Consider the following 72,089-nt stretch of genomic DNA (forward strand, 5'->3'; position numbering starts at 1 on the left):
CTTCTCACTTAGCTTGCTTGGAAATCAAGCTAAGGAGAAGCTTGTAGCACAAGCTTCTCATCTCCTTGAAGGTTAGAGAAGCAATTCGGTCAAAGAAAGGAGACTAGGCAGGTGGGCAGATTTGGTCTCTTTTGGCTCCTTGAATTATTTTCAAAAATGTTTGATTTGGTTTAGTTAGGTTCATCCAATGATGATGAAACCTAGCTAAATCAAATCTATGAAAAATTAGGAGCAAAATGAGTCCAATATGTAAAATTTTGCCTAGGCCCAATTACTAGTCACACCCTCAAGCATTGCTAAATGCCACCCCTCTTTTCCTACTGAAAAAATAGAAAATGAGTGTATCAACAAAGGAGGTTAAATGGAGTCAAACTCTCTAAGTAACCCACCCTAGAATCAATATACAATAACTAATAAAAGAAATTAAAGTGCCTCAAAAATACAAAGGCAAAAATAAGCTTATACAAGAGAACTATGTACAAGATATTTACAACTAGAACTATGCCTTCTCTTCATGATAGAGTGGTCCAAATTGAAGAGTACCTTAGGCTTGGAAAGCCTACTGGTCTTCAAGGTGGCCATAGCTCTAGAGATTGGGCCCTTGGCCCATGGTCCATCATCCCATTCCTCTTGGTTCCTTCAATGTATCACCTCTTAGATTCCTTGGCCTTGGCCATAGTCTATCATCCCCTCCCTCTTGAAAAGGATTTGACCTCAAATCTCGAGGGTCTTCATGATGGTCTGCCACACCTACAAATATATAATACAATGCATTAGAGGTGATATTCTCAACAAATAAATGTGAAAGGTATATCCTAGAAGGAATCCTTTCATGGAATCTAAAGAAATCAATGATACTAGACCTTCTAATATAATGAATAGGATCTCTCCTAAACATATACTAGATATATTACTAAATCCTAAAAATGTGCTAAAACTAAAACTATAGCACACTAAAGACTTAATCCTAAAAATTAGAACATCTTGCCTAAAGTACCCTATGTGGTATCCTAGGCATTTCCTAGAAAATAAGGAAAATACTACTAAGAAATTTCTTAAAAAATTTTGGATTATATTATTTGTTGGATAGTTATGAAAAGAATTTGTCATAAGGAACCTTGAAGGTTCATATGTTATATCCAACAAATAATATATTCCATAAATTGGGTGCATTATTGAAACAACTAAGGTAGGAAAAGTCCTACACAAAGGAAGGCTATCTACCTTGGGCACCACCAAGGAAGTAGCATGAGAAGTGGAATTAAGTGAAGTCCACTTCTCCTTCACCAAATCTTGAAGTTGAGAATCTTTTTCTTTAATAATAATGGATTTGTGAATCTCTTCTTCAAGACTAGTGGCAGTGTGAGGGCAAGAGTTAAGATCTTTATGAATAAAGAGAATCTTTTTCATAGGATTTTTAGTACTAAAATAATTCTCTTTAGTCATAAATCCTTTAGAGGATATTTCTTCCTCTTTACTCTTCCCTACACAAAGTTCTTTCTTCTTTTCTTTTGATTTTCATTTGACTTCTTTTTTTGTGTTTTCTCATGTCTTCTTTCAATTTTCCTTTTTCTTGTTTAAGAATTCTCAACTTCTCTTCTAGGATAGCAAGTTTGGCCTCTCTTTCAATTTTCTCCTTCTCTTTTTGAAAGGCCTCTTGCTTCTTCCATAGTTTAAGTGATTTTAGCTCTTTTTTTAAGTAAGAAATGCTTTTAGGAGAGCTATAACTTCCACTATAGTTGGATTGTTGAGACATTTTAAACAACAAGATTTTTCTCTTCACACAAAAAGAGATTTTAAGAAAATAAAATTTTTGGAAGTGCTAGACTTGGCACTTGGAGGTCTAAGAGTACAAATTGAACTTTGGAGGGAGGTGAGCTACTAAAAAGCCACTTAATAACCAAGCCTCTTCAAGTAAAAATCTCTAAACCCCTTTGTACGTTTGCCTTGCACAAAGCAATTTTCACAAAGATATTTTCAAAGAGAAAATAACACACAAGTGCCTAAAGTGTACAATTAATCAATGCTTGAAAACATAAAGTGTTTGAAAACATAAATGGCATGAAAACATAAATTGCTTAAAACATAAATTGCATGAAAACCTAAATTGCAAGAAAACTTAAAGACAAGAAAACATAAACTAGGCGTTTAAAGCAAGTAAACCTAGGTTAGAGCTTGGAAAGTACCCAAGACTTCCAAAGACCACTCTCACATGTACTAAACGCAATTACCTACTTGAAAACTCTAAAGAGATATGGAGATACACCAAAGGCACTCCAAGACACTCCTAATAAAGGCCTTGTATAAGTTAAGAAAGAAATGAAAAATTTCAAGAAATGAAATGTAAATTTACACCAAATAAAATGCGAATTCACACTAAATGAATGTAGTGGCTGCACCTAATTTTAAGAAAACAAAATTCAGCCACTAAGTTAGTGACAAATTTAGAGACGGATTTGGTGTTGAAATGTTTTTTGAAATGAAATTCCGTCACTAAATTGGTTACTAAATTTTTCACAAAATTTTCACAAAAACTTTATTGTGTTCTTCCAAGCTTCTCCTTGTTGCAGCAACCTGTCCAAGTGTATCTCTCCTCTCTTAGGAATAACCTTGATGTTGGTTATTCCTAGGTGTTTGACTCCCACCAAGAGCTTTCCACCAAAGAGAATATCAATCTCCTAGGCTTCCACAAACACTTCAAGATGCTACCCTTGTACTTGGCTTTCCACACCTTCAAAGAGGCACTCAACACACCTTAAGTTGCTGAAGTTATATAGGAAAAACTGAAAAAGCACAATTTAGAAAGGCTACACCAAATGGTAGAATTAAAGAGACAAGACTAGAAAGAGTTCCAAAAATTGACAAGCAAAAATTAAGGCACAAATGAAAGGCTAGCACACAAAGGAAAACCTAACAATGGCTCTAAAATGGATTTCAAAATTAAAATCTAAGATTAAGAAATGAAAACAAGACACTAATCTCAAGTGTATAGGGCTGGACAGTTTTAGAAACATGCAACAATAAGCAAAAACCGAGAGCAAAACAACACAAAATTTTCACTCCTTTTGGCTTTTTTTTCTTCTTTGGTTCTTTCTTTTGCAATTTTCTTTTGTATAATTTTCCTTTTCTTTTTCTTTAACACAACCAGGAGTTAATGCCTTTTAAACATTGCAAGAGACTCAAATTTAATAAAGAAAATTGTTGCCAAACATTTCAACAATCAACAAGAGGTATTCAAGTGTGTGTGTGTGTGTTAGAAGTGCTCACACTTTTGCACAATTTTTGAGTAATTTTTTAGGCACACTTTTACAACACTTAAAACCTCTGTTTTCTCTGTTTTGAAAGCTTCAAAAATAAGCAAAAGTTTCGGCCACACAAGAGATTCAAGGAAAATCTGCTAGGAAAGTGTTTTTGAAATTTTCTTGACAAACTATTTAAGGAAACATAATAGAAACCTAACTCTAAGAAATTTGCTAGAATTAATAGCAAATTAGGAACTCAAATATGTAAAACAAAAGCACATATAGGTCAGGTAAAAAGAGTATATAAATTGCACAAAATGAATTGACCAAAAACAACACAAAAACAAAGGTTAAACAAGCTAGTCTAGGAATTAATGACATGTAAAGGACTACACATGACTCTAGACAAAACACAAGATTATAAACCAAAAACACATGCTATTCATTATCATAATCCAATCACGGATTCAGGTCATAAGGAATAAGAGAAGACTCAAAAAAATAAAAAAAAAACCCACAAGTTCATAGAAACCTAAAGCACCAAAACCGGATTGATTCAAGATTAATGGAACAAGCAAAATTTGAATCAATCAATTCTCATGTGACATATAGGATCCATCAAAATATGTATTAAACATAGATCCATATATAAAACACAAGAAGTGACATGTAAAATATGGAAGAGACAACACGGATTCAAACAAAGTTTACGAACACATAACCTTAAGAGCACCAAGGCTCTAGATACCAAAACTGATGGAACTACTTGGAGATGGTTGATGTTTCTTCAAGTTGAACCAAACAAATCCATTCTTCTCTTGAGGTTCTTCACAGAAAGGTAAGAATGAAGGAGTTTCAAGCTTCATAAAGCTTGAAAAAGCAACAATGGTGGTTCGGTTTCTCTAGAAGGAGAGAAACTTGAGGAACCAAGCACAAAGGAGAAGTTCCTTTGTGAAGCTTCTAGGAGAAGGAGATTCTCCACGAAATTAGAATTTTGATGAATGAATTCAGAATTTCTCTTAGAATTCTCTCTTCTCTTAAGTCACCAAAACCGTGGAGACAAATCTCTCTAGGTTTCTCTCAAAGGAACTCCAACCTTTAAGTTAGGTTCCTCAAGCTTCTTCATTCTCAAGGAGTGGTCAAACCTTCCTCCATTGTTCAACCTCCATTGAAGCTTCTTCAAAGGAGTATTCCCTCTCATCAACGTGTTCAACCTCAAGAGGAAAAGGTCTTGGAATGGAGCACTTGAAGATTCAACAATCTTGTCCAAGTAGCTCTATCATTTTTATAAATTCATTTTTATAAGAGAAATGTATATAAGGTCTTTCTTAAGAAGTAAACTTCATAAATTCATTTTTTTATAAGGGTTGGAGATAAGTTAAAAAGAGATACTTTAGAGTCAAGGAGAACCATTTTCTCTTACGAACTACAAATTTCTTCCATTCCTTCCCTAATAGTAAACCTTGTGATTGTTTAGGTGATTCAAAGCCCAAAACCAATAATTATAGCAATGGTGGTGATAAGGTGAAGTCAGCTCAAAGTGTTCCATTTTACTTTTTTCTCCCTCCTTCTTGATGATTTGAGGTAAGGGAAGTTAGGACTTGAATTCTTGGTGAATTATGGTATTATGTATTGCTTGATCCTCACCAAAATTCATGGTTGTGTGGATGATTGAGATGAAATTCTTATGTTATGAGTTTTGGTGTTCTTGATACATGTTAAGAAGAATTTGGTGAATCTTGTCTTGGATGGTTGCATATTGATTCTATTGATGAAACTTAGTTGTTTGAAGTGTATATCTATGTTATTATGTTTTACTTGTTGGAAATCTTCTAAGCTTCAAGTGGATTGAGCATAAATGCGATTCCACCAAGTGCATAATTCAACATCGCATCTGGCACAACTTTAGGGCGCTAACTGTGATGCAGGCCAGAATCTCTTTGCCTTACTGAAGTTGGGCGCAAGATTGGTAGCATTGGGTGTGAGTTAGAGGAGAGTTCTTTGACTTGGTGATGTCAGGCCCTAATTGAGTGGCGACAGATGTGATCAAGACAGAAACTCTCCACCTTGTAGACACCCAATTTCGTCCAGGGGCATACAAACAAAGAAATGGACGTCTATTATCAAGGAAAGGAGCTCCCAATCATGGAAATAACAGGACATGACATCAGAAAGCTAAAAGCCCAAATAAGCTAGTTTTAGTAGCCCGGAACGGGCTGTTCCAAAACTGGAACGGGCCATTCCAATTTACAAAAAGGGCCTAAAACCCTAAATTAGAACGGGCCGTTCCAAAATCGGAACAGGCCGTTCCAAAATTGGAACGAGCCGTTCCAAAATCGGAACAGGCCGTTCCAAAATTGGAACAGGCTGTTCCAGGCTCTTTAAAAAAGGCTAAAACCCACATTTGGAACGGGCTGTTCCCAAATTGGAACGTGTCGTTCCAAGTAACAAAAAAGGCTTGAATTCTTAATTTGGAACGGGCTGTTCCAGAATGGAAATTATATGTTAAACGCACCTCCGGAACGGGTCGTTCCGATTTCAGAACGGGTCGTTTCAATACACTAAATTAACACGTAACGGCCAGATCCAGAATGGGCCGTTCCGATTTTGGAACGGGCCGTTCTGGACCCTTTCTGAAGTCTATAAATAGACAGCTTGGACACAGTTCTCCAGGACCCAAAAATTTCGTCCAAAGCTCCTTAGAGCTCGAAATTTCTCTCTCTCTCTCTCCTATTGTATTTCTTGAGTTTTGTGAGGCTTATTGTAGTATGAAAGGTTGCCACAAAGCACCTAAATCTCCATATTTGAAGATTCAATAGAGCTCGTTCAAGAGGTATTTCAGTCAATCTTCTTCACTCTCTTTTATTTCTTATCTCTCTTTTATTTCTTATCTTTGATAAATATTGTTTATAATAAAAGCAATCATGTAGACATTTTAGGGTCAATTGTATAATTTAAATTTCAAGCATGTAAATAGTTATTAATAAAAGGGGATTTAATATTTATATTATTATTGTTTATAACGCTAACTTCATCATAGGGTACCAATTGAGGGCGTTGTAGGGGTCCTTAATACCTTCCCTACACGTAATCGACCCCCGAACCCAATTTTGGTTATCAAGGCCATTATTGGATTTTTAAAAACCTTTTCTTTTTCCAATGTTTTGAGTAAAATATTGGTGGCGACTCCATGAACCTATTTTCAAAACCATTAATTAAGGATTAGTCTGGAGTTCGGACATTCCTTAATTGATGAGACTTTTAAAAGGATGTCTAAACCATAGGTCGCAAGATCAGAAATTTTTGTGTTGCGACAGATGGCGACTCCACTGGGGAAGTTTAAAGAGGGTCAGACCCATTTAATTGATGAAGTTAATAAAATAAAAATAATAATTTAAATATTTTTCCCCTTTACTTTATTTGTTTTATTTGTTTGGCTTTAATATCTGTTTGTTTGCTTATTTAAATTGCGCACTTGTTTGAAATAAAATTGTACACAAACCTTTGCACACAAGAATTCCCCCTACACCCGGGGGCATGAGAGTATTAAACATAGGGAGTGGTTGACGTACGACCGGCCCAAGTTTGGCCTTGGAGCCTGCGAGCCTTGTCAGAAATCACGCTCAAGGTGATAATTGGTTACTCTAGCCCGAAATACTGTGACAGACCTTAGAGTTTGTCAGGTGACGGCGACAGAGATACTGGGTCCCTATAATGGGGGCACCTTGGGAGCCTTAAAGACCAGTGAGATTAGAACCGTCTCATACAACACACTTTTCTTGAGAGGGACCACAGACCAAGGATTTGATCATGATCGTTCGTGGGTGTACGTTGATTGAGCATATGTGTGTGCATTTGTTTGTATTATTTTATTCTAATAAGATGGATTGGAATTTTATAATAAGCAAACAATGAAGATAATAATAATAAAATAATAATAAAAAAATTTCATACCCCTTTGTACATTCTTAGGTCAGCATTCCATTAACATCATATAGGTAGTTTCCTTTTTGTAAAAAAAAAATCAATAAAAGAAATCTCATCTTTACCATGCATCATTCCCCTTTAGATAATAGAAACATGATAAAAATTAGGCAAAAAAAATGACATGCATTCTAGATTAGCTCATTAATTTCATTCATTTTATTTTATTAGTTAAGGAGGATTAGGTTGTCGTATATATAGAAAGTTAAGGAAAGTGAATTCTCTAATATACGACAGTATCTGCGCCATAAAGAAAAGCCCAAAGCAATTTTTAAAAAATACTATGGTTGAGCCCTTGGTTTGGTATGTTTGTTGAAGTAAGTCTTCTTAGAATCTAATATAGATTCTCACTTAATACTGTCGAAATCTATTTGAGCATTCACAAATAAACAAATCAATGAGACTGATATTTATTATTCTCAACTTTCTCTACATTCTGCATTACATTCATTTAGAACATATCCCTCCTTGTAAAAGAATAAACGAGAATAAAAAGGGAAATTAACCTATGTGTGTTAATCGGAAGTGATGGAAGCAAGCCATGCATAAAGAGTTGAGGGTATAGAACTCCACAATCATTAAGACGCCAACTCTTGCCCTAAGAAGATAAAGTTGTGTCGTGCAACCATGAAATCCAAGTGGAATGGAAAGATGACTAGGAATGGATGGATCCACGCTCCTAACAAGTTGCAAGCTAGTAAAGAGAACCTGAGGAAGGCGAATCCCTCAAACACTAAGGCAAAGTGAATAGGGCTTTCTTGAAAGATGATTTCAACAAGAGAGAAGCATTGCTTATCAAGAAACTGCTAGAATGAAAACCCGCAAAGGGCATTCTAGTAAAAAAAAAAAAAAAAAGGAGAGTAATGTTTGTTCGAGCTAAAAATTGAAAGACAGCTTGAATGTTCTTCTTGAAAAGCAAGACTCCATGGAAAACTCTATCATCGCTTCTACCCATTCCTACTGAAGAAAGGCTCAGGATATGGGTTGACAACACCTTCATGAGAGATAAAGCCAAATGACCTCCCTCTACACGAGAACTTCTGAAGTGCCATATCCAAGCAAGTGTAGGATTAACCCTACAGTCAGGCAACCTAGGCCTCTCTAAAGGGCAACCTCCCTCTACTTCTCTGTGTATGAATCACGAACTCGGGGCATGCCCGGGCCCTCGAGCTACATCAAATGGGCACGTGTAAATTGAAAATTCCATTTTAATGCCATACACTTTTCTACTTCATTTCTCTTCTCCCTTTTATCAACTCTAAGCCTCGTCAACAAACCCTAAATGAACAAGTACATTTGAAATAAGGATGTCATTAGAAACAATGGCTTTATAGACCATAAAAAAAAACACATAAAGATCAATCAAACTTGGCATGACTTGTGGATAAAAGCCCAAACTAAATCAGTGCAAGGGGCATCCCCCTTTAATGAAGGAATGAAAAATGATCACAAATGCTGCAAAGAAAAAGGCCCGGCAGGAAACCCACTAAGGGGGCTGCGCAAAAAGTTAGGACAAGATCTGCTAGGCAACCCAAAATTAAAAAGGGTAACCTAGGCAAAAGTAAGGATCAAAAGAAAATGTCCGCTAGGGAACACATCTCAAGTAACCTAGGCAAAAGTTAGGACAAAGTAGCATCCCGAGCTGAAAACCGAAAGGCGGCTCGAGAAGATCATTTAATCAATATGCAATCCCAAGTCATCGCTTAACTCTGAAGGAAATAATAAGCTAACGCGAAAAATGATTTCCTCACTTTGAATGTGTTTGTTCATTAGCCTAAACCACTAGCCTACCTCGGCCAGCCATTCTTCTATAAACCATTTTTGAAAAAAATCCTTCCTACCAAAAGTTTTACAAAATATATATATATATATATATATATATATATATATATATATCCTCTTCCTCTCTTTCCTCTTGACCTACATGACATTAAGATAAATTTGAGAGATACACGGAGTATGCACAGTGAACACTCACAAGGAGAAGATGGAGGTGTCCTAGAACAAAGTCTAGGTACACCTAATCTAAGGGCTAACATATCATATCCGGTACAAGCGAGAGGGTTGAACTACACAAACCTTAGGTTCAAGAAGCAACACTGAATTCGACAAGGCTAAAGGCTAACAATCCATGTCATTGATCAATGCGCATAGATTAATTTCTTGAAAGTAAAAATAAATTTGCATTGTAAGAATTAGCATAGAAGCATCATTGCATAACATGCATATGGCACAAGTGTGCACAAAAGGGTATAAGTTCACAAAGAAAATTAAAAAAAAAAAATCCAATCCATTTCTGCTTTGCATTTTCTTTTGCATTCTTGCATTCTTTGTGTGTGTCTACCCATCACTTGCTAGAGGAATAAAGAGGTTGAAGCACTCATAAAAAAGATCAACAACTATACAATGCCTCAAAATCCGAGATCATGTCAAAAAGCATAGCCCCAATAAGGGCATTCCATACAAGTGGTTTCATATAACCACCAAGAAAAAGAAACACATCAACAGCAAGACGGGATAGAACTGGAGTCGATCAAATAAGCAAGCCCATAAGCATGAAGAGGCTATTGCGCCCTACTCCTCAACTGAATGAAGGATGATCTAAGAAAATGCCAAGACCAAAAATGGCTCCCTAACCAAAGCCAGGAGTGGCTTCCAAAATAATACTCACCAATAAAGATTCAGCAAATAACATCATGGGAATAGATTCCTCTACCAATGATGACAATAAAAAAAAAAACAAAAGCAACATGAGAAAAAGGCAAGCTTCGAAAATGTCAAAATAGCCGAAGCATTAAAAAAATGATAGCAGAAAAAGGCAAGCTTCGAAGATGAAAGAGCCTAAGCTAAATAAAAATGAAATTAAGAAAAAACCCTACCAGAAACAACACCTGGAGAGGCATTACAATACTCAGCTTGACAAGAACAACACCAAAATCTTACCAAACATCCCATATGAAGATGCCTGGAGAGGCATCACAATACTCACATGGAAGAGGCAACACCAAAATCCATGTCAACCATCTACTCCTTTGCCCGCCAGCACAAGGGCACCACCTACTAGCAATCCTCGTCAAGGGGCAATCACATCATCATCACCAGTTACGGCCTGGAGAGGCTATGAAAATACTACGGCCTGGAGAGGCTATGAAAATACTACGGCCTGGAGAGGCTATGAAAATACTACGACCTGGAGAGGCTATGAAAATACTACGGCCTGGAGAGGCTATGAAAATACTACGGCCTGGAGAGGCTATGAAAATACTACGGCCTGGAGAGGCTATGAAAATACTATGGCCTGGAGAGGCTATGAAAATACTACAGCCTGGAGAGGCTATGAAAATACTACGGCCTGGGGAGGCTACGAAAATACTATGACCTGGAGAGGCTAAGAAAATACTACGGCCTGGAGAGACTATGAAAATACTAGGGCCTGGAAAGGCTAAGAAAATACTACGGCTTGGAAAGGCTATGAAAATACTACTGCCTAGAGAGGCTATGAAAATACTACGGCCTGGAGAGGCTATGAAAATACTACGGCCTGGAGAGGCTATGAAAATACTCCCTCTTAAAAAAGCTATAAATAAAGGGACACACCATCACAATAAAAATAATGGAGCATCTACTCGAAGACTAAAGATCAGGTGTATAGTTTGTCACCCTTGTTACCCCATAGAGTATGCAACCCAACACTCAGCTGCTCTAAAAGGTAATGATACAAGCAAATACACCTATCCAAGGGAAGCAACGTAGAAGCGTCACACAAAGAGACAAAGAGAAGACTCGGACGAAATCTCTGTCTTTACTTGCCTTTGGAAAAGCAACACATAGCTATTTCAAAGGGCAAGTAAAGAGGGGCAGCTATAGACACCCAATTTCGTCCGGGGGGCATACAAACGAAGAAATGGACGTCTATTATCAAGGAAAGGAGCTCCCAATCATGGAAATAACAGGACATGACATCAGAAGGCTAAAAGCCCAAATAAGCTGGTTTTAGTAGCCCGGAACGGGCTGTTCCAAAACTGGAACGGGCCGTTCCAATTTACAAAAAGGGCCTAAAACCCTAAATTGGAACGGGCCGTTCCAAAATCGGAACAAGCCGTTCCAAAATTGGAACGGACCGTTCCCAAATTGGAACGGGCCGTTCCAAGTAACAAAAAAGGCTTGAATTCTTAATTTGGAACGGGCCGTTCCAGAATGGCAATTATGTGTTAAACGCACCTCTGGAACGGGCCGTTCCGATTTCAGAACGGGTCGTTTCAATACACTAAATTAACACGTAACGGCCAGATCCAGAACGGGCCGTTCCGATTTTGGAATGGACCGTTCTGGACCCTTTCTGAAGTCTATAAATAGACAGCTTGGACACAGTTCTCCAGGACCCAAAAATTTCGTCCAAAGCTCCTTAGAGCTCGAAATTTTTCTCTCTCTCTCTCCTATTGTATTTCTTGAGTTTTGTGAGGCTTATTGTAGTGTGAAAGGTTGCCGCAAAGCACCTAAATCTCCATATTTGAAGATTCAATAGAGCTCGTTCAAGCGGTATTTCAGTCAATCTTCTTCTCTCTCTTTTATTTCTTATCTCTCTTTTATTTCTTATCTTTGATAAATATTGTTTATAATAAAAGCAATCATGTAGACATTTTAGGGTCAATTGTATAATTTAAATTTCAAGCATGTAAATAGTTATTAATAAAAGGGGATTTAATATCTATATTATTATTGTTTATAACGCTAACTTCATCATAGGGTACCAATTGAGGGCGTTGTAGGGGTCCTTAATACCTTCCCTACACGTAATCGACCCCCGAACCCAATTTTGGTTATCAAGGCCATTATTGGATTTTTAAAAACCTTTTCTTTTTCCAATGTTTTGAGTAAAATATTGGTGGCGACTCCATGAACCTATTTTCAAAACCATTAATTAAGGATAAGTCTGGTGTCCAGGCATTCCTTAATTGATGACTTTTAAAAGGATGTCTAAACCATAGGTCGCAAGATCGAAAATTTTCGGGTTGCGACACACCTAGACGATGTCAGGCGCCAATATTGTGACGTTAGGCATGAGTCAAGCAAAGGCTCTCTATCTGAATGAGACTGGGTGTGGATTTAGCTACGCTAGGTGTGATTTACATAAGGATTCTTTGACTCGTTCATGTCGGGAGTGGGTAGTTTGGCTCCAAGTATGGGTAAGCCAAAGACTCTTTACCTCAATGACATCAAGTATAAGAAGAATAGCATCAGGCATGAGATGCAAAATGAAAATGTGTTGTTTATTTGGATAAGTGTTGAATATTGTGTGTATAAGTGGAAATGTTCACATGTTGCATGTTGTTACATGACTTTAATTCCTTATACATTGATCTAGGATGATGTATGTGGATATTGAAGTTGTTTAAATTTGCAAGTTAAATAAAAGTTGAGTTGTATGTTGTGTAGTGTTGAGGAGGCTATGTTGAGAATGCTAAATGCATGAAGTTGAGTTGTTTGATTGACTTATGATTAGAGGAAATGTGTTCTTTTAAAAGATGAACAACTCATAGTTTTAAACACATAAGTTATATTTAAATTTATGAAAAATAATTTATATTATAAAAAATTATTTTTTATTTATTGATAATTTATTTTAAATATTAATATTTAATTTATAAATAATTATGATAAATAAAAATGTGAATTAAATAAAAAAATTAAAAAAATCTCTATAAATCTTTTAAAAACTCCCCGGAAACATTGCCGTCCAAAATAAGGATTTGATGGATTTCATTAATAACAGTTTAACTATTTAAATTAATATCTTAACCTGTTTAAGATGGACCAATATTATAAATTATGTATAAAAAGTTAAAAATATTATTTATTGTTATGTTCATTTTCTTTTTGGTAGGATATTAGACCGGTAATATATATCCATAAAGACGAAAGTATGATTTAGTGTGTATAATTTTTTTAGATAATTTCATTTTAAATTATTTCTTTATAAATTATAAATCATCTATATTTTTTTATATAATTATCTCATTTTATTATTTTTTAAATATTTTTAAATGGGAGAGATACACTTTTAAATAATTATTTTTAAAAAGTATTTTTTAATAACATTGCTGCTATTGAGTAATAACGAGGTGTTGGTGCGTGTCGGAAGAAGCAATTGGGTGTGGATTTCGTGCAATTTGAGTTTGACTACCATCTTCTTCTGCAACACTATTTCATATAATAAACACAAAATGAATTTTCACCATCTTATGAAGAAATAATATTAAAAAATAAATAATAAGACAATTTTTTATTTTTAAATATCATTTTATTTTTCCAATAAAACAAATATATATATATATATATATATATATCATTATTCATATTATTTTTGCATTTTATTATAAAAATATGGAGGGAAGTTCTTTTCTGTCTTGGTTAATTTGATTTTCTCATGTCTTTTTTTATTCTTTATTAATGAAAAAGAAGACATTCTATGTTTTTTTTTTCGTTCCTAGAGTATTCACCATCGATAGCAGTGACTAATCTTCTCGTTACATTGGAGATAGCTGATCCCAAAATTTAACGCGGCTGCATACACAAAGCAGGATTAGAACTCCTGACCTTACTTAAGTGTGGATCAATCCCTACCGTTGAAAGACATTTTGTGTATATATTATTTTTTTTATTATAAAAAAATATAAATATGTTAGTAAAGATAATATACAATTATCAACCGTTTCAAAGATAAAATTATTCTACAAAAAAAAATTTCTACCTTTTATTAATTATTATCATATTATTTATATAATTTTTATAAAAGATTAAAATTATCAATATAATATATACACTAAACTAAAGAATAGTCTTTGTAAATATCTTTAAAAAAAATAATACGATTCCCTGAATACGGGTTTTTGTTGGACACGTGGTATTTTCTAATATTTCTTCATAGTGAGAAATATACCGTACATTTTACGAAACAAGTCAACTCTTAATGCTTTAATTAAATTAAATAAATACATGCTTAGTTTGGCAAATTAGGAGGAAAAAAATATCGTTTTAAAAAGATTAGAAAAATTACTTTTCTTGAAAAAAAATAAAAAAATTATAATTTTCACCTAAGCATGCACTATAGGTGCAGAAAAATAAATAGGATAATTTAATTGTTATTTTAAAAATAAAGAGAGTTTATATCCACCATCTAATAAATTAATAGTTCGAATTAATTTATATTTAATTTTTAAATTTAAAATACAATATCTATTTAAACAAATTTTAGAGGAGATAGAAAAGAATAATATAATTTTTTTTACCTTTAGAAGGAATTTAAAATAATTAAATTTTATTTTTAAAGTTGAAAAATTTATAAAGTTCATTTGATAAAACATCCATATTTTAGTTCAAAAATTTCAATTTCTTTAAAAAATATTTTTCTTTCTTAAAATACTGACCGAAAACATCATTAAAAATATCTATTTAGACATAGAATTTTAGAGAAAAGGATTCGAAACAATTAAGCATCTATTTGTACATAGATTTTAGAGTAAAAGAGAAGGGAGGATAATTTTTTTTTATTTAATTTTTTAAAACTAGTTTGGTATTTTTAAAATAAAAATGATATATTAACATAAAATTAATCAATATCTCGTATTATTTAAAAAAATAATTTGCCCCTTTTCTATATATATCTGAAAAACGTATCAATGGGTATATTGACTTAGTGACACAACGTAACGTAACGAGCCAACTGAGAAAAAAACAAACAAAAGTACGTTTGGTTGGTTAGTCTATTGTAGGTTACGTTAAGGGCAGGAAATTGATTATAAAATTAAATTATGCAAAAGAGGTACAAAAATCATTCTATTGTGGAATAACAGAACTCAACCTTATCGCATCCAACTAGATATTAGATAATGTCAGATTTTGTGTATGTTATTTCTCTCAAAATAATTAAAAACAATAATGAAAGTTTGGATACAAATTTTCATATATTATTATTAGTTAAAATACTATATTATATATGAAAAAAAAGATCTTAGCAATTTTGAGGTTGATTGCGATGAAGACTAGTTACGTTTTTCTGCAGTACATACTCTATGTTAATAATACAATTATGGAACATACACATAAAATAAAGATTAAAAAAAAAGTTGCTCTCATTTAACGAAATTTATATATTTAATTAATCTTAATTATAGTTTTTATATTATAACATATGTCTTATTTGCCTAACTGAAAAGATATGCTTGAGTGTTTATTTTATTTTATTTTATTTTTTAAATTTCTACTAATACTAATAGCAATCTAGCATTATTGGAAGATAGTTTACGTTGGCTTATTATCTCAAGATCCCGAAGTGAGCCAGGGGTGAATTAAGACAAATGTTTTATTTATTTATTTATTTATTTATTCTGTCTGAGTATTTGTCCGAGTTATTTTCTTAATATAAATCTTAGATGGCCAAAACTTGAAATATGTAGATGGGATGGTTAACTTGACGTTATAATATAATATAATATATTAATATTAATGTTATTTATAGTTAAATATAGAATAAAAAAATATATAACTTAAATTAAGATATGTTTTAAAGTACATATTTTAAAATAAATAATGTTATTGTAAATACAATATTATATTATTAACATGATTATATATTAAAAAAAGTTACTATATATTAATCCACAATTATTTTAAAACTTCTCCAAAGTATAATTACAACTCGTCTTAAAAAATATATTTGAATATTTGATTTGATTTTGAAATTTGAATTTGTCTAAATTAACAATAAAGTAAGTTTAATTAATGGATAAGTTAGGTCTTGGTCAACTTTATGAAGAACAATAGCATGATCGGTAAATGAATTACAAAATTATTAATGGTTTTCGAACGTCATAATTCATTTCTTGATCTTATATGAAAAAATGAAGTTTACTTCAAAGGTATATTTTGTAACACCTCACTTTTTAAAAAATTAAATAAAAATTAGTTTAATTTTGATAGTTTCTTGTCAGATTTTTAATTAAATAATTATTAAAAGTAAAAAGGATTTTTGAAAATAAAAAGTGTTTTAAGTTGTTGGGTTTGATATTTGAAACCCAATAATTTTGTGTTAACCAAGAGAGAGTGTATTAGGTTTAACTTAATACTCTTGTTTTTTGTTTTGCCTTTTGAAATGTTAGAGTCACGTGTGAGAGAGCTTGGATCGAGAGGAGTAGGATTACACCTTTATCTTCGCAAGATTGTTTTTCCATATAATAAGGAGATGAGTTATCTCTCTCATAGGTGTGGATTAAACGTGTGTAGCGAGGTTGTCTTTCAACTCCGTAGCTTCTTTGGTGTATGATTTTGGAGGGATTTTGAATACACCAAAAGTGTGTTGGAATTGTATGTGGATTGAGTTGCTTGAACGATTATATTGTATTGCATAAATTGATTGATTGCTGTTCATGAGCTAAATGCCTAAATTGGATGTGTTAGGATTCTTGATTTGAGCATTTGAGGTTGGAAAGTTATATGTACATTTTGTTGGTTTAGTTGTGTACCTTATACTTTATTAAAATATGAGTAATTCATACCTTAAAATATAAGTTTGAGGCTTGAGAGATGTGCCTTACAAATTTGTATTTGCATTATTTAGGGATGTTGGTCTAAAAGTGTGAGACCCCTTCCTTTTTCCTTTCCCATTTCACCCTCACACTCTTACTCTCTTTCACTCTGAACTCTCTTATTCTCTTCACTCTCTCATTTCCATTTCTTGTTGATTTCTTTCCCTTTGTGGTGGCTGGGGTGATTCTTAGGTGTTGAGTAGGTGTTTGATTCTTGCTGAGCCGTGCAGAGCTTTCTCAAGCTTCTCCTTCTTCTCTTTTTCTTCCCTGTTCAAGCTTGTCTTCTTCTCGGAACTTGGATTCTTCACTGAGGTAAGGGAAGCTAGGATTTTTCTTGCCAGTTGTTTGTATTAGTGAGCTAGAAACTCACATGATGGCTGATTGTTGTGGATTTATGGCTGAGATTGATGAAAATGGAGTTTTGGGGTTTTCGGGGTTTTGGGTGATATTTGGGGATTTTAATGATTTGTGGTTGCATGCTGAAAATGAAGTGTTTTTCTTGATGTTTGAGGAAAATGTGAACTTTTGGATGGATTGCATGTGGGTTTTCTGGTTGTTTATGCAGGTTTTTGAAGAAATTTTCGAACTTGGTGAGTTGTTGCTGGATATCACGCCGGGCGTAGTTCTTCGCGTCGGGCGTGTGACCACCAGAGGGCTCCTTTGGGCAAGCCACCGAGCGCAAGGAGGTATGCGTCGGGTGAGCTTGAGATTGTGAGCCTCTGGATGGCCCACGTCGGGCGTGGCTGGACCGCGCTGGGCGCGATATCAGTGAGTAATTGAGGTTTTGTGGTTCTGGTGTGGCGCCGGGCGTGACCACATCTCGCCGGGCGTGGAGACTCCTTGGGAGTCTCTGCCAGAGGTGGTGTCGGGCGCAATTGATATTGCGTCGGGCGTGAGACCTTGGGAAAGTCTCTACTTACCCTGCGCCAAGCGCGGGTTTGCATGCCGGGCGTATGAGACCTTTTGAGGTCTCTACCTCCTAGCACGCCGGACGCAATGGGAATTGCGTCGGGCGCGTTTGAGTCCTGATGCTCTCTGGTTGTGCCACGTCAGGCGCGACCATGAGTGCGCTAGGAGAGGATGAGATATTGATTTATAAGCTGATACGTGTTGACTTATGCTGAAATTGCTGATAGATGTTGTTATATGCTGAGCTGAACTGTAAATGTTAAATATTGTTGTGCTGACTAGTTGATAATGCTGAATTATGATGTTGAGTTGTAGTTGATGTATATTGTTGTGCTGTAAGTTGTTTAGCTATGCCGTATGCTGTTATTTTCGTTTGCTGATTTTGATGTGCTATGCTGCATGCTGATATAAACTATTGTAGGCCGTAAGGCTGAGCTGTTGTAGGCCGTAAGGCTGAGCTGTTGATCACTAAGACTAGAGGAGATGTTTTTGAAATTTCCTCATCCCATTGTGTGGATTGAGCGGCTGTGGTGCTCTTAGAGCCCAATTTGTTAAAAACCCTCCCTAGAAAGCTGACCCTTGGAGTGGTAACTTGTTGTTCTCCTCTACGTTCTTAGTGGTCCCGTGTGTGAGCAAGGTTGAGGCACATGTGTACAAAGCGACCACGGTATAGGGGCCAGGTCGAGCTATACCGCTTACAAGCGACCAATTCTAGCTGATATGCGTGACGACGCATTGTGTGTTTATTGCTGTATATCTGATGAGTTGTATGCTGATGATGTGCTGATAGCTGTAGCTGTTTACCATTCATGTATTATTTATGTATGTATGCTGATTCTTTTCACTAGCTTACCCTTTGTTGTTTCCATGTGGTTTGGACTGCAATGATCATACTATGTATGGGAGCAGGGCAGGGTTAGGTCGGTGAGATGAGGCAGGTCTACAGCTGGCAGATGGAGTATTGATGTTTTGTTGTATTTAGCTACTTAGTGTAGCATTGCTGGATGTATTTTTATACTCTGATTTTAGCTTCAGATAGACCTTGTGTATATGTTTTGCTACTTCTATATATATGCCTGTTCTTTTGTGGGGTGTTGTGGTGTTGTGCAGTGTGTAGTGACCAGCCGGGTCGTTACACTTTAGTGGTATCAGAGCAGTTCGAGTCTAGTTGACACTCTGTGGGAGTGGTTCCTTTAGGCTTTTGTTGTGTTGAACTTTGTGTTGTGTTGTTTTGCTGTGCTGATTTCTTTGTTGATTGTTGTGTTGTTGATTGTTGTTTGGTTTAGTTATTGTATATTGAAGGTGCTGTTACTTTTGTAGTCGATGACTAGAACCAATGAGAAGATAGCCCGTGCCATGGTGATGATGGCTATGGCTATGCAGCAGCAAAATGCTTATTTTGCTAGGATGGACGCTGATAGAGCTGCGGCTGGTGCAGCAAGGCCCGTGGGGTCCCAGGAGGGCCGAGATCTAGCTGAGTTCCAGAAATGCCATCATCCACAGTTCAAGGGAGATGTAGACCTAGAGGTAGTTGACCACTGGATCTGTGAGCTGGAGAAGATCTTCACTGTGTTGGGATGTTCATAGGAGAAGAGGTTGGCATATGCTGTTTACATGCTGGTTGGGGAGGCTGAGCATTGGTGGAGAGGTACCCATCACATGCTGACTGCTAGAGGTGTTGTAGTGGACTGGGAGTGCTTTAGGAGGGTGTTTCTGGAGAAGTACTTTCCGGAGAGCGTGAGGCACGCCAAGGAGGCTGAGTTCATGCGGTTACACCAGGGTGGGCTGTTTGTACCAGAGTATGCAATGAGATTCGAGCACCTGGCTCATTTCTATTCGCAAGCTATATCTGAGGCCTAGAAATGCAGGAAGTTTGCTGAGGGGTTAAAGCAAGAGTTGAAGAGGGTGGTGGTGCCTATGGCCATCACTGAGTTTCTGGCCTTGTTGGAGAAGGCGAAAGTTGTTGAGCGGTTGGAAGGTGGCAACCGTGTGATGAAATCTGCTGAGGGACCAGCTGGGTCCAAGAGAGGAGGAAATTAGAGGAAGCCATATGATAGGCCTCAACCACAACAAGGGGGTCCTGTCATTAGGCAACCTACTGATGCTGCTAGAGGAGGGAGACAGGGTGGAGGTGCCACTCTCAGATGCTACAGGTGTGCTGGACCCCATTTTGTCAGGGATTGTCCACACACGGAGAGCCGGTGTTTCAGGTGCCATCAGATGGGTCATGAGTCGACCAACTATCCCGCCAGAAACAGACTGGAGAGAGATGCTCAAAGGAGTGGTGCTCAGAGGGGCGATGCTCAGAGGGGTGATAGACCCACTATTGTTGGGAGAGTGTACGCTTTGACTGGGGCTGAAGCTTCAACTTCTTCTGATCTTGTGAAGGGGAAGGGTAAAGCTGCTGGTAAGGATGTGATGATTTTGTTTGACTCTGGGGCTTCTCATTCTTTTATTTCCTATGCTTGTGCTGCTATGCTGGGTGTGCCTGTAGACACCCAATTTCGTCCGGGGGGCACACAAACAAAGAAATGGACCTCCATTACGAAGGGAAGGGGCTTCCGAAGTAGGCAAACAACAAGACAAGACATCAGAAGGCCTAAAGGCCAAATAAGGTGGTTTCAGTAGCCCGAAACGGGCCGTTCCAAAATCGGAACGGGCCGTTCCAAAAACTCAGAACGGGCCGTTTCACAATCAGAACGGGCCGTTTTGAACCCCGGAACGGGCCGTTCCAATATAAGAACAGGCCGTTCCAACGTAACTAAAATCAACTAAATATTTTGGGTGGAACGGGCCGTTCCAATTCCAGAACGGGCCGTTCCAAACAAGGAAAATATGGAATGGTCCGTTCTAGAAAAGGAAAATTTGTGTTACTTTCCACTCTGGAACGGGCCGTTCCGTTTTCAGAACGGGCCGTTCCAGGGTACAAAATTTACACATAATAATTGTTCCGGAACGGGCCGTTCCGAAACTGGAACAGGCCGTTCTGGCCCACTGCTGATCCCTATAAATTGAAGTCTTGGGCACAGTTCTCGGGGCGGCCAGAGAAATTTCGAATAAGACTCCTTTGAGCACGAAAATTCTCTATCTCTCTCCCTTCTATTATATTTTTTTGAGATTTGTGTCGCATCTCTATATTCTCTCTCCCTCCTATTGTATTTCTTGAGATTTGGGAGGCATACTGTAGTGTGAAAGGTCGCCATAAAGCACCTTCTCCATATTTGAAGATTCAATAGAGCTCGTTCAAGAGGTATTTCAATCAATCTTTTTTTCTATATTTTTTATTTCTCATCTTTATTTTTTTATTTATAATAAACGTCATAATATAGATATTTTAGGGTTAATCGCTCAATTTATATTTTAAGCATGTAAATAAATATTAATAAAGGGGATTCAATATTTAATTTATTAATTCTTATCATATTAACTTCGTCATAGGGTACCAATTGAGGGCGCTGTAGGGGTGCTTAATACCTTCCCTACACGTAACCGACCCCCGAACCCAATTCTGGTTATCAAGGCCATTATTGGATCTTTAAAAACCTTTCCTTTTTCCAATATTTTGAGTAAAATATTGGTGGCGACTCCATGAACCTATTTTCAAAACCATTAATTAAGGATTAGTCTGGTGTCCGGACATTCCTTAATTAATGAGACTTTTAAAAGGATGTCTAAACCATATGTCGCGAGATCAGAAATTTTTGGGTTGCGACAGATGGCGACTCCACTGGGGACGTTTAAAGAGGGTCAGGCCCATTTAGTTGATGAAGTTAATAAAATAAAAAATAATAATTTAAATATTTTTCCCCTTTACCTTGTTTGTTTTCTTTGTTTGGCTTTGATATCTGTTTGCTTATTTAAATTTCGCACCTATTTGAAATAAAATTGTACACAAACATTTGCACACAACAGTTCCCCCTACACCCGGGGGCATGAGGGTATTAAACATAGGGAGTGGTTGACGTACGACCGGCCCAAGTTTGGCCTTGGAGCCTGCGAGCCTTGTCGGAAATCACACTCAAGGTGATAACCGGTTACTCTAGCCCGAAATACTGCGACAAATCTTAGAGTTTGCCAGGTGACGGCGACAGAGGTACTGGGTCCCTATAATGGGGGCACCTTGGGGGCCTTAAAAACCAGTGAGATTAGAACCGCCCTATACAATGCACTTTTCTTGCAGGGACCACAGACCAAGGATTTAAACGTGACTGTTCGCGGATGTACATTTGTTTGAGCATATGCGTGTTGCATTTGTTTGTGTTTATTTATTTCAAATAGATAAGAATTACAAACAAGTAGATATTAATGAGAAAAAAATATGATAAAAATTTTAATTCCCTTCTGTATACCCTAACTCTAAAGCATCATATAGGGTAGTTTATTTCAAAAAAAAAAATATATATATATATATATATAGCAAAAAAAAATCATGCATCATAACTCTTAGTTAAAAACATGATAAGATTTAGGCAAAAAATAAATATCATGCATCTCCTAGGATAGTACATTAGCATACATTCATTAGAAATGGAAGACACATGTAATAGTATGCAAAGAATGTTCTCTAAATAAAAATCAATGAGAATGATATCCGTTGAATTTCTCATATGTCTTTGCATCCTATTTTACGTTTCATATAGATAATACGTCTTCCTTGTAAATAATAAATACGAATAAAAAGGGAAATATAATTTGTGCGTGTTAGCCGGATAATGGAAATTACTGTAATCAAATGCGAACCTGATACATCAAATCGGGAAACACTTATCAGTAATTAGGGGCATCACACGCCCAAATCGACGATTCAAACAGCGAGACTTTCCCATGACGAAATGACAATTGTCGGGATAGGAGGAATGCTCAAGAATGGACGAATCCTTGCTTCTAGGGAATCACAAGACAAAATCCAAGTGAGAAATAAAGACATTGCGCGACGAAAACCCGTTAGGATGAAAACCCGTAAAGGGCGTCCTAGGCAAAAATTAGGGTGGAGAAAAAGAATCAAAATCCCGATAGGATACGTCCTATGCAAAAGTTAGGGATATATAAAAGTAAGAAATGTCTATCTAAGTTGGAATCGAAAGGTGGCTCGAGTATTCCCTTTAAAAAGCAAGAATTCATAATGGTTTCACTCCGAAGTCGAAACACCCACACTCAAGCAAGTGAGAATGTGTTCTTAACATAGTTCAACCAATCGTCGACCATGCCTCTTTAGGGGGCATCCTTCGTCTATCTCTCTGTGTATGAATCACGAACTCGGGGCATGCCCGGGCCTTCGAGCTTTGTTAAAGGGGCACGTGTAAATTGAAAGTACTATTTTAAATGCCATAACACTCTTTTGTTTCTCTTCTCCCTCTAAATATCCACTCTAGGCCTCATCCATCAACCCTTAACAAACAAAATGTATTTGCAACGAAGATGTTACTCAATAATAGCATGGAAAGGATAACAAAAGAACAATCAGGAATTCAAACATGACTAGGGGTTTGATAAAATAAAGTCATCCCATACCTCATGAGTGCTGCAAAAAAAAATGAAGGCCCGGCAGGAAACCCACTAAGGGGGCTGCGCAAAAGTTAGGGAAAGATCTGCTAGGCAATCCCCAAGTAAAAATGGGTAACCTAGGCAAAAGAAAAAGATCAAAAGAAAAATGTCTGCTAGGAAACACATCTCAAGTGACCTAGGCAAAAGTTAGGACGTTAAAGCAGCAACCTGAGTTGAAAACCGAAAGGCGGCTCAGGGAATCATCTAAACAAAGCACAACCCCAGGTCATCACTCCACTTTTCAAAAAGGCTAAAACACAATGATAACTTCCTTGTAGCGAATACATTTTGTTTGATAACCCTAAACACCAAAGCCTACCTTGGCTAGCCATTCTTCTAAAATCCCCTTTTGAGGAAACCCCTTCTAACAACCCTTTTAAAAAAAAATAATAAATACAAACATCCCTTCTTTCTTTTCTCTTAACCCTTATGGCATTAAAATGGTACCGAAAAAATACACGGAATATGCACAGTGAATACTCACAGAGGGAAGGCCGAGATGTCCTCAAATAAAGGTTAGAGACGCTTGACTACACATCGACTAGATAATCAAGGAGCCACTGAAACCTTGAGTTCAAAAGAACATATCCCGGCGATAATCACAAATGACATGGTTAAACAGGAATCGTCAACATTAACCTTAACGCGCACAGGTTAATTTCCCAACAAAAAAAAATTGAATTGCATGTTTAGGAACAAATACATGAGCATAAACTGCATCGCATGCATATGAGGTAGGGGCATATGGAAGGGCATTACACAAAAAATGGAATAAATAAAAGAATCATTCTTGTCTTGCATTTTCATTGCATCCATGCATCCATGCATTCTACTTGTTATGGGTCAGAAGGAGCCATCAGGACAAAACACTCGTCAAAGAAAAATAGCCGAGCATGAGCCAAGCAGTGGCAAACGACAACATGAAGTTATTCTATGTGCCCACTAAGCAAAGACATACCAATAGTGGAATAGAATCAACCAAATAAGCAGACTCATAAGCATGAAGAGGCTATCGAGCCCTACTCCTTAATTGAATGAAGGATGATCCAAGAGAATGCCAAGACCAGGAATGACTTCCTAACCAAAGCCAGGAGTGGCTTCCAAAATAATACTCATCAGCGCCTGGAGAGGCATCACAATACTTAAGCGGCAAGGGCAACATTGGAATCCCTGCCGGCCATCCACTTCTCTGCCCACCAACACAGGGGCACATCAAACATCTCCTGCCCATCCACCTAGGGGCAGTCTTTCATCCCACGACACCAACAAGAAAAGCCAAAAAAAGAAACACGAATTCCAATTGACAACATTTGAACAAAACACAAAAGTAGCCCAACTCAGAGGCATCACGACACACCTCCTGCCCAACATCCTTGGGGCAATATCTACCACAATTCAAGCAAGCCAATGAGGGCACCGACAGTTTCCTCAAAATACAACAAAGGTCTGGAGAGACTGTACTCGCACCCCAATCCGGTATACGACAAAGCCGTGAGGGAAAGGTCTGGAGAGATTGTACTCGCATCCCAATCCGGTATACGACAAAGTCGTGAGGGAAAGGTCTGGAGAGACTGTACTCGCATCCCAATCCGGTATACGAGAAAGCCGTGAGGGAAAGGTCTGGAGAGACTGTACTCGTTTCCCAATCCGGTATACGACAAAGCTGTGAGGGAAAGGTCTGGAGAGACTGTACTCGCATCCCAATCCGGTATAAGACAAAGCCGTGAGGGAAAGGTCTGGAGAGACTGTACTCGCATCCCAATCCGGTATACAACAAAGTCGTGAGGGAAAGGTCTGGAGAGACTGTACTCGCATCCCAATTCGGTATACGACAAAGCCGTGAGGGAAAGGTCTGGAGAAACTGTAGTCATCTCCCAATCCGGTATACGACAAAGCCGTGAGGGAAGCTGAGCTATGAAAATACTCCCTTTTCAACAAGCTACAAATAAAAGAACGCACTATCACAAGAGACGCAATGGAGCATCTACTTGAAGATCGAAGATCAGGTGTCCAGTTTGTTAGCCTTGTTACCCAATAGAGTATGAAACCAACACTCAACTACTCTAAAGGGCGAGGACACGAGCAAATACACCTATCCAAGAGAAGGAATGTAGAAGCTCCAAAACTAAAGAGACGAGGAGGAGACCCGGACGAAATGTCTACGTCTTTACTTGCCTTTGGAAAAGCAACACATAGCTACTCCAAAGGACAAGTAAAGAGGGGCAGCTGTAGACACCCAATTTCGTCCGAGGGGCACACAAACAAAGAAATGGACCTCCATTACGAAGGGAAGGGGCTTCCGAAGTAGGCAAACAACAAGACAAGACATCAGAAGGCCTAAAGGCCAAATAAGGTGGTTTCAGTAGCCCAGAACGGGCCGTTCCAAAAACTCAGAACGGGCCGTTTCACAATCGGAACGGGCTGTTCTGAACCCCGGAACGGGCCGTTCCAATATAAGAACGGGCCGTTCCAACGTAACTGAAATCAACTAAATATTTTGGGTGGAACGGGCCGTTCCAATTCCAGAACGGGCCGTTCCAAACAAGGCAAATATGGAATGGTCCGTTCTGGAAAAGGAAAATTTGTGTTACTTTCTACTCTGGAACGGGCCGTTCCGTTTTTAGAACGGGCTGTTCCAGGGTACGAAATTTACACATAATAATTGTTCCGGAACGGGGCGTTCCGAAACCAGAACAGGCCGTTCTGGCCCACTGCTGATCCCTATAAATTGAAGTTTTGGGCACAATTCTCGGGGCGGCCAGAGAAATTTCAAATAAGACTCCTTTGAGCACGAAAATTCTCTATCTCTCTCCCTTCTATTATATTTTTTTGAGATTTGTGTCGCATCTCTATATTCTCTCTCCCTCCTATTGTATTTCTTGAGATTTGTGAGGCATACTGTAGTGTGAAAGGTCGCCATAAAGCACCTTCTCCATATTTGAAGATTCAATAGAGCTCGTTCAAGAGGTATTTCAATCAATCTTTTTTTCTATATTTTTTATTTCTCATCTTTATTTTTTTATTTATAATAAACGTCATAATGTAGATATTTTAGGGTTAATCGCTCAATTTATATTTTAAGCATGTAAATAAATATTAATAAAGGGGATTCAATATTTAATTTATTAATTCTTATCATATTAACTTTGTCATAGGGTACCGATTGAGGGCGCTGTAGGGGTGCTTAATACCTTCCCTACACGTAACCGACCCCCGAACCTAATTCTGGTTATCAAGGCCATTATTGGATCTTTAAAAACCTTTCCTTTTTCCAATATTTTGAGTAAAATATTGGTGGCGACTCCATGAACCTATTTTCAAAACCATTAATTAAGGATTAGTTTGGTGTCCGGGCATTCCTTAATTAATGAGACTTTTAAAAGGATGTCTAAACCATATGTCGCGAGATCAGAAATTTTTGGGTTACGACAGTGCCGGTGTGTGATTTGGGGTTGAGACTGCTAGTGTCGACGCCCGCTTCTGCTTCGGTAGTTACTTCTGAGCTGTGTGCTGGTTGTCCTATTGTTGAGAATGAGAAGAGGTATAAGGTGAACTTGATCTTTTTACCTTTGATGGATATTGACATAATCTTAGGGATGGATTGGTTGTCTTCCAATCACATCCTTATAGATTGTGCCAATAGGCGATTGATCTTTCCTCAAGTGGAGGAGGAGCTGTTGATTTCAGCTGGTCAAGCTGAATCATTGTTGAGGGATGGAGCAGAGTGTTGTTTTCTACTTGCTACCATGAGTGTGGAGACCGAGTGGGCCATAACTGATATTGATGTGGTGAGGGATTTTGCTGAGGTGTTCCCGGATGAGGTGCCTGAGTTGCCTCCTACTAGAGAGATGGAGTGTAGCATTGACCTGTTTCCAAGAGCGGGGCCAGTGCCGGTGGCTCCCTATAGGATGGCTCCAGCTGAGCTGGTTGAGCTGAAAGGTTAGTTGGAGGACCTGTTGGAGAAGCAGTTGGTGCGGCCGAGTGTATCATTGTGGAGTGCTCCCGTGCTATTGGTGAAGAAGAAAGATGGAGGTAGTCGACTGTGTGTTGATTACTGAAAATTGAATAAGTTGACCATCAAGAACAAATATCCACTTCCCCGGATAGATGACTTAATGGATCAACTGAGGGGAGCATTCGTTTCCTCGAAGATTGACTTGAGGTCAGGTTATGACCAAATCAGGGTGAAGGAGGATGACATACCGAAGACTGCTTTCAGGACTAGGTATGGTCACTATGAGTATGTTGTGATGTCGTTTAGTGTGACCAATGTCGCGGCAGTGTTCATGGATTACATGAACAGGATCTTTCGGCCCTTCTTGGATAAATTTGTGGTGGTGTTCATTGATGACATCCTGATTTATTCAAGGACCCCGGAGGAGCATGGAGAGCACTTGAGGTTGTTGCTGGAGATTTTGAAGGCGAAGCAGCTGTACGCTAAGCTTTCAAAATGTGAATTTTGGTTGGATGAAGTGAAGTTCCTGGGACATGTGATTTTAGCTGAGGGAATTGTTGTTGATCCGGCTAAGGTGGAGTCGGTGTTGCAGTGGGAGCATCCAAGAACTGTCACTAACATTCAGAGTTTTGTGGGTCTAGCGGGTTACTATCGGTTTATTGAAGGATTCTCCAAGATAGTAGCGCCTCTAACCCAGTTGACAAGGAAGGAGCAGCCGTTCATTTGGATAGATGCTTGTGAGCGGAGTTTTGATGAGCTGAAGCGGAGGTTGACTACTTCTCCTGTGCTGGTGTTGCCTGATTCTAGTAAACCTTTTGATGTGTACTGTGATGCCTCTCACCAGGGTTTGGAGTGCGTGCTGATGCAAAACAGGAAAGTGGTGGCATATGCTTCAAGGCAACTGAAGAACCATGAGATAAATTATCCTACTCATGACTTGGAATTAGCAACGATTGTGTTTTCCTTGAAGATATGGAGGCATTACCTTTATGGTGCTCAGTTTAGCGTCTTCAATGATCACAAGAGTCTGAAGTACTTGTTTGATCAGAAGGAGCTGAACATGAGGCAGAGGCAGTGGATGGAGTTTCTAAAGGATTATGACTTCCAATTGATGTATCATCCTAGGAAGGCCAATGTTATGGCAGATGCGCTGAGTAGGAAATCCATCCACATGTCTGGTATGATGGTGAAGGAACTGGAGCTGGTAGAGGATTTTAGAGATTTGAATCTCTGTGTGGAGTTAGCTCAGGATCACATTAGTTGTGGGATGATTACCATAAATAGTGAGTTCTTGAGGCAGGTGGGACAGAAGCAGTTGCAAGATGTTGAGCTGGTGAAGCTTCTTGGTTTACTGGGTACCGAGAAGGCTGTTGGTTTTGAGCTGGGTGAAGATGGAATCTTGAGGTTCAAGGGCAGAATTTGCCTATCTCATGATGTTGAGCTGAAGAAAGCTGTGTTGGAGGAAGGCCACAAGAGTAGACTTAGCATACATCCTGATATGACTAAGATGTACCAAGACCTCAAGAAGGATTTCTGGTGGTCTGGTATGAAGCGGGAGATAGCTGAATATGTGGCGGCCTGTCTAACGTGTCAGAAGGCAAAGGTGGAGCATCAGAAACTGGGTGGGTTGATGCAGCAGATGGAGATTCCGAAATGGAAGTGGGATAGTATCACTATGGATTTCGTTGTGGGGTTGCTTAGGTCAGCTAGGAATAGTGATGTTATCTGGGTGATTGTTGATCGGTTGACCAAGTGTGCGCATTTTGTGACACCCTTCTACCCCAACATTAATACACAATAAATGTAAACAATTTTTTTTTTCTTTTTGAGAGAATAAAATTTTCCATAGTTTGATAACATCTTTCATGATAAAACAAATGTCTCAAATCATAAAGTAGAAGATTCACATTCATAACTCATAAATCATCACTTCAATGTAGAAATTATAAAAGAAAATAAGTTAAGATTTTCAATACAATTTAGTGAAAAATAAGAAGTCATATATATATACAAATAATAATAAAGGAAATATAAATTAACTCCAGTAAAGGTGGCAGTGCCCCCTGGTTAGGGATTAATTTATAACTTCCAAATCATGTAATAAAATATAACAAAGATGCACATTTGGGTCTTTTATTGGATTATAAACTTTATCTACGTTTCTCTTCGTTAGAAATTACAAAAGAAGAGAAACTAAAGTTATTAAAACAATAACATATTAAACTAAGCTAGCTATGCCCCGATGTCACATCCTATCAGAGCATGCCCAACTGAAGCCTTAAGCCTCATCAACCACATCTTCATGATGTTGATCGTCTGCAACATAATTTAAACACATACAAAAGCAACAAGGGAGTGAGAAACATCTCACTCAGTTTCAGGTGCAGAAATAAATGCTAGATAGCACACACGCACACAACATATATAAGTCACATGTAAACAATACACATAAATAATCAAATATCACATATATACTCATTTATCATGCTTATGATGTCATGGACTCGACTCATAAATGCATGCATGTGGCGCCATACGGAAGATTCACAATTCATCATTGGTGACCCTAAGGTACACCTAGTTACATCACTGGTGACCCCAAGGCACACCTTGTTAGCATGTTACGTCGTGGGTGACCATAAGGTACACCTAGCATGTTACGTTGTGGGTGACCCGAAGGTACACCTAGAATGTTACGTCGTGGGTGACCCGAAGGTACACCTAGTTAGAATCGTTAGTATGCGGCCTCAGCGACACACCTGGAGTAATATATGCATATGATGCATGTCATACCTTCATTATTTCATGGACTCAACATTTAACTTATTACAGAATTTTATCAAGTATATCATGTCATTATTGTCATTTGTCCATATTTCACATGGTCATGTCATAAATACTCCTCATAAGGTCCGCATAGGAATTCATAGAGAACATTCTTTTTCATATTAAAACTTATTTAGTTTTAGCATTAATTCCATATTCATTTATTACTTTCAAGGAACAAAGTAACAAGGAACAAAGTAACAAGGAAACAAAGTAACAAGGAACAAAGTAACAAGGAACAAAGTAACAAGGAACAAAGTAACAAGAAACAAAGTAGAGCAAACAGAAAGACAGAACAACAGGCAAGGGATTGGGGGCCAATCCGACAAACAAACTATCCAACAATTATCGCCACACCCCCGAGCGAGGTTTCTCACTCCCCCCCTTACCTGGATAAGCAGGAGTTGAAACTTGGGCAGGACCTCATCCTCTGGATTCCCTCTTTCTTTCCTTCTCTTTCTTTCTCTTTCTCTCTCTCTCTCTCTTTCTCTATCTCTCTCTCTTCCTCTTTCTCTCTCTAAGATTTTACCTTCTCACTTAGTATAATTTTTTCACCCCCTGCCTCCTATTTATAGGCATTCTGGGGTCCCCGGAACGGCCTGTTCTGAATTCGGAACGGATCCTTCGAATATAGGAAAATTTTTCTACTGGAACGGCCCGTTCTAAAATCGGAACGGCCCGTTTTCAAAGAGCAGAACGGCTCGTTCTAAAATTAGAACGGCCCGTTCTGGGATTCCTTTTTACACAGAGTAATCATAAGTGGAACGGCCCGTTCTCAACACCAAAACGGCCCGTTCTTAAATCAAAACGCCCCGTTCTGGGGATGATTTTAACCCACGTTGACCATACTTGAAACGGCCCGTTTCCAACTAACAATTTTAGGCTATTTTATTACCCTGGAACGGCCCGTTCCACTTTTTGGAACGTCCGTTCCACTTTTTGGGAACAGCCCGTTCCGCTTTTCAGAACAGGCCGTTCTGAACCTAAAAAAAAACCAGAATTAAATTTTTTATAAATAATTTAAATTATTACAAACCTTTAAAATATTCTATAAACCCTTTAATTAACTATAATAATTATACAAAAATAAATAATAATCAACATTATATTAGTAGTAAAAATTTGGGGTGTTACAATTCTCCCCTCCTTTTTAGAAATTTCGTCCCCGAATTTTAGCTGAAAACAGAAATGGATAAGCTTCTCGCATCTTACTTTCTAATTCCCATGTAGCACTTTCTTCAAAATTTCCTCCCCAAATGACCTTAACCAAAGGGATTTCTTTTCCTCTCAGTTGTTTCACCCTCGTGTCATCAATCCTTAAAGGAACCGTTTCATAAGTGACATTATCCTTCAACTTAATGTTGTCGGACTCAATGATATGGGAAGGATCATGAAAATACTTTCTGAGTTGGGAAACATGAAAGACACTATGGAGATTTGAAAGAGATGGAGGCAAGGCAATTTGATAGGCTACTTCACCGATCCTTTTAAGAATTTGATAAGGACCGATGAAACGTGGAGTAAGCTTACGGGATTTCAGTGCTCTGCCTACTCCTGTCCAAGGAGTGACTTTAAGGAATACATGATCACCTTATTTAAACTCAAGATCTTTTCTCCTCTTGTCATTATAACTCTTTTGCCTACTCTAGGTTGCTCTCATCCTTTCTTGGATCATCTTAACCTGTTCAATAGTTTGTTGAACTATCTCAGGTCCTAACATGACATTCTCTCCAGGTTCTACCCAACATAAAGGTGTTCTACATCTCCTACCATACAAAGCTTCATAGGGTGTCATCCCAATGCTGGAATGGTAGCTATTATTGTAGGTAAACTCTATCAAAGGTAGGAAACTATCCCAACTACCCGCATGTTCCAAGATGCAAGCCCTCAACAAGTCTTCCAAAGATTGTATGGTTCTCTCAGTTTGGCCATCTGTTTGGGGATGGTAGGCTGAATTCAATCTAAGCTTAGTGCCTAAAGCCTTATGCAAGCTTTCCCAAAATCTAAAGGTAAACCTAGGATCTCTATCAGACACAATACTAGTAGGAACTCCATGCAACCTCACGATCTCACTGATGTACAACTTGGTTAACCTCTCCAAAGGATACCTAATATTAATGGGAATAAAATGGGCAGACTTAGTTAATCTATCCACAATGACCCATATAGCATCCAAGTTCTTCATAGTCTTAGGTAACCCAATTACAAAATCCATAGAGATGCTATCCCATTTCCACACAGGCACATCTAAAGGTTGCATCAGACCTGAAGGTTTTTGGTGTTCTACCTTAGCTTTCTGACATACTAAGTAGGCATACACAAATTCCTCCACCTCCCTCTTCATCTTAGGCCACCAAAACATCTTCTTAAGGTCTTGGTACATCTTAGTGGCTCCTGGATGGATACTAAGGCTACTCTTATGACCTTCTTCTACGATTGCTCTCTTAAGTTCTGGCACATTGGTAATGCACAACCTATCCTTAAATCTCAAGACTCCATCCACTCCAAATCTAAACTCACTTTTCACACCTTGATTCAACTTTTCTTCTTGACTCAATAAGAAAGGATCCATCTTCTGACCTTCTCTAATCTCATCTATCAAGCTATTAGTCACTTTCAAAGCTCCCAACTTAATACTCTTAGAAGTCAACTCACACCCTAAGCTCATATCCCTAAACTCCTCAATCATTTGCAATTCCCTAATCATCAAAGAAGACACTTTCAAAGATTTTCTACTCAAAGCGTCAGCTACAACATTAGCCTTGCCAGGGTGATAATTCAATTGAAAGTCATAATCCTTAAGGAATTCTAACCATCTCCTCTGCCTCATATTCAATTCCTTTTGGTCAAACAAGTACTTAAGGCTTTTATGGTCACTAAAAACCTCAAATCTAGACCCAAACAAGTAATGTCTCCACAACTTAAGTACAAATACTATTACAGCTAACTCAAGGTCATGGGTAGGATAGTTTTGCTCATGAATTTTAAGTTGTCTTGAAGCATAGGCTACTACCTTACCCTCCTGCATAAGCACTCCTCCTAAACCCAATTTAGAAGCATCACAAAATACCTCAAAAGTCTTATTAGGATCAGGTAACACTAACACAGGGGCACTAGTTAATCTCCTCTTAAGCTCTTGAAAACTCTCCTCACACCTAGAATCCCACACAAAAGGTTGGTCCTTCTTCGTCAGCTTAGTCAAAGGAAGAGCTAGCCTAGAGAAATTCTCTATGAACCTTCTGTAATAACCGGCTATTCTTAGGAAACTCCTAATCTCAAATACTGATTTAGGTGTACTCCACTCTAGCACAACTTCTACCTTAGCAGGATCTACAACTATCCCACCCTTGGATATCACATGTCCTAGAAAGTTCACACTATCCAACCAAAATTCACATTTTGACAATTTAGCATACAACTGCTTCTCCTTAAGGGTTTGAAGAACGATCCTAAGGTGCTCAACATGCTCCTCCCTAGTCTTGGAATACACTAGAATATCATCTATGAAGACCACTACAAATCTATCCAAGTAAGGGTGAAAGATCCTATTCATGTAGTCCATAAAAACACCAGGTGCATTAGTCACACCAAAAGGCATAACTAAATACTCATAGTGCCTATAACGGGTCCTAAATGCAGTCTTAGGAACATCCTCAGCTCTTACTCTAATCTGATGGTATCCTGACCTTAAATCTATCTTACTGAACACACAAGCTCCAACTAGTTGATCCATAAGGTTATCTATCCTAGGCAACGGATACTTATTCTTAATGGTCACTTTATTCAGTTGCCTATAGTCTACGCACAACCTCATGCTCCCATCTTTCTTCTAATCCAATAAAACAGGCGCTCCCCAAGGCGAAACACTAGGCCTAATGAATTGTTTTCCTTGCAGTTCCTCTATTTGTTTCTTAAGCTCAACTAACTCTATTGAGGACATCCTATAGGGTGCTATAGATATAGGTGAGGTACCTGGTACTAGGTCTATGCTAAGCTCAATCTCTCTCTCAGGTGGTAAACTAGACACATCCTTAGGGAATACTTCTAGAAATTCTCTCACTAAGGGAATCTCATCTAGCTTACTATTAGTCTCAAGTGTTAAGGAAGCAAAGATCATGTATACTCTTTCATTTTCCTTTAAACAAGTTTTAATGTCGACAACACTAAGAAATTCCGTACTCTTACATTCACCAAAGGAAATAGATTTCTCAAAGCAGTTTAAAAGGACATGGTGAGAAGATAACCAATCCATACCAAGAATTACATCTAATTGACTAAGAGGTAAACAAATTAAGACAACTAGAAACTGCTTATCAGAAACTGTCAAAGGACATTTCAAACACACTAGGGATCTAGTTACAGGACCATTAGTAGGAGTTTCAACAACTAAATCAAAATCTAACAAAGATACAGGAAAATTCAATTTTTGGACACAAGAGACTGAAATAAAGGAATGAGTTGCACCAGAATCAAATAGTACAACAAAAGGAGTCTCAGCTATGAAACAAGTACCTTGTATCAAATTTTCCAACCGAGCAGCTTCAACACCACTAAGAGTAAATACTCTCCCTATAGTCTTTGGACGCTCAATTTGCGAACCCGATCCAATAGCACGTGTTCTCCGTGGTTTAGGACATTGGGTGCTGATGTGACCCTTACCACTGCAATTGAAGCAAGTAACCTCCTTGTCACGGCACTCAGACTGATTATGACCAATACGTCCACACTTCCCACATCTTCCTGAAGGAGTGGACACAGATCCTCCAACACTTTCGATAACACTAATAGTGGATCCTTTAGTAAATGACTTGCTTTTATTGGCAGCAGCTTTATTCCCTTGAAATCTGTTAGAAGCGAAGTAAGGCTTACTCCTACCCGAAGTACTAGAACTCACAGCACGGATAGGACCTCCAGCTCCTTTATAAAAAGCAGCACGAGCACGGTTGTCACGATCATAAATGCTACACTTATTAACCAGAGTGGGAAAGTGATATATCTCCTGATAGTTAATTGCAGTTTTCACTTCAGGACGCAGACCATTTACAAATTTTATGCATTTAGCTCTTTCACCACCCTCACCATGGTAGTGTGTACAATAACGAACCAAAGTATCAAATTTGGCAGCATACTCTACCACTGTGTCGTTCCCTTGATTCAGTTCAAGGAATTCCATTTTTTTCCTACTCCTCACATCATCCGGGAAATACTTTTCAAGAAAAGCCTTCTTAAAGTTGTCCCAATTCAAGTGCACCCCTCCATCAATCATCCTTCGAAGTGCTCCCTCCCACCAAAAGTGAGCATCAGCAGTCAACATGAAGGTGGCCAACTTCACCTTCTGAGTGAGGGGACAATCCATAACATTGAAGATCTTCTCGATCTCCGTTAGCCAATTGATAGCAGCATCTAGGTCATATCCTCCTTTAAAGGTAGGTGGGTGATTTCGTTGAAATTGCTCCAACCAATTAGGAGCGACCTCAACCCTATTGTTATTATTCATAGCTTGTGCTAATGCTTGAAGAGCATCAGCAATCGCACGATCATTTCTACCAGCCATAGTCTAAGAAAATAATACAATTAAGTGACATAATCAATCATCATACTAGCATACCAACAAGTTTCACAATCAATTCAGTTCATCATTCATCAAACAAGCATATTAAACTAATAACTGACGGCCGATTGGATCGACTTGCTCTGATACCACTAAATGTGACACCCTTCTACCCCAACATTAATACACAATAAATGTAAACAATTTTTTTTTTCTTTTTGAGAGAATAAAATTTTCCATAGTTTGATAACATCTTTCATGATAAAACAAATGTCTCAAATCATAAGGTAGAAGATTCACATTCATAACTCATAAATCATCACTTCAATGTAGAAATTATAAAAGAAAAGAAGTTAAGATTTTCATTACAATTTAGTGAAAAATAAGAAATCATATATATATACAAATAATAATAAAGGAAATATAAATTAACTCCAGTAAAGGTGGCAGTGCCTCCTGGTTAGGGATTAATTTATAACTTCCAAATCATGTAATAAAATATAACAAAGATGCACATTTGGGTCTTTTATTGGATTATCAACTTTATTTACGTTATCTCTTCGTTAGAAATTACAAAAGAAGAGAAACTAAAGTTATTAAAACAATAACATATTAAACTAAGCTAGCTATGCCCCGATGTCACATCCTATCAGAGCATGCCCAACTGAAGCCTTAAGCCTCATCAACCACATCTTCATGATGCTAATCGTCTGCAACATAATTTAAACACATACAAAAGCAACAAGGGCGTGAGAAACATCTCACTCAGTTTCAGGTGCAGAAATAAATGTTAGATAGCACACACAAACAACATATATAAGTCACATGTAAACAATACACATAAATAATCAATATCACATATATACTCATTTATCATGCTTATGATGTCATGGACTCGACTCATAAATGCATGCATGTGGCGCCATACGGAAGATTCACAATTCATCATTGGTGACCCTACGATACACGTAGTTACATCACTGGTGACCCCAAGGCACACCTTGTTAGCATGTTACGTCGTGGGTGACCATAAGGTACACCTAGCATGTTACATCGTGGGTGACCCGAAGGTACACCTAGCATGTTACGTCGTGGGTGACCCGAAGGTACACCTAGTTAGCATCGTTAGTATGCGGCCTCAGCGGCACACCTGGAGTAATATATGCATATGATGCATGTCATACCTTCATTATTTCATGGACTCAACATTTAACTTATTACAGAATTTTATCAAGTATATCATGTCATTATTGTCATTTGTCCATATTTCACATGGTCATGTCATAAATACTCCTCATAAGGTCCGCATAGGAATTCATAGAGAACATTCTTTTTCATATTAAAACTTATTTAGTTTTAGCATTAATTCCATATTCATTTATTACTTTCAAGGAACAAAGTAACAAGGATCAAATTAACAAGGAAACAAAGTAACAAGGAACAAAGTAACAAGGAACAAAGTAACAAGGAACAAAGTAACAAGAAACAAAGTAGAGCAAACAGAAAGACAAAACAACAGGCAAGGGATTGGGGGCCAATCCGACAAACAAACTATCCAACAATTATCCCCACACCCCCGAGCGAGGTTTCTCACTCCCCCCTTACCTGGATAAGCAGGAGTTGAAACTTGGGCAAGACCTCCTCCTTTGGATTCCCTCTTTCTTTCCCTCTCTTTCTTTCTCTTTCTTTCTCTCTCTCTCTCTCTTTCTCTCTCCCTCTCTCTTCCTCTTTCTCTCTCTAAGATTTTACCTTCTCACTCAGTATAATTTTTTTCACCCCCCTGCCTCCTATTTATAGGCATTCTGGGGTCCCCGGAATGGCCTGTTCTGAATTCAGAACGGCCCGTTCCAGATCCTTCGAATATAGGCAAATTTTTCTATTGGAACGACCCGTTCTAAAATCGGAACGACCTATTTTCAAAGAGCAGAACGACCCGTTCTAAAATTAGAACGGCCCGTTCTGGGATTCTTTTTTACATAGATTAATCATAAGTGAAACGACTTGTTCTCAACACCAAAACGACTCGTTCTTAAATCAAAACGCCCCGTTCTGGAGATGATTTTAACCCACATTGACCATACTTGAAACGGCCTGTTTCCAACTAACAATTTTAGGCTATTTTATTACCCTGGAACGGTCCGTTCCACTTTTTGGAACGCCCGTTCCACTTTTTGGGAACAGCCCGTTTCACTTTTCGGAACAAGCCGTTCTGAACCTAAAAAAAAATAGAATTAAATTTTTTATAAATAATTTAAATTATTACAAACCTTTAAAATATTCTATAAACCCTTTAATTAACTATAATAATTATACAAAAATAAATAATAATCAACATTATATTAGTAGCAAAAATTTGGGGTGTTACACATTTCTTGCCTGTCAACATCAAGTGGTCCTTGGAGAAGCTGACGCAGTTGTATGTGAGGAAAATAGTACGATTGCACGGGGTGCCTTCCAGTATTATTTCAAACAGAGATCCGAGGTTCACTTCCATATTTTGGCAAAGTCTACATCAAGCCTTAGGCACGAAGCTGAAGTTGAGTTCTGCTTATCATCCATAGACGGATGGTCATTCAGAGAGGACAATCCAGTCCTTGGAGGATTTGTTGAGGACTTGTGTGTTAGACTACTTGGGAAGCTGGGAGGAGGTCCTACCGCTAGTTGAGTTCACGTACAATAATAGCTTTCATGCTAGTATTGGGATGACGCCGTTTGAAGCCTTGTATGGCAGGAGATGTAGGACTCCTCTATGCTGGTATCAAGATGGTGAGTCAATGGTTGTGGGACCGGAGCTAATCCTACAGACTATTGAGAAGGTGAAACTGATTCAAGAGAGGATGAAGACTACTTAGAGTAGGCAGAAATCTTATGCTGACAAAAGGCGTAAGCCTTTGGAGTTTGCTGAAGGGGAGCATGTGTTTCTGAAGGTGACCTCGACCTCTGGTGTGGGTAGAGCGCTGAAGGCAAGGAAGTTGACACCGAGGTTTGTTGGTCCCTATCAGATCATACAACGTGTGGGTCCGGTTGCTTATCGGTTGGCCTTGCCGCCGTCTCTTTCAAACCTACACGATGTATTTCATGTATCCCAGCTGAGGAAGTATGTTCATGACTCTAGTCATGTGGTGGAGCTAGATGATGTGCAGGTGAAGGGAAATCTAACGTTTGAGAAGTTGCCAGTAGCTGTGGTGGATCACAAGATGAAGGAGTTGAGGGGCAAGTCCATTACTCTGGTGAAGGCGTTGTGGGATGCAGCTACTGGTGAGGCTACTTGGGAAGTGGAGCAGCAGTGCAAGGAGCGGTACCCTTTTCTTTTCCTAAGTAAGTCTGTTTTCGGGGACGAAAACTCCTGTTGTTGGGGGAGGTTGTGAGACCCCTTCCTTTTTCCTTTTCCCATTTCACCCTCACACTCTTACTCTCTTTCACTCTTAACTCTCTTATTCTCTTCACTCTCTCATTTCCATTTCTTGTTGATTTCCTTCCCTTTGTGGTGGCTGGGGTGATTCTTAGGTGCTGAGTAGGTGTTTGATTCTTTCTGAGTCATGCAGAGCTTTCTCAAGCTTCTCCTTCTTCTCCTTTTCTTCCCCGTTCAAGCTTGTCTTCTTCCCAAAGCTCGGATTCTTCACCGAGGTAAGGGAAGCTATGATTTTTCTTGCCGGTTGTTTGTATTAGTGAGATGGAAACTCACATGATGGCTGATTGTTGCGGATTTATGGCTGAGATTGATGAAAATGGAGTTTTGGGGTTTTTGGGGTTTTGGGTGATATTTGGGGATTTTAATGATTTGTGGTTGCATGCTGAAAATGAGGTGTTTTTCTTGATGTTTGAGGAAAATGTGAACTTTTGGATGGATTGCATGTGGGTTTTCTGGTTGTTTATGCAGGTTTTTGAAGAAATTTTTGAACTTGGTGAGTTGCTGCTAGGTATCACGCCGGGCGTAGTTCTTCACGCCAGGCGCGTGACCACTAGAGGGCTCATTTGGGCAAGCCGTCAGGTGCAAGGAGGTATGTGCCGGGAGAGATTGAGATTGTGAGCCTCTGGATGGCCCACGCCGGGCGTGGCTAGACCTCGCTGGGCACGATATCAGTGAGTAATTGAGGTTTTGTGGTTCTGGTGTGGCGCCGGGCGTGACCACATCTCGCCGGGCGTGGAGACTCCTTGGGAGTCTCTATTAGAGGTGGCGCTGGGCGCAATTGATATTGCGCCAGGCGTGAGACCTTGGGAAAGTCTCTGCTTACCCTGGGCCGAGCGCGGGTTTGCACGCCGGGCGTATGAGACCTTTTGAGGTCTCTACCTCCTAGCACGCCAGGCGCAATGGGAATTGCGTCGGGTGCGTTTGAGTCCTGATACTCTCTGGTTGTGCCACGCCAGGCGCGACCATGAGTGCGCTGGGCGAGGATGAGATATTGATTTATAAGCTGATATGTGTTGAATTATGCTGAATCTGCTGATAGATGTTGTTATATGCTGAGCTAAACTGTAAATGTTAAATATTGTTGTGCTGACTAGTTGATAATGCTGAATTATGATGTTGAGTTGTAGTTGATGTATATTGCTGTGCTGTAAGTTGTTTAGCTGTGTGGTATGCTGTTATTGCCGTTTTCTGATTTTGTTGTGCTGTGCTGCATGCTGATATAAATTGTTGTAGGCAGTAAGGCTGAGCTGTTGTAGGCCGTAAGGCTGAGCTGTTGTAGGCCGTAAGGTTGAGCTGTTGATCACTAAGACTAGAGGAGATGTTTTTGAAATTTCCTCATCCCATTGTGTGGATTGAGTGGTTGTGGTGCTCTTAGAGCCCAATTTGTTGAAAACTTTCCCTGGAAAGCTGACCCTTGGAGTGGTAACTTGCTGTTCTCCTCTAAGTTCTTAGTGGTCCCGTGTGTGGGCAAGGTCGAGGCACACGTGTACAAAGCGACCACGATATAGGGGTCAGGTCAAGCTATACCGCTTACAAGCGACCAATTCTAGCTAATATGCGTGACAACGCATTGTGTGTTTATTGTTGTTTGTGCTGTATATCTGATGAGTTGTATGTTGATGATGTGCTGATAGCTGTAGCTGTTTACCATTCATGTATTATTTATGTATGTATGCTGATTCTTTTCACTAGCTTACCCTTTGTTGTTTCCATGTGGTTTGGACTACAATGATCATACTATGTATGGGAGCAGGGCAGGGTTAGGTTGGTGAGATGAGGCAGGTCTGCAGCTGGCAGATGGAGTATTGATGTTTTGTTGTATTTAGCTACTCAGTGTAGCATTACTGGATGTATTTTTATACTCAGATTTTAGCTTCAGATAGACCTTGTGTATATATTTTGCTGCTTATATATATATGCCTGTTCTTCTGTGGGGTGCTGTGGTGTTGTGCAGTGTGTAGTGACCAGGCGGGTCATTACAAAAAGCAAAAGACAATACAATAGAGGTTGATTTAAATGAATAAATTAATATTACTTATTATGACACTAAGTGTCTAACAACTAGAGCTGTCAAAATGGGTTGTGGCCTGTGGGCCAACTCGGCCCACCTTGAAAATGGGCCGGGCCGGGCCAAAAAATAACAGTTTTATAGTAGGTGGGTATATTTCAACCCGGCCCACCCGGGCCGAACCCGTGGTGGGCCGGGTAGCCCACCAGCCCACCAATTTTTTTTTTTGCAATAGAAATTTAAATATCATTTGTAGTTAATTTTGTATGATGGGATATTAAAAAATTTTATTTTGGACTTTTATCATGATTTGTATTTAATTTTGTATGATGAGTTATGACTAATGGCTATTAATGATGCTAATTTTATGATTATTATGTTAATTTATAATTAATTTAAAATTTTGAATTTTGTTGATAATTTTTATTTTTATTTTTTGTGGGCTGGTGGGCTGGCCCGTATAACCCACCAACCCGTGGTGGGTAGGGCCGGGCCAATTTTTTTTTAGAAAATCAAAAGTGGGCTGGATTGGGTTGGCCCATTTTTAAAGTGGGTCAAGGTGGGCCGGCCCACATGGGCCAGGCTAGCCCGTTTTGACAACTCTTCTAACAACCAACTCCAATGATATTATTTTTTTTTTGCTTAAATGTATCTTTAATCCCTCAATCTTAAGGTAAATTTGTTTTTAGTCTCTCAAATTTAAAACTACTCTTTTTAGTTCATTTAATTTCAAAAAATTATTTTAATTTTTATACTCAAATTTTGTTAAAGAATCTGTCAAAATAATACCACAAATGTTTTACCTATTAATATTTTTGTTAATAAAACATCACATTTAACTCAACTGATGAAACATAATTATCTTGATCTGTCACTTTCAAATATATTATTAGTGATATGAAGAACTAAAATAAAATATTTGAAAATCATAAAATTAAAAATAATACTTTTAAATTTAAAGGACAAAAATAAATGTATTCCAAATTGAAGAGAATAAAAATATAAACCTATTTTTTTTATAAAAAAAAAAAAAAATTGACGTGTATTACAAGATGTTACAATGTATTTTTCTTTTTTGCTGTATCCCATAACAGCATCTCTTAATTTTTTATTTTGATTTTAATGGTGTAGCTGTTAGCTACAACTACATTTTTTTTAATATTATTTATTTAATAGTATTGTTGTAACACATAGAGACAATCCTTGATGACCCATGTTTCTCTCCTTGTTTTTGTCAGTACATCAACTCTCCCTCTCATGATTCCTTCGTCGCCGACTTTTCCACTAACAGTTCCTCTCTCCATCTTATTAACACAATCCTACTCGTGACACCAAAATCATTATATACGTAGGATATATTATATACATGGTCACCCATAATAATAATAATAATAAATAAATAAATAATAATAATAAATAATAATAAACAAACAAAAAACATGGTTTCGTTGAACTTCATTTTTGTCTCTTCTGTAGTTGCGTCTCCGCGCATATCGCGTGCAACGAATGAAGGTGGAACTCAAAATAAAAGAAACCAAAACAACTTGTCAAGTGTCAATGTACGAGAGAAACCAAGATATAATAAAAAGGGGCAAAGCATAACAACGTACAAAAAATTAAGGTTTGTTTAAGAATCAATTTGTTAACAAAACAAAAAAAAAGTTTGACCCTTGCACGTTGACGGATCCAGAAATTTTAGATAGTGAGGGCAAAATTTTACATATAACTTTCAAAAATATAAATATATATTATTATACCGTATGGTAACTGACTAGGCCGAATACCTGAGTCTATAGCCGACTAGGCCGAAAACCCGAATACCCAAGTCCATGGCCGACTAGGCCGAAGACCCGAATAGTCGAGCCCACCGACCACTCACAATCTGAACAGAGCGTGTCGGTGTGCTCGGCCAAGCCCTGTACGGTGTGCTCGGCCAAGCCTTGTACTTACGCCAGGGTGATTACGGAGAGGTTAATTTATGTAATACACCGGATTAACCCCCTAATCTCTCGGGTTTATGCTATCGGCTAGGGGAATAGAGGCAAATCGAGACAAATGCCGAGCTATTTTAGACATGCAGAGTCCGAGCAATCTCAAGGAAATGCAATGGCTGTCCGGAAGGTTAGTTGCATTGTCCCAATTCCTCCCCCGCCTAGCCGACAAGATCAGCCCGATGACAAAGCTCTTACGGAAGTCTTTAGCCTTCACGTGGAACGAGACGTGCGAGGGAGCCTTTACAGAACTAAAAGTAACTTTAGCGTCACCGCCGATCCAGATGAGACCCGACCCCTCACGCCAGCTTGAAATATACTTGGCCATCTTGGAAGAAGCGATTAGCTCAGTTCTGGTACAAGAGAGAGAGGGCAGCCAAGTTCCCATATATTTTGTAAGCCGATTAGTCCAAGACCCCGAAACCCGGTACCAGCTAATAGAAAAGGTGGCGCTAGGCTTGGTGCACACTTCCCGATGCCTAAGGCATTATTTCCAGAGCCACCGAGTGATTGTACATACGGATTGCCCAATTTCTAAGGTCTTGGGCAAACCCGAGTTGGTCGGGAGGATGATGGCTTGGTCGGTCGAGTTGTCACAATTTGACATCACCTTCAAGTCGAGGGAACCGATCAAATCCCAATGCCTAGTCGATTTTGTGAATGAACTGCACCCACATGGTCACTTCGAAGAACACTGGTGGATCCTCCGTGTGGATGGCTCCTCGAACTGCCAGGGAAGAAGCAGGAGTAATTCTAGAAGGACCCAAGGGAATAACTTTAGAACAATCCATGCGGTTCCGGTTTAAGGCTTCAAACAACCAAGCTGAATATGAAGCCCTATTGGTCGGACTGAGGCTAGCTGAAGATATGGGTGCGTCGAGAATCAAATGCCTAACTGATTCCAAGGTTGTGGCCGAGCAAGTGGGTGGTAACTTCCAAGTAAATGACCACAACATGATGAAGTACTATCATGCCTATCAAAAGTTGAAGGTGAACTTTCAAGAGGTTTTGGTCGAGCACATCCCGCGCGAGGATAACGCCAGGGCTGACCAGTTGGCTAGGTTGGCCGCGACCAAAAAGTTGGGCCAACTAAGAACCATCATTCAGCAAGAAATCGACCACCCTAGCGTCGAAGCAGAAGTGGTAGCAAGCATCGATACCGACCACCCCGACCAGAGCGCTCCCCCTGACTGGCGAACCGAAATCAAGACATTCATCACCAATGGAGTCGCTCTGGCCAACCCGGCCGAGGCCAAAAGGCTGAGGACCCAGTCCAGTAGATATGTCATCGTTGCCAATCAGTTATACAGACGAGGCTTCTCTACTCCGCTACTCAAATGCCTAGACCCCACCGAGGCCGATTACGTGATGCGAGAAGTTCACGAGGGTATTTGCGGAATGCACTCCGGAGCTAGAACGACCGTTTCCAAACTCTTACGAGCCGGATACTATTGGCCGACCATGAACACCGATTGTGCAACGTTCGTGAAGAAGTGCCAACCATGTCAGAAACACGGCAACTTGATCCACCAACCAGCCGAGCAACTACATTGCATTCCCCCAGCATGGCCATTCGCCACTTGGGGGGCCGACACACTCGGACCCTTCCCGGTTGCCAAGGGACAATGCAAGTTCCTCATTGTCGCCGTGGACCTTTTCACCAAATGGATTGAAGCCGAGCCCCTGGCATCTATTTCGGCCCATCAAGTCCAAAAATTCTTGTGGAGGAATATCATCACCTGGTTCAGCATCCCATGTACCCTGGTGACCGACAACGGCCTTCAATTCACCGACCGAAAACTTAATGAGTTTCTAGCCGGCCTAGGAATACAGCACAAGGTCACGTCGGTCGAACACCCACAAACGAACGGTGAGGCTGAGTCTACCAATAAAGTCGTCCTAACAGAGTTGAAGAAGAGGCTAGGAGAAGCAAAAGGAGCATGGGCCGAGCAGTTACCCGAAGTGTTGTGGGCCTATAGGTGCACGCCTCAGTCAACCACACAAGAAACCCCCTTCCGCTTAGTCTATGGGTCCGACGCAATGATTCCGGTGGAAATCGGGGAGCCTTCATTCTGCCGAGCCCACTTCGACGAGTCAACTAATGAAGCCGAGTTCCGAGTAAACTTGGACATTGTGGAAAAAATTCGAGACCGAGCACTAGTGGTGGCCAAGGACACCAAGCAACGCTACAAGAGAAGATTCGACAGCAAGGTGAAACCTAGAGAATTTCGAGAAGGAGATCTTGTTTGGAGAGCCACAGGTGAAGCGAGAAAAGATCCGAAACAAGGGAAGCTTGCCCCAAATTGGGACAGACCCTTTTGTGTCCGACACAACCTAAACAACGGAGCATTCAAGTTAGAATACCTGTCAGGAGAGTCCATTCCTAGGACTTGGAACTCCACGCATTTAAAGATGTATTACAGCTGATGTAATAGTGCACTCTTTTCCTTGGCCGACTCTTTTTTTCCCTAAGGAGGGTTTTGGGTCGGCAAGGTTTTTAACGAGGCACTTTATTAATACAAAACATTTTTTGAATATTCGTTATGATGATTCACGCTTTACTAGGTATCCACGTTTAGGTTGCACTTATGCAGGTCTAATCTCAGATCACACGCTGACGCCGAGCAACTCTCGGCCGATCACTCAAAGTGCACTCGCGCACAACAGGTTTCCCTCCCGAGTACCCTCCTCGGCTAAGGATGCACCTAGGCCGAGCACCATGCACAAATGCGACGATGCCGAGTAATCCTCGGCCAAAAGTGTGCACTCGCGCCCAACATGTTTCCCTCCCGAGTACCCTCCTCGGCTAAGGATGCACCTAGGCCGAGCACCACGCACAAACGCGACGATGCCAAGCAATCCTCGGCCAAAAGTGTGCACTCGCGCCCAACAGGTTTCCCTCCCGAGTACCCTCCTCGACTAAGGATGCACCTAGGTCGAGCACTACGCACAAACGCGACGATGTCTAGCAATCCTCGCCTAAAAGTGTGCACTCGCTCCCAACAGGTTCCCCTCCTGAGTACCCTCCTCGACTAAGGATGCACCTAGGCCGAGCACTACGCACAAACGCGACGATGCCGAGAAATCCTCGCCCAAAAGTGTGCACTCGCTCCCAATAGGTTCCCCTCCCGAGTACCCTCCTCGGCTAAGGATGCACCTAGGCCGAGCACTAAGCACAAACGCGACGATGCCGAGCAATCCTCGCCCAAAAGTGTGCACTCGCGCCCAACAAGTTCCCCTCCCGAGTACCCTCCTCGACTAAGGATGCACCTAGGCCGAGCACTACGCACAAACGTGCCGACGACGAGTAACTCGACCGATCATTTCTTGTGGTCGTACAGCATGATACCTAACTTCGACTAATATATACGTACACTATCAAATCGCAAGGTCCCTCGCGCATCAAATCGCATGATTCCGAGGCCAAGCATGTTTCGGCCGAGCACTCCTAAGCCGAACTCACACCAAGCGATAACTCGCGACAAACGTGCTTCTGCCGAGCACACGATTCGGTTATGCGTTTATATTACTAAGCATTAACAAACATGCTTCTGCCGAGCACACGATTCGGTTATGCGTTTATATCACTAAGCATTAACATGCTTCTGCCGAGCACACGATTCGGTTATGTGTTTATATTACTAAGCATTAACAAACATGCTTTTTTCGAGCACACGATTTGGTTATGCGTTTATATTACTAAGCGTTAACAAACATGCAAAAAATTCAAGTTAAATAGAGTAGCATTTCATTAAAGTATGGCTGACCAGTTCGGCTACTTACATAAAAAATCCAGATTATACCGGCACCAATGGCCAAAATTACAAAAGGAACTAACAGCTGATTACAAAGAAAGCAAAAAATCCTAACCCTAACCTATCACTACTCGAGCTGACCCCCTATACCGCGGCTGAATCCTCCGGGTTCCCATCGCCGACCACGTCGATGATCGGGTCTTCCTCCCTGGTCGGCGGCCCTGGGTCCTAAGTGGAAATGCCTCGGCGGGGGGCCTCTTCGTCAGGCTGGGCCCCTTGAGGAAACTCGGCGTAGCTTATATACTTACCACCATAGAAATCCCGGCTAACATCAAAGTTAAAGTCAACCAGGACCTCACAAAAGTAGAGAGCTTGCCGAACAGCATGTTGAAAGCCGGCATCATGCTGGCCCAAGATTTTTTCCATGGCCTCGGCCTTGAACTTGGCAGCAGCCTCATTCAGCTGAGTAATTTCAGCGGCCGCAGCGGCGGCCTCGATTTTCATCCGCTGGACCACCAACTTCAAGTTGTCGGCCTCCCTGCGGTGGGCGTCGGCAGCCCTCTTCAGCTCCTCAGCCGACTCCGTAGCCTTTGCATTGGCAGTCAAGGCCTACTTCAATGTTACCTTGGCCTCCTTCAATCGCCTCTGGAGCCTTTCCTCCGAGACGGCGGAGCTCATCATGACGTGCTTGGCAACTAGGGAGGTCCGAGCATCCAACTCACAGAAGAGCTTGTACTCAGCCTCAGAGGACATGCCCTCCAAATATTGAAGCCCTCCGCTGGTTGTAAGGTCCAGACTGACCAAGTTCTCAGTCTGAACGTTCGGCACCAGGATGTTGGAGCCGGCCACCACAGTCGGGATGGCAAAGACACCGCTGCCCGACTGCTCCAAGGTCGGTTGCTTTTGACGTTTTGTCGAGGAGCTCGGGCGTTCCACTTCTATGTTCTGATCGGACAGACGCACCCGAGACATCCCGCCTCTCTTCTTGGGGTCGGACACGGGAATCACCACATTAGGAGGCTTGTCCAGCTGAAGCCTCAAAGCCGACCTCGGCGGCGGGACCTTCCCACTAGCAGGGGCGTTCTTTGCACGGTTCGCAAGCATTGCAGTCACATCTAAATCGTGGCCGGCCATCAATCCTGCAACAAAACAAGTCTTAACATCAATTCACAACACTGCTACACTATCGAAGCCTAAAACACATACCTAGCAAGGCTATCTCGAAATGAGACATTTCAAAAATATCCAAGAGGCCTCGGACAGGCAACCCCTTCGGCAGTTTGTCCAGGAGCCCCACAATCTCCTTGTCCTTGGCAGGGAGCTTAGACGCAGGGATCGCCTCGAAACGCGTCTGGAGCTTTGTCCAGTAGAAAGGGAATAACGGAGAGCCCTCTCGGTCGTAAAAAAAGTCCTTGATTTCTGACCCCCAGCGGACTTTGAAGAAATCGCTCTTAAACCCATTGTAAGAAGAGGTGAATGCCCGGAGGAATCCACACTTCGGCATCCGAGCCAACGACACCCACTTCACCGGTTTTCTCGGACGGCATATGTAATAATAAAGAAAAGCCAGTGGCCGAGGGGTAAGGCCCAGGCACAAACATAGATTCTGAAACGCTTGCATGGCTGCCCAAGCGGTCGGATGCAGTTGGGTCGGCACCACGTTCAGTGCTCAAAGCACCCCCATTTGAAAATCGTCAAAAGGCAGCTTTACGCCAAGGTCCTCGAACCAACACATGTAAACATAAAAGTAATCATCTTCATCGGGCCCCGACTCCAAGAATACAAAGTCGGTATCCGGCCCCTCGTCCTCGCACGCCTCGGCAAGCAACAGAAACTCATCTTCGCCACTCCCAAAACATTTTTCCAAGGACACGAATGTGTCTAATAACCCTTGGTCCGATAGCAAAGAGAAGTAGATGTCGACCTCCCTGTCCACCCATTCATACCCGGGCATCTCCACCATGCCATAATCAATCTTTACCTTAGCCCGAGTACTCGGACCATCCACGCCCTTGCCTCGGGCATCACCGAGTACCTCCAACTCATTTCCACTTGCCTCGGCGTGGACGGTTTCAGCGCATACTGCGTGGTGGCCGACCTGGTGGGAAACCCGAGCATCCACTTTAGTAGCCCGTGCCAAAGCCACTGCTAACGTCACCGGCGGCGACACCTTAACCACCTCATCCCGGCTATCCTCTTGCTCGACAAAGTCTGAGGGAAAGACCACCTCGCACTACAAGGGAGGCAACCTTGACACCTCACTTGAACCCAACCCCTCTTTTTTCGACGCAGCACCCGACGCGTTTGACGACGTCCAGCTCCTAGCCGAGGAGTAACCTTCGTCCATTTATTACCAAAAATAAAGAATACAAAATTTACCTTGATCGGTGTGTTCGAACGAATCTGAATTCGAGAGCGTTCGGGAAATTTACAGCAAGTAAATTCCCACGCAACCCCCCTATTTATAGGCAAGGTAAATGGGGGAGGTGAAAAGACGTCCCGAAACCGCAACCGTTCGATCTGGATCATCCAACGGTCCAGATTTAGTAACCGTTGGGCTCGTAACCGCTAGGGCCAACGTGGCAGGCCACACCCACCGAGGTCTCGGCGTAGGCTTCAACCGCTCGAGGTCTCGGCGTAGGCTCCAACCGCTCGAGGTCTCGGAGTAGGCCTCATCTGTCTAAGGTCTCGGTGTACGCTGCATCTGTCTAAGGTCTCGGTTTAGGCTTCATCCAGCCGGAACCTCGGGTCGACCACACTCACCAAGGTCTCGGCGTAGGCTCCAACCGCTCGAAGTCTCGGCATAGGCTCCATCAGTCTGAGGTCTCGGCATACCATTAGAGATCATCCTTACCGACCCGGCCTTTAACTTTAGAGCTCGGCCACTATCGTCACTCCTGAATGAGGATCGCGTTTTCGGCTAAAGTAGTCGGTAATACATGATAGTTGACGACCATAAATGCAACATCCTAGTACAACTACCGTGGTCATTGAAAACCAGTTACACTGGGAACACACACATTATCAATAGCGATTGGATTCAACCTCTATCCTTCCACGCCGAGAACCACAGCCCTATGCATTTAGAACATCTTCGTCTTTCACATCCTCGATGCTGCGGGGGTTGTATACCATATGGTAACTGACTAGGCCGAATACCCGAGTCCATAGCCGACTAGGCCGAAAACCCAAATACCCAAGTCCATGGCTGACTAGGCCGAAGACCCAAATACCCGAGCCCACCGACCACTCACAATCTGAACAGAGCGTGTCGGTGTGCTCGGCCAAGCCCTGTACTTATGCCAGGGTGATTACGGAGAGGTTAATTTACGTAATACACCGGATTAACCCCCTAATCTCCCGGGGCCCAATCCTTAATCACGGCCCAATAAGAACCACTATAAATAAGACCCCAACGAGGTATGTAACTAACTTTCAACTACCGCATTTATTACGTCGATCACTTACTTGAGCGTTGGAGTGTCTTTGCAGGCACCTCTCTCGCTTCGGACTACTCGGAGAAGGACGAGAAGACCTAGACCCAAGATCAGACCCGCTACAACAAGGATAATTGAAGTGTGTATCCTAACACAGGAATAATTATAATTATTTTTTACAAATTTTTATATCTACGATTATAATTAAGGATAAAAATAAACTAGGTCAGACTAGGTTATATTATAATTTAGTAGGTTTAGACCTAACCTTCTTTAAAAATAATGTTCTAAATATGAATTTCTTATTTATCTATCATAAACACTTTTTAAATATTTGGTCAGAACTACAATTTTAAAGACTTTCTTTATGATAATTTAATACTAATAAAAATATAAAAATAAATATGTTAAATTTTATAAAATCAAGTTTAATTTATTTATGATATAAACATGTTTTTAATATTTAATATAAATTTTGAGATGATAATTTATTTTAAAACATATTTTATAATAAAATTTATAAATAGAACATAAATATTCCAATCTTTCCTCTTTTATTTTTTTTAATTAATGTATACAATTTTATGATCTTTACTATTTTAATTTTTTTAATTAACGTATACAATAATTAAGTGAAAGCACAAAAGGTAAATACGTATATTATAAATTTTATTTTATCAAAAAATATTTTTTAAAATATATTACATCATATATGTGAGCATTAATATATATATTAATATATATATTAATATATATATATATATATATTATAATTAAAATTTTTAAAAATTTTGATTTATTACTAAAGAATATTTTTTTATCATATATGAGAACTAATCTCTTTCGAAAGTTTGACAAATATCAAATAAATAAATATTTCTTTTAAATTTATATTTTATACATAAGATAATTTAAATATATATATATATTTATTTATTTTATTAAAATATAATTTTTACTTTTTAAAATATATATTTTTTAAATATAAAAAATATGTATGTATAAAATGATAGTGGGGGCAAGTGCCCTCACACTCATGCAAGTGGATCCGTCACTGCCCTTGCATGCGTGTGGATACTTAGATGATTATTTATCTCGTGAAAGCATTTTTTTTCCATCAAGTTTAAGTTATATTTTGTAAATTAGTCTTTGAGCATATAATGTAAAAGTTAAATATTTATTATATGTAATTAGATTATAATAAATTATATATAAATAAATATAATGCTTAAATATATAAATTATATTTAAAATTTGTATAAATAGATATTTTTAAATATATAAATTATACTTTAAATTTATAATAGATAATTTATATTGTAACATAATATTATTTTTATTTATTGATAATTTATTTTAAACATATTAAAATTTAATTCATAAATAATTATGATAAATAAAAATTTAATTAGATAAGTTAAAGAATAACTCTTAAAACTATTTCGTTAAAGAAAATGTTCTCATATAAGATCTAAATTTGTGCTTAATATATAAGGGTTGATTTAGTTTTAACTTAAATGTGTTTTTTATCCCTCGATTATAGTAGTTGTGCAATTTTAGTTTCTCAAATTTTAATTGAATAGTTTTAGTTCCTTAGGTATCTCACTTATGTAATTGTGTGATTTTAGTGTTTTAAATATCACAATTATATAATATTTTTTACGTATTTAAATTGCATGTATTAGTAATTTTAGTAATAATAAACATGTCATTTCATACATGAATGGAAATTATAATGTATGTAACTTAAATAGGTCAAAAATGTATATTACGATACTTAAGAGACTAAAATCACATAATTTCGATAATTGAGGGACTAAAATTAATTAATTAAGATTTGATGAACCAAAATCTCACATTTATGATACTTGAGGAACTAAAATTGTTCAATTAGAATCTTAGGAACCAAAGTAATTTATACTTATTATATTTGAATATATAAATTATATTATATTTAAAACTTATATAAATAAGTACTTCTAAACATATAAAATATATTTTAGATTTATAACAAATAATTTATATAGTGACAAATTAAAACCTTTCTTATTAAAACTTGTCGATTTCAAAACTTAATTCTCTAATTACCAAGACTGACACGATAAGGGTTTTCTCAATGTTCAAAATCATCTCTCAAAAAACACTAATTGTCTCACATGTATCTTGCTTAACTATATTTTGTCAAAAGGCATATAAGATCCTTACACTCACCAAAACTTTCAACTTATAATTCAAAAAACATTTTTTTCAACCTAACGGTTTATCCTACCTTAACAAGAGGTACATACTTGTCATGCTCTCTAGCCTATCTAGTAGTAATCCATACTTAGCTTCATATTTTTCTACTTTTCTTCATTATTAACATAAGCACTTCCAAAGGTGACACACAAAGTCTAGCAACTATTTTCTACAAGTTCCTTTATATATTTTCCCTATGCTATCTAAATGCATAGGTTACTATGTTAGACTTATGAAAGCAATCTTTCTAACTCATCCTAGAGGCACCACAAATACCACAAGGTTTACTAAGATTAGGAACACTAGGGTAAGTGTGGTATTAAACTTACTCTAAAACCTTTAGAAACCTATGCTCACATTTGACATCCCGCATAAGGAGTTGACCTTTCTTTGTCTAGTATAGGAACTCTATATCTTTCTCGGGTGATACCAAGATACATTATTTGGTAGAACACCTAGGAATTCTCTAACTAAAGGGATGTCACTCAACTTATTTACATTCTCAAGTTTCCAAGGACAAGGGATCATGTACACTTGAACATTTATTTTGAAGAAGTTTAACTTGGTTGATAGTTATAACTCAACATTCTTCCTCCTATCAAAAACAATATTTTATCAAGACAAATCAATATGAAATTGTTGAAAGATAACTAGTTTGCATTAAAAATAACCAGGTAATGTGACACCCACTACCCCAAAGCAATATTAAAGTATTTAAATGTAAACAACCACAATAGTCTTTAAGTTTAGTATCGTTCACAAGATTTACAACATACTATTAAATCAAAGGAATACTTAAAGAGTCCTTATAACATAAACAAATAATCATTACCTGCAACACACTCAACATTCTATCAAAGCTTACGCAACACCTCACAAGGATCATGCCTTGTCACTCGCATCATCAACATGATAATCATTACCTGCAACATACTCAACATGGAACAATAGAAAATAGAAAGGAATGAGGAATGTCCCACTCTAACATATTAGCATATTCATAATTAAAACAAAGTAACAATTTATAATTCATAGCAAACAATAATACATTTACAAGGCTTCACCATTCACAACTTTCACGTTAACACTCTCGTACTCTACATTCCCAACACATTAAGTCACATTACTATGATAATACTTACATAAATAATAAACAACTCAATAGCTCTACTTGTGACTCGGAGGCTTAGTCTTATATATTGAAGGCTTAGTCTCATGGATCAAAGGCTTATACTCATGGCTTGAAGGCAAATACTCATGTTCGTGACATATATCTCATACTCATGGCACACATATCACACTTAATCATTCTACACATCTCATATACTCATAACACACATCTCTTACTCATAGTCTATATCTCATACACAATCGTCACACACATCTCATACCATGTACATTCTCAATCAATCATGTCATCCCATTATACATTTTGTAACATCAATCCATTCACATTCCTCATCACACTCTACTTTGCACACCACCATAAATTAACAATTACATTGCAAAGACTCTCATTATGCATGCTTCATATCGAAGATTTTGTGCAACGCTTTATCCAATAGATTCAATTTATACTCATTTCATTCGCTTAACACATCATCTTAATGTAAATCTCATGCATACACATTATAATCATTTTGTTTTCATGTAACACATTATCATCATCTCACATCTCATCATTTACTAATGTTTCAAATGCACACCACATTCACAACTAATTAATGCATGCTTCTCTAATGTCAATTAAACAATAATAATTAGCTTAAAACCTCCATAACTCCACTTATAATCCGTGACACATCCTCATGGCTCAATTTCATATTCTCATACAACACACACATCATTCTTCTTACACTTAAGGCATACACATAATCATCATCACTTACTCAAAGAATATACTCTTCAGATTGTTAATAAACATCTCACTCTCATTCATCTACATATCCTTTTTTATTTACATATGCATAGAAAACCATATGCAACAACCTAAACTATCATAGATACACATTCTTATACACAACCTAAACTATCACACTCTCATTTATACAAACACAACCTAAACTATCACAAATACACATTCTTATTACTTATACAACATATACAACAACACTTCAGCCCAACACAATTGCACACACAAAGTCACTAATTTAGTTACCATGTTGGGCAGTACCCACACTATGCTTGGCATTAACCTCAAAAAGATCATATTGAGCTCTCGAGAAGATTCACGCCTAACGTGACTCAACTCACATCCAACGATATTACCAGAAAGACACCTCTAAAGTTCATATGCCTATTGTAGCTACCCTTATGCCTAATGTTATTGCCACTGAGAGTAATCAATTTTCTCTGCCACTCCCATTCCCAACACCCTTTCACCAACACTTGACGCTGTTGTAGTTTGTGATAATCCGCACAAAATACAAGTTTGACACCATAACTCACCAAACTCCATGTCTCAAATTGATCAATAATTTCATTAATTTTATGTTCCTTATTAATCAACATACCATTACAAACATAAGCTATGCCACAATTTCAAACATCACAGGCTTTATAACTCAAGAGATTTCCACACATACAACTCAATTATTGCACATGGTGCTAAAAAAATGTATAAAACTCTAATTCTTCTTTCTCGCGTCAAATCATGAATTTCCTAAAGAATTAGATAAATAGGCAAATGAGGTTGGACTAACCCCTTTACCCAACAATTAATTTACACACAAAAGATAAAACTCTTCATCCCCTTACCTTGATGAGTGCTAGATGATAGGTACGAAATCTTAGGACGATCTCGAGAAGCTTGATGTTCTTCAAAGAAGAAGCGTAAGCATAAAGTACCAAAAGCATGATCTAACTACGCTTAACCGCTTTTTATAAAAAGAAACTACTGATTCCCTTATTTCTTTTTAAACATAAAACATAATTAAAATAAAAACACATTATAAAACACGTATTTTCTAAAATACACTCAATTAAATAATTAATTAAAACACATTTTTTCAAATACTTACTATAACACAATAACTTCACAAAACTTTGTTTATTTAATTAAAAATACTCATAATAGTTTTAAAAGCCTATAAAACATTTATAAAACTCATTTAGTTAATTAAAACATCCTTATAATAATTTTAGAAAACTAAGGGGTGTTATATGCAACATAAATACAAACAAACACTAGTTGGGTTTGCAAAAATTAGATAATATTTTATGAAATAATAGACAATTAAGTTTTGACAAACGAATAGTTGACATGAAGGGATAAGTTGAACAAAAATCAAAGAGTACAACTAGAAGGTTCAAAATCAAACAAACAAGGAATTTTAACAGTCTCTAATTGATTAACATGCAAGTGTCGTCTACCATTACTTGTTCCCTTGTTAGCAATATGAGAGATGTCACCAACAACTACTACTTCTTACATAAGCAATTAAAAGTGTCCAAACAAGCAACAACAAAATAATCAAGGTAATCAACCAAACAACAACACATAGCCAAACACCAATCGGAGCACACTAAAAAATTACACATCATATGACAGTTCCAAAATACATCAACAATTATTAAACACATATCATGCATCACATCATAGTTCACACAGAAAACACTATCATGACACACAACACACATCCGGTTTGAACCAACCAAGCTCTGCTACATGCTAATCAACATATATAATTAATTATAAACAGTAAAAAAATTTCTAAATAAAACTTTGTTCATAAGCATTATAAATGTTTGCAAGAGCACCTCCAAGGGTAGAGAACTCACATTTGTTTTGAAAACTTGAACAAGTTCTAAAAGAGTTAACTAATATGAAAGCCAAAACAAAATAAAGTCAAGTGGCTACCAAAAAGACACAAGAAAACTCCAAACAACTAATAAGTTTTTTGAAATAAGTAGATAAGAAATCAAAAAATTCCAAAACCATAATTCTAAATCTCCAATGTTACATCCTACTAGAGCTAAACCCACAAGCACATCACAAGGGCTAAGCCTTGTCACCAACATCATCATCAAGATGATTCTCACCTATAAAATACACATAGAACACAACAAACAACATGGAAGTGAGAGATGTCTCAATCTGGCTACTATGTGATATAGAGCTAAATAGCTATGCACAAACAACAACATAACATAAGCATACATAAACAATTCAATACAATATTCATCACAATTACAATTAAAGAAACAATACAATATATTCATAATACTCATGATCACACAAGCATAATCAACACAAACTTCACTAGACTATATGCACATGACACCAAAAGATCTCATAACACATGGCCTAAAGTCTAATACTCATTGTTTGGAGGTGAATTTTCATGGTCGTAGGCAAAATCTCATTGCCTAAAGACGAATACTCATGGCCCGAAGGTGAAATCTCATGACCCAAAAGCAAATACTCAAGGCCCAAAGGTGGAATCTTGTGTACGATTGTAAAATATTTCATGCACATGATGCATGCCTCACATACAAGACTCTATGCATAATTCTCATCATATCATTAGCACAAACACACGTCACAAAACTTTATCACATGCTCAAGTCATTCACATATCATATCATCATCGTTTCATTCTCAAATCACTCTATCATTATCATCTTCTCATGTTTTATCATTCACCAATGTTGTGTATAACATTCTCAAGTCAAACATCAATTTTTCATATCACATCATGCATAATCATCTCATGTCATATATAAAGTTTGCATGTCACTCATAAACATTTCATATCATGCATATCACATAAAAACATCTCATATCCCAAACTGATACAAAGACTTAACTACAAGGTCTTACAAACATAATTCTATACCTTCACCATAACTTGTTCACAAATATCCTCTCTCATAGTTTCTCTTTCTTGACTATTGATTAAGTATCTTAACACATTCCAAGATTAAGCACTTAAGGGATAGAGTAACTCACTATTATAACTCACAAATTATCTCTTCTTATCTTAATTAGTTTCTACGACATTATGTGATTTGAATGCGATATCTTGAGTTATACTTATGATATAAAGTTGATCTCAATTTTATTGGAAAGATAAGACTATCATATACAATTCCTATGCATACCTCAAGAGTTGATTTTGCTGTCTACTATTTTAAAAATTATAAAAGCATAATGTTTAAAACCAAATCTAGGAGCTTGACTTTCACTCACTAATTTGATCGTAACTTGAATTTTAAACATTCTTAATGGATGATTCTAATGTCATTGGAAATTTAACATCCAAAGATAAAATTCTCATGAAGACATAAAAAAAAAAAACTAAATTGAAGATTTAAGTCTCCTCCTAAGACATACAAGGTATAATGTTACATATCTTGCAAAGAATGTGAGACTTATCTTCTAACTAACATAACTTGATCATTTATTAATATTTTAATATAATTGTTGAGTCTAAATTGCAACTCCAAATGTCTACTTTCCAACCCAACAAATGTAACTCTAATCACATAAAGAAAAATAACGTAAATACAAAGGTATGTTCATACAAAAATTTTCAGATAAAAAAATAAAGCACAACTCACACCCAAACTTAATTCTTCCAACCCAATCAATTAAAAACATAATTGACGCCTAAAATAGAATTTTATACCATTAGTTAATCTAACATATACATTAATTTCATAAAAATATCTTAATTTCATAAATTTTCATCCTACTTTATAAATTAAGGGTTTCCTATAGGAACTACCAGATTTATAGATTCACAATTAACCCAAATGATTCACAATTCACAATTCACAATATATATATATATAACTCAAATTAACCACAAAACACATATGAATCATATGACATGCATTACTTAACTACAAGCTTCCCCCTACAAAGTGCAGAAGAATAATAATAGAATTAAGGGTTAATCCTGCTACTCAACTACGCACACTCCAAAGAGAGAACTCTCACCCCTTACCTCGATAGATGCTTGATGATGAACGGGGATCTTCGAGACACTTTTGCAACTTCTACATTCTCTGAGTTCTTGGGTTTGTGAGAAAACAATAGTAGAAAGAAGATGAAGCATAAACTTATTCTATTTTCAAAAACCCTCCATTTTTTTAAACCAATTTAGCTTATTGAATTAAATAAATAATTTATAAAATAAAATACATAAACAATACAATAAAAAATATTTTCTCCAAACAAATATATATGATAAAATATATTTTTCCAAACCTTTCTTATTTGATAAAAATGTTCATAATTATTTAAAAGCTTCTAATATATTTTATAAAACTTCTTTACTTAATTAAAATATTTTTTAATAACTCTATAAAAACTTGAAATATTACGGAATGTGTTAGAAAGAATGTGTCATTAATATTCTTTTTTTTTAAATAAAATTACATACTTATTAAGATACATTAAATAAGAAATGAAATACACACAAATTTGTAGTTATCAACAAATTTAAGTCAATATAATAAAAAATATTAAAAACAATATTAATGAGGGTATTGTTAGTATTTTTATTTTTATTTTTACAAAATTCATTCTCATTCAGATGAACACCCGCTTTTCTTCAATTTTTATAAGGACAAAATAACAAGGAATAATGTGCTATTAACGACAATGAAATGTGAAAAACGTTATAATTCTGTTAATTTTATTATATTCATTTTAAAAATCTAGGATATATATATATTTTTTACTATTTTGTATGGAATCATGGATTCTCTTACTTTCCATTTACAAACTAAAATCAAAAGTAATCTTTTAAAAAATAAAAAATAAACTTAAAAATAGATTTTTTTTTAATATTGTTGGTGTAAAATATCTACTAAATTTTTTAATTGACTAATCTCAATTAAAGAATTTTACTATTTATTTTTAATGAAATCTTTTCTTCCAACCATTTTTTCTTTTTAGAATAAATTTCTTCTAAACACATCTTCTTGATTCAAAACACTAAATACTTTTCATTTAATTATTTATAATTTTATACATTTATGTTATCATAACTCCCAAGAAACTTGAATCTAAGTTTGCTTAAGCATTGGTTTTTTCTTATACAAACTTTTCTTACATCTAATTGATCAACCAAGATGAGAGGAAAAAAAAAAAAGAATCATCGTATGACTTCAACTCGAGATTCCTTCTCTAAAAACTTGAATCTCCTACTTAATCATGTTAAATCAGACGAAGCAATTCTCAGCAAAGTTTTGAATATGACAAATATAATACATATTGTTATTACTAACCTGTTTAGTAGTGTTTCAGATATGTATAAGAACAGGCAAACTAAAGCATGAAGCAGGGTCAAACAAAACAAAGATTGGACAAATTAAGCCAAATAATATAAGGATCATGACTTGCGCACTAGACGACAATGAATACCAAACGAAGATATGCCAAGAACAATCCAAAGCGCAATATAAGAAATCAGAAACAAGAGCAAATTAAGACCAAGACAAAAGTTGGCGCAACACCAAATAAACATCAGATGAAGCTTAATGGTCAACCACATAAGTCAACAAAATAATCATCAGTTGATGGATATCACAAGAAAAAGAAAGTATTCTAGACGAAATAAAAGTCATTCATCGTCCAGACTGATCAGCTGAGATGACAAAGTCAAAGTCTATCTCTTAGACGCAGACTCAGATATCTAGACACAAATGAAGCATGGTGTAAAAGCGTCTGAAGTCTACTAGTCACAACAAAGAAGATCGTATATCATCTTCATACATAAGAAAAGCACACGGAGTTATCAAAGATATGAAAAGAAAGAATAAAAATTCAAGAGCGCGAATTCACAAGTCAAAGTTGCGTGTGTCAGGACAAGTACACCTACTTTTTAGAGAAAAGCAACGCCTCCGCAGCTACAATGAAGGAAAAAGGACAAACATACCTAGGTCATGATTGAAGTTAGAAATAAAAGGGAACAAATTATGCAAAGGACTTCACGTAACACAGACTTAGCAAGCAAAGCATTTAATGCAAAATCAAACGCATTAAATAAAAAAGATTTGTGTAGCCATGAACGAACATTTATCTGCACCAACGGAAAGCTCCACCTCAATGGACACATTCAAATTCAAACAATGGGAAGATTTATCACAAGGCTATAAATAACAAGACCTGAGAAGAAAAGAAAGAAGAAGAGAAGCAACAAGCAATAAGCAAAAACAAGCGTCAAAACAATCTCACCTCTCTTCTTGTTCAAAGTTGAATAGCTGTGTAAAACTAAAATAGTTTATCTTAGTGAGTGTAGAAATTACCTTATCCTCTTTGTGAGAGTTACATACACACTCTACACACATTCTTGTAAAACTAAGGTTGAAGACCTTAGTGAATGTAGAAACCATTTTATCCTCTCTATGAGAGTTACATACACACTCTAAACACATTCTTTTAAAACTAAGGTTGAATACCTTAGTGAGTGTAGAAACCATTTTATCCTCTCTGTGAGAGTCACATACACACTCAAAACATCTATCGTCTGTAAAGCCTGAAGAGGCTAGCAAAAGAATACTTGGAGAACCAAAAATGATTTAAGAATACTAGCGTCAGCAAGTGAAGTTGACGAACCAGGAGTGATTGAGAATACTCGGGCAACCAGAAGTGGTTTAAGAATACTAGCATCAGCAAGTGAAGTTGACGAACCAGAAGTGGTTAAGAATACTTGTAATCCGTTGTGATTAGTGAAACCCTTCAGTTGAAGGAGACTGAACGTAGCTCAGAACGAGTGAACCAATATAAAAACTCTGTGCACTGTTATTTAATTTTAGAAATGCAATTTTACTTATATTGATTTATCACACTAAGAAACTTTGTCCAATACTACCTATTCTCTAAACAATATTTAGATAAAGTTATATTTGTTTGACAAGGAAACCATTTTCGAACAGACAATAGATCTTCGGATGCAAGTTTTTTTTACCAATCTTACACTTGAAATATTATTTTCAGATGGAAAGTGGCACCTCTACGAAAACGTTTTTAAAATCCTTCGTTCACACACATTCAACCCCCCTTCTGTGTGTTTTTCATCTAACTTCAAATCAAGCAAATTCAACTGTAAGGAAGAGAAAAGAGGTGATTTGATTTAATAGAAGAAAGGAGAGAAAGAGTCTTTGGATTTTCCAAGAAACTTTTCTTTTAGTTTCTCTCTAATATTTTTAAAACATGAACTTATGAAGTTCATGTATTAAAAAAACTTATGTACCCTACCTTAACATGAAATTACTTAATTTTAACCAAAACTACCTTAAAAACAATTTAACTCTCATGAATTCCCATTGACCTCCAAAGTTCTAAAACAATAATAGTAACAACAAGTAATCATATATCACATGTAATTAATTAAAAAACTAAACACATACAATGCTACACTTGTTTAATTTTTTCTCCTAAAAATAATATTGTTGAAGGATAATTCTCACAAACATTATTTTTTAAAAAAAAGAATTCAGATTTATAACAAGTATAAAAGGAAATTGAAATTAATATGTAATTAAGAAATTATATAAATAAACATAAAAATGTAATTTAAGATAATTGAAAATATATATTTGTTGGCTAGTTGCATGTGAAATGTAACTCATAAGTCTTAATAGAGGAGATAAAATAATGAAAATTTCTAATTGAAAAATGAGGATAGTCCAAATTTTACATTTAAAATTAGAGAATCTATTTCACAATATATGATTTTGATAATTTTCTTAAATTAACAACTTATATAAAAAACTCATCTCTTAAAAACTTTTTATCACAAAAAATATTCTCATTCAAATACACTTGATTTTCATTAACTTTTTAAAGATAAAACTAATAGCCAGTTATACTATAGTTACAACAATTAAATATGGAAAAGAATCTTACGATTATGTTAATTTTGTTAGTTCATTTTTAAAAATAGACAATAATGTTAACTTTCATTACTATTTTGCATGCAATAATGGATTCTCTTACTTTAAAAGCAATCTTAAAAAAGTAACTATACAAAAAAATAGATTATTGTTACTAAATACTTTTACACCACTTCTGGATTCAGATGAATAAATACTTTTCATTTATGTGGAAAAAAAATACTTTTCATTCAATGCTTATTAATTTATACCTTAGTATAGTACTATTTAAGACCCTTGACCAAATCCAATTTTGCTTATGCACCCAATTATTTTTCTTTTTCCAATTTTGCTTAAAGTCAAACCCGTGTTTGGCTTCTTGTCTGTATTTCTATTATCGGGTGCTTGATTAGTTTCTATTATTTCGAATTACACCAAACATTGCATAAAATTAGTTATTTACTTAGTTATACACCAAAAAAACGTTATTTACTAAGTTGTCTTGTCTCTTCTTCTTTTGTGCATTAATTAGCTGTGAAGCTTCCTAGAGAGAGAGAGAGAGAGACTTGTCTAACACCATTGACGAGTTCCATAGCTTTCCCGCGAAATAGAGGAAAAAAACGACTAAAAATTTAACTACACAGCTTAATCTTTCTCTTTCTCTCTAGTCTCTACGTTCGTTTTCATCTTGTTTAATATTATTAATTTTATTTTTCGAGTTTTCTTCCCCTTCATTGAACTTTTGGATGCATCATTTTCCCATGGCACTGTGGAAAAGTGGCACGAGTTTGAATTCTTCGGAAGGGTAATGCGCGTCCACGGCATAATGCGAGATCCAATCCAAGTCTTTGTTCAACGCCGCTACCATTTTCACCTTACTATTATTCATCTTGTTTCACACTTTGAGGAATTATCAAACATGGTGATTTTTCACTCGTTGTTATTATTGTCGTCGTTGGCTTCCTCGAACATTCTGTTCCCAAGCTGATTCCTTGACCGGTTTTCTAGGCACCCTTTGACGTGTCTGTTTCTGGGTGTTTTCTGTTTTCTGCTTTCTGCATATATATACACAAATATCACGTTGCTGCTTTTCCTTGACAGTAGATATATCTATATTCTCTAGCATCTCTGAACCTTTCTGTTATTTTGGTGTCAGCTTTTGTAACCTTCTTCTTCTGTGATCAGAGTTTTTATTTTTTATTTTTGGGTTGATTTGTTTTCTTCAATTTCTTTGACCCTTAATTGGGTAGAGGGGTTTTGAGTTTCTGGGGTATTGAATAGTGGTTGTGGTTGAAGAGGCTGGGGTGCATTGAGGGTTTTATTTTGTTTTGAAACTTGAGAGTGAGTTTGGGTTTGACAAGTACTTGAGGAGGTGGTTAGTTTTGGTAGTTGTCTTTCGTGGGAGGTGTTTTGGGGTGGAGGCAGTAGTTTTTCTCTCTTGGGGCTTTTTCTTTGTGGTTGTGGATATTGGTGGATTGAATGGTAGACTTGGGGAGGAGAAGAATGAGGGGTGAAAGGAGAAGGAAGTTGCGTCTTAGCAAGATCTATTCATTTGCTTGTGGGAAGCAATCTCTCAAGGTGGATCATTCACATATTGGAGAGAGAGGGTATTCCAGGGTGGTGTTTTGCAATGAGCCAGGGAGCTTTGAGGCTGGGATAAGGAATTATGCTGATAATTCTGTGAGCTCCACAAAGTATAATGCTGTTACTTTCTTACCTAAGTCACTTTTTGAGCAGTTTAGGAGGGTGGCCAATTTCTTCTTTTTGGTAACTGGCATCTTGGCCTTCACTAAGCTGGCTCCTTATACAGCTGTCAGTGCTATCCTTCCTCTGATTGTTATTACTATAGCAACTATGATCAAAGAGGCTATTGAAGATTGGCGAAGGAAACAGCAGGTACTCCATTCTGTTTATACTCGTAGTGGCTAGAGTTTAGTTTAATTTTATTAACAGTGAAGTGCTTGAACCTTTTTGTCTTCCACCCTGCAGCACAACTGTGTGGATTCCATACGAATCTAATTGGTCTCTCCTCTTAAATTTGATTTGATTTATATTTTTTAGCAACTTATAGTGTCTGTAAACAATGCTTGGTGTGGCGGGTAGAGAGGATCCCATGGCTTGAAGAATATCAGTAATTTTTAAAAGAAATTTGTGGTTTTCTTGAAAGGTTGAGTTTTTTTTTTTTTTTTTTATGTTGGTGAAAGTTATTGGTTATAAAAGGATTCTTTATTTCCTTTTACAGTATGGCAGTCAGTTTATGGAAGATTCTGCATTCTTTGTTCAGATCCTTAACATGATTTGTTTGATGCAATTATTAAATTCTTTGTTCATAATCCAGTAGTTGTTAACATTATGTCCCTGATTCCAAGTTAAATTTAATGCAAGATTTGAAAATTCTTAATAATTTGATAAAATGACATTTTGATCAAAAACCAGAAAGGGCAAAATAGTGTCTATAATTTTTTTTTCTGCCATAATATTTCCTTGCGTTTGAATTCCTGTTGTCTGAGCTAATATGATTATGATTTTCAATTTTTTTTATGTTTAATTAAATATCTATTTGAAATTAAAGTAATAGAGCATTAGTTGTTTATATTTTATATTAAGAGAAACTAAAGCAATAATGATTTGCTTTGTTGGAGTTTATAACCTAGCTAGTGGAATCCTGCTGCAGGATATTGAAGTAAATAATAGAAGAGTTAAAGTGCATAAAGGACATGGAACTTTTGAATATACTGAGTGGAAGAATCTGAAGGTAGGGCATATAGTGAAGATAATGAAGGATGAATTCTTCCCTGCAGACCTCCTATTACTTTCATCCTGTTATGAGGATGCAGTCTGCTATGTAGAGACTATGAACTTGGATGGAGAGACAAATTTGAAGTTAAAACAAGGGTTGGAAGTAACCTCTTCCTTTCACGAGGACTTTCATTTCGGTGATTTTAAAGCTACAGTCAAATGTGAAGATCCAAATGCAAATCTATATTCATTTGTTGGGAGCATGGAGTATGAAGAACAACAATATCCCCTTTCTCTTCAACAACTTCTTTTGAGAGACTCTAAACTTCGTAACACAGATTATGTATTTGGAGCTGTCATCTTCACTGGTCATGACACGAAGGTCATTCAAAATTCCACTGACCCCCCTTCAAAGAGAAGCAAGGTTGAGAAGAAGATGGATAGGGTTATCTACTTCATGTTTTGCATTTTGTTTCTAATGGCAGTTGTTGGATCTATTTTCTTTGGCTTTACAACTAAAGATGACTTGGACAACGGAGTGATGAAAAGGTGGTATTTAAGACCAGATGATTCTACAATTTTCTTTGATCCTAAAAGAGCACCTGCTGCTGCTATATATCATTGTTTGACAGCCTTAATGTTATATGGTTTCTTCATTCCCATCTCATTATATGTTTCAATAGAAATTGTCAAAGTCCTTCAGAGCATCTTCATCAATCAAGATATCCATATGTACTATGAAGATGCAGACAAACCAGCCCATGCCCGTACTTCAAACTTGAACGAGGAACTTGGCCAAGTTGACACAATACTTTCTGATAAAACTGGAACTCTGACCTGCAACTCGATGGAGTTCATCAAATGTTCCATTGCTGGGGTAGCTTATGGTCGTGGTGTTACGGAGGTTGAGAGGACAATGAGTAGAAAAAATGGTCCTGCTTTGATTGACAACCTAGGGGAATCTCCCGACCGAAATGTACCCATCAAAGGTTTTAACTTTACAGATGAAAGAATAATGAATGGAAAATGGGTTAATGAGACTAATGCAGATATTATCAAGAAATTTTTTCGCTTGTTGGCTATCTGCCATACAGCCATACCAGAAGTTGATGAAGAGACAGGAAATGTCTCATATGAGACTGAATCTCCAGATGAATCAGCATTCGTAATTGCAGCGAGAGAAATTGGATTTGAATTCTATAAAAGGACTCAGACTAGTTTGTCAATGTATGAATTAGATCCAGTTTCCGGTGACAAAATTGAAAGGTCAGTTTTTATGAATTTATTTGTTTCTTTAGTAGCCACAGATTTTTAATGCTGCATTCTTCAGTTCTCAACAACAAAAAATGTTTTAAGCAGAAATCTCACTGAAAAACGCACATGCAATTGCATGTTAACAAGTCTTGTAATAACAGACACTAATTTCAATAAGAAGTGTTTGGAAGTAGCTACTCTTAGATTCTGATGCTGATCTAGTCAATAGATTGTAGGCTCATAGCTGCACGGGGATGTTTAGTTTGATATTGATATTTTTCAACTCCTAGAATGACTGACCAAATAGACTGAAGTTGCTTACAAAATAGGTGGATTAGTGTTTTGGATCTGTGGATTCCATAGAAGTTTTTGTTTAAAAGCTGCCTCAGTTATGGTCACCCCTACTCTGCCTTAGTTGTGACTGACCTCTTTGGAGGATAGTTTAATTGCAGCCTCAAGAATGGTGGTTAAGTCTCACATTAACTAAAAATATGATTTAAATAGAATTTATCAAACATGGAAAATCCTCATCTTACAAGTTGGTTTTGTGAAGTTGAATGAGATCCTAAGCCCAATTACTAAGATGGTATCAGAATTGATCCTAGATCCATTGTTAGGCAATCTGCATTTGCCACACTCCAAGGCTGGTAGCCCTGGGTGTGAAAGGGAGGGTTGGAAGGCCGCCTTAAATGCGATCACTTTTAGCACACCTTAGTTGCACATGGATGTTGAGTCTGATTGATATTTTTCAACTCCTAGAATGACTGACCAAGTAGACTGAAGCTGCTTACGTAGTAGTTGAATTTGAGTTATAGATATGTGGATTCAACAGATGTTTTGATATTGTTTTAAAACATAAATGGTGGAAATAATATTTAGTTAAAAATTAGAAATGGGCTAGTCCTAACTTGACCCCTAAAGATAGGTCAAGAAGGGGAGTATTTTCCAAGCCTTCTAAGGAATATTTTGGCCATATTTCTTACTGATGTGAAACATCTTAACAGTTAATGTGGATGAAAAACTGGTTAAACTTTTTTCCCTAGCCATCTCTTCCACTTGTATTTTGTCATGGTGTTTGAAATTATAGATTTCACATTATACATTATTACAAATGCTGCATGCTAACTCCTAAAATAACTTTTAAAATGCGTTATTCCTAATGCAAATATTGTTGTCCTACTGCTTTTTGGAATCCAAAGAATGCAGAATGCATCATATATACACTTATCTAATTTCTTTTTTCAGGACGTACAAACTTCTCAATGTTTTAGAATTCAATAGCTCAAGGAAGCGAATGTCAGTCATAGTGAAAGATGAAAAAGGAAAAATTTTGCTACTCTGTAAAGGGGCTGACAGGTTTGTGATAAACTAACATGTAACCATAATATTTTGGAGTTCTTACATTTGCATTTAACCCTATTGACCTGCTTTTTGTCATGTTTTCATGCAGTGTCATGTTTGAGAGGCTTGCCAAGGATGGGAGGGAGTTTGAAGAGAAAACCTCAGAACATGTGCATGAATATGCTGATGCAGGTCTAAGGACCCTGATCCTGGCATATCGTGAACTTGATGAAAACCAATACAAGGAGTTTGATAGTAAATTTTCTCAAGCAAAAAATTCAGTTAGTGAAGATCGGGACACACTGATTGAGGAAGTATCAGACAAGATTGAGAGGAATCTAATTCTTCTTGGTGCCACTGCTGTAGAGGACAAGCTCCAAAATGGGGTGAGTTAGGAAAAAGAAATGTTTAGATATGTAAATTTATCAGCTGAAACTGGATTCGAAATGATGCTTCCCATATTGCTTTTCTAGGTTCCTAATTGCATTGACAAGCTTGCCCAGGCCGGAATTAAGATCTGGGTTTTGACTGGGGATAAAATGGAGACTGCGATCAATATTGGGTATACTTAGTGATTATACCTTCTTAACATTGGCTTCAGCTTTAGAAATACTTCTTAATATGTCTGACATCAATATACAATTGCAGTTTTTCTTGTAGTTTACTTAGACAAGGAATGAAGCAGATTATTATTCATTTGGAAACTCAAGAAATTCAATCATTGGAGAAAGCGGGAGACAAGGTGGCCATTGCCAAGGTAAAATAAATTGCAACCTTTAGTTTTTATATATAATGATGTAGTTTGCATACTATGTGTAATTGGATGTTAACAAAGTGATTATGTTATTATAATATACCAATATGGTCTTCTTACATGGAGAGTTGATGCATGCTGGCGATTTGAACTTATATGTCATGAATTCTTGCATTCAAGTTTTGCTAACCAAGCATCTTGACAGAGTGATATTAGTAATTCCAAAACTGCATTTGCATGGCATTGTTCACTTTTGTTTGTAAGATGCAAGAAGTACCATGAATAGATTCTGTTATTCTGTTTCTTTCCTTTTGTTTTTACACATTAAAACCTTTCTTTGCCTGTCTAATGTGTTGGAATGTATTGCTTGGTGTGTAAGTATCTTAATAAAACCAGAGTTAAGAGTTGAGTTTCTGATGTTTTTACGCTGATTCATTTACTAGGCTTCAAGAGAAAGTATCCGCTATCAAATATCTGAAGCTGCTCAACAGCTTACTGCCTCCAAAGGAACCCCTCAGCAAGCATTTGCTCTAATTGTTGATGGAAAATCACTCACTTATGCCCTAGAGGACAATACAAAGAATATGTTTCTAGACCTTGCAGTTCGATGTGCATCCGTTATCTGCTGCCGTTCGTCACCGAAGCAGAAGGCTCTTGTATGTTTCAATCTGTTGTGTTTCTTCTCTATTTGATATCACGTCTTCATTTTTGTTTCAATTCTGACAATGATTTCGGTTAGCTTTTAAAAGTAATATTTTTTGGTTCCTGTCTTAAAGGTCACCAGACTAGTCAAATCTGGAACTGGAAAAACTACATTAGCTATAGGTGATGGAGCTAATGATGTGGGAATGCTTCAAGAAGCTGATATAGGGGTTGGCATCAGTGGCGTTGAAGGAATGCAGGTAATCAGAAAATTGATCAACTATTCATGTTTTGTTCTTTAATTTGTTATTGCTTCCTATTTTCTATTACAACTTTCTGAGTTCCTTCTCATATCTTTTCTCTCAGGCAGTTATGTCTAGTGATATTGCAATTGCACAGTTTCGTTATTTGGAAAGATTACTTCTTGTACATGGACATTGGTGTTACCGAAGGATCTCATCAATGGTATTGCCACTCTTATACCCACATAGAAACATTCTAAAGATTATGGGGATTTTGGGAAGTTTGCAAAAATAGATATCAAAGTGCAGCGGCACCATCTTTTAAATATATGGGGTTTGGTAACTGGGTATATTTTAAAAAGTTGGTTCTTATAATAAAACTAGTTCTTAAATCTTCCATTTTCCCATTTTTCTCCTTCAGCTAGATCTTAGGTCATTCATCCAAAGGTCAATAAGTATATATATATTTTTTCCAATTTAAATTAGAATTTACAAGACCTGGTTTAAAAAAATTTATTTGAATGCAAGTTAAACTTAAAACTAGAAAGAAAAAAAAACCTAAATTTATGTCTGGATATTTTAAACAATTCTAAATGGCTAAACCTGTTTCAAGAGTTGCCAAACTTATTCATATGCCATAAAGGATAATCTGAAGCCTTTTATATTTATATTGACTTGTTATTTCTTCTTGATAATCTGAAACCTTTTGGTATTTATAATGACTTGTTCTTTCTTCTGACAGATATGCTACTTTTTCTACAAGAACATCACATTTGGCTTTACTTTATTTTTATATGAGGTGTATGCATCCTTCTCTGGGCAACCTGCATACAATGACTGGTTTTTGTCTCTCTACAATGTCTTGTTTTCATCACTTCCTGTGATTGCTCTCGGGGTCTTTGACCAGGATGTGTCTTCTCGGTACTGTCTGAGGGTAAGCTTTTTGTTAGTTTTCATTCTACAGCATGCTATTCCGTTTCTTATAGTTGTTATGAAATGATATTTTTCCTTATTCTGTTGTAAAAAAAAAAAAATAGTGTGCTGATTGATGGAAGAGTAGAGAGAACCAACCATAAAAAAGCTAACAAAGCCTAGCATAGCAATAATTCATATGATTACATCTACATTACTATTAGAACTAATTCAACCAGTAGTAATTGTTTTTTAGATTTTACTCTTTCCTAGTGGCATTTAGTTGCATCATGATATTGATATGATGATATCACTTAGGATGCACATTGTAGAGGGTAGCAATAATGTTAAAACACAGAAGTCACTTATATATAATATTACAACATAAATAAGCCCCCTTTGACTGTGTCCAAAGTAAAACAGTATGCATTGATTTACTTTTATCTGGGGCTCCTGGTACACTTACCTGATGATCATTCGATGTTATTTGCATTTAATATGGCAGTTTCCTATGTTGTATCAAGAAGGCGTGCAGAATGTCCTCTTTAGCTGGCGTCGAATACTCAGCTGGATGCTCAATGGCTTTATTAGTGCTATAATAATTTTTTTCTTCTGCACAAAGGCAATGGAGATTCAAGCATTTGATGAGAAGGGAAGAACTGCTGGGAGAGATATACTCGGAGCAACGATGTTTACATGTGTGGTTTGGGTTGTGAACTTGCAGATGGCACTTGCTATAAATTACTTCACCTTGATTCAACATATTTTGATCTGGGGCTCTATTGCTCTTTGGTACCTTTTCCTTATAGCTTATGGAGCAATGTCTCCCAGCTTTTCAAAAAATGCTTACAAAGTCTTCATTGAAACTCTTGCTCCATCTCCTTCCTTTTGGATTATTACAGTGTTTGTGGCGATCACAACACTTATCCCATACTTCACTTTCTCAGCAATACAGATGAGGTTCTTTCCCATGTATCACGAAATGGTACAGTGGATAAGGCATGAGGGAAAGACAAATGATCCTGAATTTGTCGCTATGGTGCGCCAAGTGTCATTGCGGCCAACAACTGTTGGTCCGACAGCTCGCTTGGCAGCTAAGGATAATGACTTGAGAGACAGTGTCACTAACCATGGATAGTATATTTTGACATATTCTTCTTTCAACAGTCAAATGATGTAGTTTGTGTATGCCACCTTTATGTGCCTATATTTATGGAATTGCTTACTGGCTCTTCTCAACCAGAAAGTGATGTTGCTTTTGCTTACATCCATTTAACTTCCATGGTAATGGCGTGGTGCACACAACCAAAGCATCATTTGGCTGTGAAGTTGGGCAGATCAATAAAAATGTATACCTATTTTTTGGCCTTTTGAGGCTGTACAGTGTTAATTTATAGTCTGCTTTGTGTATCATATATGGTAGCAGTTACTGTGTATAGCGAAAATTCTTTGTAGACTATATAGCATAGCTTCTTATTATAGAAACCAGTGCTTTCATTCCTTTTCAATAATTCTTTTATTGCACTTATAATCTGATGTTGAGTTTTTATTTTGAGATTTTCAAGGGTTCAGATCCCACCCTTAATTTTATTAAATTATTACTTTATAGTAAAATTTATTGAATGAATAGGATCCGATCCAGGGAAAATATCACTGGAGAGGATCCATTTCCCTTCAACTCAAGTAGGGCACCGACACTTATATATAGCCCAAATTTCAATGCTATAATGTATGTATTAATTTCAAAATATTTTGAGTGAGTACATGTTTTTTTCTTAAGCATATACCCCACTCAAGATATTGTAATTGTTGGCGATTAAGATTTTTTTACTGTGATAATTAACTATTTTAAAATCTTTGTAGTTTTCTTGCTTGTAAGTTTGGTTAAAAGTTTTAATGATCAGGAAAAGTAAGTTGTGTAGGTAAGTAATATTTGCTTTT

At 37.5% G+C, this 72,089-nt stretch overlaps 1 protein-coding gene and 1 long non-coding RNA gene across 4 annotated transcripts; one reads left to right on the forward strand and one right to left on the reverse strand.

Annotated features, from left to right (window-relative positions):
* Window positions 1-29,019: 29,019 nt before the first annotated feature.
* Window positions 29,020-60,386, reverse strand: LOC145953096 (uncharacterized). Of its 3 annotated transcripts, none has more exons than XR_014430647.1 (3): window positions 55,194-55,382; window positions 53,269-53,359; window positions 29,020-29,534 (listed from the first exon to the last, which is right to left on the reverse strand). It is a non-coding gene; the product is annotated as an uncharacterized LOC145953096 (long non-coding RNA). The 3 variants fall into 3 exon arrangements; XR_014430646.1 differs by lacking the exons at window positions 29,020-29,534; window positions 55,194-55,382 and adding exons at window positions 36,071-36,305; window positions 58,388-60,386; XR_014430645.1 differs by lacking the exon at window positions 29,020-29,534 and adding an exon at window positions 36,071-36,305 and having other exon boundaries at window positions 55,194-55,381.
* A 2,382-nt stretch (window positions 60,387-62,768) lies between these two features.
* LOC109790207 (putative phospholipid-transporting ATPase 9) lies at window positions 62,769-71,659 on the forward strand. Its single transcript, XM_020349321.3, has 11 exons — window positions 62,769-64,160; window positions 64,939-66,269; window positions 67,503-67,613; window positions 67,708-67,984; window positions 68,072-68,160; window positions 68,247-68,355; window positions 68,796-69,008; window positions 69,129-69,254; window positions 69,361-69,459; window positions 69,979-70,170; window positions 70,654-71,659. Exons 1-11 carry the CDS (start codon window positions 63,744-63,746, stop codon window positions 71,284-71,286), a joined length of 3,597 nt encoding a protein of 1,198 aa, XP_020204910.2. The 5' UTR covers window positions 62,769-63,743; the 3' UTR covers window positions 71,287-71,659.
* The last annotated feature ends 430 nt before the right edge of the window (window positions 71,660-72,089 follow it).

The sequence above is a fragment of the Cajanus cajan genome, chromosome 11, assembly GCF_000230855.2.
Source record: "Cajanus cajan strain Asha chromosome 11, NIPB_CcT2T_4, whole genome shotgun sequence".
Taxonomy (NCBI): domain Eukaryota; kingdom Viridiplantae; phylum Streptophyta; class Magnoliopsida; order Fabales; family Fabaceae; genus Cajanus; species Cajanus cajan.

Bases quoted from the DNA above. Each gene is read 5' to 3' on its own strand.
- LOC109790207 (XM_020349321.3), top strand. From the start codon at position 63,744: ATGGTAGACTTGGGGAGGAGAAGAATGAGGGGTGAAAGGAGAAGGAAG. The intron at 64,161-64,938 runs GTACTCCATTCT...ATCCTGCTGCAG, and splicing joins ATTGGCGAAGGAAACAGCAG to GATATTGAAGTAAATAATAG. The intron at 69,460-69,978 runs GTATTGCCACTC...TTCTTCTGACAG, and splicing joins ACCGAAGGATCTCATCAATG to ATATGCTACTTTTTCTACAA.